Here is a 72,089-nt window from a genome sequence, read left to right as displayed (position 1 = left end):
GTGGACTGCCGCAGAAGAAAAGTGATCTTTAGTCCAGAAGGTGAACCATCCTTTGAATTTACAGGAGTACCAAAGAGGAAGACCCAGAAATTCCTCTCTTCTCTCACAGCTCACCAGATGTTAGCTAAAGGGTGTGCTGGTTTTCTTGCATTCATTGTGAGTACAGAGGAAGAAGAAAGACCTAAGCAGGAGGAAGTTCGGGTAGTCTGTGAGTATCCAGAGGTGTTCCCAGAAGAGCTGCCTGGACTACCTCCCAATAGAGAGGTGGAGTTTGAGATTGAACTGGTTCCTGGTACCGGTCCAATTTCAAAAGCTCCATACCGCATGTCCCCAGCAGAGTTGAAAGAGCTACAAGAACAACTTCAGGAGCTGCTTGACAAAGGCTTCATCCGCCCTAGTCACTCACCATGGGGAGCTCCTGTGTTATTTGTCAAGAAGAAGGATGGATCTATGCGGATGTGCATAGATTATAGAGCTCTGAATCAAGTGACCATCAAGAACAGGTATCTGTTAGGATCTCTTCGTACGGCTAGAGAGGGGGGTGTGAATAGCCGACCCCAATTGCTCGCGTTTCTTTCTACAATCTAGGGTTAGCGCAGCGGAAACTAAATGCAGAAAGAAAACAGGAGAAGAAATCAAACCTCAACGCAAGGATGTAACGAGGTTCGGAGATGATACTCCTACTCCTCGGCGTGTCCGTAAGGTGGACGAGCCCTATCAATCCGTCGGTGGATGAGTCCCCGGAGAACTGGCTAATATCAACTCCTTGTGGGTGGAGAAACCTCGCCACAAACACTTGCAACAGCAAGCTAAGAGTACAACAGAATACAAGAAGTAAATACAATGAATGTAACAATACAAGCTTGCCTTCTTGTCGTCGACTGAAGTCCTGGAAGCAACAACTTCACGGACGAATGCCAACAAGCAACTCAGCCGAAAGAAGCTCACGCGGGGCTTCGGAAGTGAGCTCAACAAAGCTTAGTCGAAGCTTAAACTTCAGCAGCAGAACAGAAGTTCTAAGGAGGAAAAAGGAAGAATACCCTGCACAGAAGATGCCCTTGTCTCCTTATACCTGCGAAGAAGAAACAGCGAAGAAACTAGCCGTTGCGTCACAACGGCTAGAACCCTGATCGGTCTGTGGACTGATCAGGCAACATCCTGATCGGTCTGCAGACCGATTAGGGAAGAAGCCTTCGCTTCTGTTCCGTCCCTGATCGGTCCATGGACCGATCAGGAAACCTCCTGATCGGTCCACAGACCGATCAGGGAACCTTCTGATCGGTCCGTAGACCGATCAGGCTTCTCTTCTCTGCTAGTTTACCACTGATCTCCTTCTGATCGGTCTCCAGACCGATCAGATAACCATCAGTAGCATACTGATCGGTCACCAGACCGATCAGATTAGCCATGTATCATTGGATCGGTCTGCAGCCCGATCCAAACTTCTCAGCCCTAAACCTAAGGCTTCCACACCAACATCCGGTCAACCTTGACCTGTTGGTACATCACGCCTAGCATCCGGTCACTCCCTTGACCTGCTAGCACTCCCCGCTAAGTGTCCGGTCAATCCTTTTGACCCACTTAGACTTCTCCACACCAGATGTCCGATCACCCTTGATCCATCTGGATTTTCCCTTGCCCGGCTTCACTCACCAGGACTCTCCACACCGCCTAACATCCAGTTAGGACTTTCTCGCCTGGCTTCACTCACCAGGACTTTCCAACCGCCTAACATCCCACTTAGGACTTTCCCATTACCTAACATCCAGTTAGGACTTTTCCACCGCTGCTTCACTCACGGGACTTTCCACACCGCCTAACATCCAGTTAGGACTTTCCCTTGCTCGCTTCACTCACGGGACTTTCCAACCGCCTAACATCCAGTTAGGAGTTTCCGTGCCAAGTCTCCATACTTGGACTTTTCCAAAGCCAAGTCTCCATACTTGGACTTTTCCGTGCCAAGTCTCCATACTTGGACTTTTCGCGTGCCAAGCTCCCTGCTTGGACTTTTCCGTGCCAAGTCTCCATACTTGGACTTTCCAAGCTCCCTGCTTGGACTTTTCAGTGCCAAGTCTCCATACTTGGACTTTTCGTGCCAGGCTCCCTGCTTGGACTTTTCCGATGCCAAGTCTCCATACTTGGACTTTTTCCCGAATCAGGTCAACCAGGTCAACCTTGACCTACGGTTGCACCAATAATCTCCCAAACATCTATTCTTGTCCCATATCAAGAATACAACTCTTCCACGAGTGTCAAACATCAAAATACAACTCAACTAGGTCAACCTTGACCTAAGGTTGCACCAACAATCTTCCTAAGTCAAACATCAAAATACAACTCGAGTCAGGTCAACTCGAGTCAGGTCAACCAGGTCAACCTTGACCTAAGGTTGCACCAACAATCTCCCCCTTTTTGATGTTTGACAAAACTCATAATCAAGTTAGGTTAACCCGATAACCTAACTTAGGTTTTCCAACCATCTTCCAATGTCCAATGTTCTTTCCTTGAACATTCTCTGGACATTCTCCCCTTAGGTTAACCCGATAACCTAACTTGGGTTCTCCAATAATTCTCCCCCTTTTTGACACACATCAAAAAGAATTCCAATGTTCTTCCTCGAACATTCCTTGACATTCTTCCCCTAGCTTAGGTTAACCTGATAACCTAACTTGGGTTCTCCAATGAACACTCTCCCCTTTTTGACACACATCAAAAAGAAAAAGGAGGGTATCAAGGTCAAGAGTTTCTTCCTAATGAAAGTCCCATACCTTTCATTGAAACTCTTAATTTCCCCCTTGATACTAAACTCAACAATCAACTTAGTGATAATTCCATATCACTAATCCTCAAAAGTCTTAAGGAGTAAAAACTCCCCCTAAAAGTCAACTCCCACTTGACAATTAGGTAAAACTCCCCCTAAAGATCAACTCCCCCTTTGACCATTGCACCAACAATGTCTTTGAGAGTTCCAAACCTTTAGAAATCCAAAAACACCACTTCCATAACTATTATTTCAGACAACAGCTGAAAAATCAGAAATTCGACACGCCTGATCGGTCACCGGACCGATCAGGACCCCTCTGGATCGGTCCCCAGACCGATCCTCGCTTTCTGGATCGCCACTGATCGGTCACCAGACCGATCAGGACTTCTCTGGATCGGTCCGGTGACCGATCCAGCCTCTGAAATCAGAGATTTCTGATTTTTCTCCCCGGGAGAAATTCAGAAACTCACAGAAAATTACAGAAAATTCCAAAAATTACGAAACTTTGAGGATACATTCCTCATATCATACACAATCAAGGAAAAATAGTTTTCTATGAAACTAGTTTCCATTTTTCAATCTTGATACAAAGTTCAAAAATTTTGAAATAGTTCAAGTTTAACTCAACTTTGTATCACAATGTTCAATGATGAATGCTATCACTAGGAAAGCTTCATCAAGGTTTTTCAAATCAATTTTAAAATGCTTTTAAAACCATTTGAGTTTAGGACCATAATCTTAGGGCTAGATGTACATGACTTGTACACAAGCTTTCCCTATGATCCTTAATTTCTTGAATTAGGGTCACCTAGGTACAAGGACTATGCACCTTGATCCTAACTCATGATCCTAATATCTCACACACATCTAAAGTGTATCAAACACATCCATGTCAATTTTGATGTGAGATATGGGTTTAGGTATCTTAGACTAAGGTCTCATGCATTTTCTAAACACAAATTTGATCTCAATATCAAAATGTGTTTTCATCCTTAAATCAATTCAATTGATTACTAATGCAAGAGATGATGACATGACATAAAATGGTATCATAAATGAAAACATGTGCCAATGTCATGATGTCATGGCATAAAGTTTGAAACTTAAATAAACATGACATAAAAACTAGCCTAAGCATTATCATGACATTTCAAATGATAATAAAACTAAACATGATGTCATGACATGTGAGGGCAAACAATCATGGCAAGATTTAGCATAAATAAATATACCTAGATTACCTATCTAAGTATCCTTAACCACTTGGCTAACTTCAAATTTAATCCTAGATTGCCCCAAAATGCCAAAATCCTAATTTTGACACTTCTTGAACTCTAGATTAATTCATGCCACTTAAAGATCAAATTTATCCTCAAAACTTGGCATGTTTCATTTTTCCTCGAGAGTTCTCTAGATTTTCCCAAATTGTGCCCATTAAAATCATTCTTTTCCATAATGACACATTTTACTCTTCCAAGGAGTAAATGATAATTCCATTTCATTTTCAAAGGTTCACAAAACCTTGAAAATGCTCCTTGAGTGTCAATTCCTCAAAGTTGGGTTAACTACCCTTCTAATTGGAGTTGACACTCTCTATCCCATCTATGGGGTAGAGAAGATGCTCCTAGGAACCCAATACCTATTTGAGCTCATTGGGTTCACTAAATATTCACTAGGGATAACTTCCCTAGCAACCCTCCTAATGACTCTCTTAGGCTTTAAAGCCTTGGCCATTTGGGACTCATCAAGATCAACTCTAGGGGTGACTCCCCTTGTGACCTTGGTGTTGGTCTTCCTAGCCCTAGGTTTTGTTCCATAATCGAATGGAACATTATGATAGGTGGGTTTGACCATTTGGGACTTAGGTTTGTGACCCAAACCTTTCTTATCCTTGGACTTGGGTTTTTGACCCCTAGACCCTAGAGTCAAATCCTTAAGAGCCTTTTCTAGAGAGTCAAGTCTTGACCTCAAGACTTGATTTTCTTTCTCTAATACCTCAAGTTTTAATTTGTCATTTTCTCTTGAGATATTCCTAGGCATGTGTCTAGTCTTCTTGGGATTTCTACCTAGGTTTTCCTTAACTTTAGAAGCGTTAATCCTAGGGTTGGTATTTCTAGTGTTATCCTTACCTAGGCTAACATGTTTAGCTCCTAAGCACATGTATTGGTTCCTAAAGTTAACATGCTTATCATTATTAACAATTGCAACAAAACTACTAGCATGAGTTTTATTAGAATTGCAATAATGAACCTTAGAGGTTACCTTAGGGTTTGCCTTAGCTCCCCCTATCGTTGTGCCCGGTCTCTTGCCCTTGTGAGGTTGCCTCCCCCTCGGACAATGGCTCCTATAGTGTCCCCTTTGCTTGCATTGGAAGCACACGACGTGCTCCTTGCCTTTGCGTATCGGGCCTCCGGCTTCCTTGACCTTTGGCGCCGGTGGAGTCTTTCTTACCCTCTTTGGACACTTACTCTTGTAATGTCCATGTTCCCTACACTCAAAGCACATAATGTGTAATTTAATTGAACTTAAATTGCTTGAGTTACCTAGGGTTGAGGGTGGAGATGAGCTTTCTTCTTCAACCCTTCCGGAGGTGGAAGCTTCTTCTTCTTGCTCCGAACTTGAACAAGAGGAACTCTCCTCCTCTTCTTCCTTGGATGTTGAGTAGCCCTCAACTCTCAATTCGCTCCCTCCATGATGTGAGCTACTTGGCTCACTAGGCTCCTCTTCATGGCTTGAAGTGGAGCTCTCCTCATGAAACTTGGCCAAGTTGTTCCACAATTCCTTGGCGTTGTTGTACCTATCTATCTTGCACAAAACATTATTAGGTAACGCAAATTCAATAATTTTTATTACCTCGTCATTGATTTCGGATTGTCGGATTTGCTCTTTCGTCCACTCCTTCTTCTTGATAGGTTTTCCTTCCTCATCCATCGGAGGGGAAAACCCTTCTTGTACACAAAACCAATTTAACATATTAGTGTTAGGATCCTTTGTACGGCTAGAGAGGGGGGGTGTGAATAGCCGACCCCAATTCGTTCGATTCTTTCTACAATGTCGAGTTAGCGCAGCGGAAATAGAACAATAGAAGCGACAAAGAAAGAAATCAAACCTCAAACTCGATGGATGTAACGAGGTTCGGAGATTAGGGCTCCTACTCCTCGGCGTGTCCGTAAGGTGGACGAGTCCGGTCAATCCGTCGGTGGATGAGTCCCCGGAGAACCGGCTAATATAAACTCCTTATGGGTGGAGAAACCTCGCCACACTCTTTTGCAACAGCAAACAAAGGAGTACAACAATGGAGAAAACAAACAAGAACAATAGAAATTGTAATACACTTGCTTGCCTCTTGTTGTCGACTGGAACCTTGATGAAGCAGCAGCTTCTCGGATCCAGCAGCTAGAACACCAGCAGGAAACTCACGCAGAGCTTCGACGAGTTCAACAGAACTCAGCACAATGAGAGCTCAACCAAAGCTCAGCAGGAAGCAGAAAAGATTCAGCAGAAGGAGAGAAGAAGACTTTGGCTCGCAGTAGCCCTCCTTTTATAACTGCGAAAGCGAAGAAAACACGGAAGATCTCTGCACCGTTCGGTGAGTATCTGATCGGTCGGGGACCGATCGACCTATTACGATCGGTCCCGGACCGATCACTTTCTTCACGCCCACCTTCGCGGGTTACGATCGGCCGTGGACCGATCGAGCCTGGATCGGTCCACGCCGATCCCAACCTCAGCGACATCGTCTCGATCGGTCCCGGACCGATCAGGACATAACTGTCGATGCAATGGACGATCGGCTGCCTCTCTTTGCCTCGTTGGCGATCGGTCACGGGCCGATCGATGCAAGAACCGAACAGAGCTTCGATGTCGATCGGTCACGGACCGATCGAGAAAACAGTATCACTGGATCGGTTTGGTGACCGATCCAGACTTGGGTTTGGCCCAAACCAAGTCCCAAGACTTCAAACCAATATCCGGTCAACCTTGACCTATTGGTACTTCATCCCTAACATCTGGTCACTCCTTGACTTGCTAGACTCTCCACCAAGTGTCCGGTCAATCCCTTTGACCTACTTGGACTTTCAACAGAAGTCCGATCATCCCAGATCCATCTGGATTTTCCCTTGCCTGGCTTCACTCACGGGACTTTCCCACGCTTCACTCACCAGGATTTCCACATTGCCTAACATCCAGTTAGGACTTTCCCACCGCTTCACTCACGGGACTTTCCACACCGCTGGCTTCACTCACGGGACTTTCCACACCGCCTAACATCCCAGTTAGGACTTTCTCATTCACCTAGCTTCACTCACTAGGATTTTCACCTGGCTTCACTCACCAGGATTTTCCACACCGCCTAACATCCCAGTTAGGACTTCCCATTCACCTAGCTTCACTCACTAGGATTTTCACCTGCTTCACTCACCAGGATTTTCCAATGCCTGGCTTCACTCACCAGGACTTTCACCTTCACCTAGCTTCACTCACTAGGATTTTCACTGGATTCACTCACCAGGATTTCCATCGCCTGGCTCACTCACGGGACTTTTCCCGTGCCAAACTCCTTGTTTGGACTTTCCCGCCAAGTCTCCATACTTGGACTTTTCGCGTCAAGCTCCTGCTTGGACTTTTCCGTCCAAGTCCCCATACTTGGACTTTTCCAGTGCCCTGCTTGGACTTTTCCGTGCCAAGTCTCCATACTTGGACTTTTCCGAATCAGTCAACCAGGTCAACCTTGACCTACGGTTGCACCAATAATCTCCCAAACATCTATTCTTTTCCCACATCAAGAATAGAACTCTCTCACGAGTGTCAAACATCAACATGCAACACAACTAGGTCAACCTTGACCTAAGGTTGCACCGACAATCTTCCCAAGTCAAACATCAAAATACAACTCGAGTCACGTCAACTCGAGTCTGCTCAACCAGGTCAACCTGGACCTAAGGTTGCACCAACAATCTCCCCTTTTTGATGTTTGACAAAATCATAATCAAGTTAGGTTAACCCGATAACCTAACTTAGGTTTTCAATCATCTTCCAATGTCCAATGTTCTTTCCTTGAACATTCTCTGGACATTCTCCCCTTAGGTTAACCCGATAGCCTAACTTGGGTTCTCCAATAATTCTCCCCCTTTTTGACATACATCAAAAAGAATTCCAATGTTCTTCCTTGAACAATCTTCCCTAGCTTAGGTTAAACCGATAACCTAACTTGGGTTCTCCAATAATTCTCCAATGAACACTCTCCCCTTTTTGACACACATCAAAAAGAATAAGGAGGGTATCAAGGTCAAGAGTTTCTTCCTAATGAAAGTCCCATACCTTTCATTGAAACTCTTATTTTCCCCTTGATACTAAGCTCAACAGTCCACTTAGTGATAATCCCATATCACTAATCCTCAAGGAGTAAAACTCCCCTAAAAGTCAACTCCCTTGACTAATAGTTAAAACTCCCCTAAAGGCCAACTCCCCTTGACCATTGCACCAACAATGTCTTGGAGAGTTTCAAACCTTTAGAAATCTAAAAACCAACTTTCAGCCGAAATTTCAGACATGCAGTCGAATTTCAGCACATTGGCACGCTATCAGACCTCACTGGATCGGTCACCAGACCGATCCATAGAACTCTGGATCGGTCCAGTGACCGATCCAGCCCTCCCTGGATCGGTCCAGCGACCGATCCAGACACTGATCACAGGGATTTCTGATTTTTCCTCTCCCGAAATTCAGAAACCCCTAATAAATTCCAGAAAATTCGAAAAATTGTGAAATTTTGAGGATACATTCCTCATATCATACACTACCATGGAAAAATAATTTTCTATGAAAATAGTTTCCATTTTCAAATCTTGATACAAAGTTCAAAAACTTTGAAATAGTTCAAGTTTTAACTCAACTTTGTATCACAATGTTCAATGATGAATGCTATCACTAGGAAAGCTTCATCAAGGTTTTTCAAATCAATTTTAAAATGCTTTTAAAACCATTTGAATTTAGGACCACAATCTTAGGGCTAAATGTACATGACTTGTACACAAGCTTTCCCTATGATCCCTCTTTTCTTGAATTAGGCTCATCTAGGTACAAAAACTATGCACCTTGATCCTAACTCATGATCCTAATATCTCACACACATCTAAGGTGTATCAAACCACATTCAAGTCAATTTGATGTGAGATATGGGTTAAGGTCAACTTAGGCTAAGTTCTCATGCATTTTCTAAACTACACTTTGATCTCAATATCAAAATGTGTTTTTCATCCTTAAACCAATTCAATTGATTATTAATGCAAGAGATGATGACATGGCATAAGTGATATCATAAGTAAAAACATGTGCCAATGTCATGATGTCACGGCATAAAGCTTGAAAACTTAAATAAAGCATGACATATAATAACCTAAGCATTATCATGACATTTCAAATGATAATTAAATTAAATATGATGTCATGGCATGGCATATGGCAACCAATCATGGCAAGTTAGCACAAATAAAATATCTAAATTCCCTATCTAAGTATCCTTAATCACTTAGCTAACTTAAATTCTAATCCTAGATTGCCCAAAGTGCTCCAAGAAAATGTCAAAACCCAAATTGGCATTTCTTGATCTCTTGTTTGATTTATACCATTTAAAATTTTACAAGAGTAGCACTTCTAAATTAAGGCCCGGATTGCCTTGATTACCTAAGAGAATATCAAAATCCCAATTTGATATTTTTCTAGGTTTTTCCAAATTGTGCCAATTGAGGTTAAAAATGAGATTTCCAATCTTTAGGCACATTTAACTCTTCAAAGGAGTAAAAGATAATTCATTTCATTTTCAAAGGTTCACAAAACCTTGAAAATGCTCCTTGAGTGTCAATTTCCTCAAAGTTGGGTTAACTACCCTTCTTATTGGAGTTGACACTCTCTAACCCATTTATGGGATAGAGAAGATGCTCCTAGGAACCCAATACCTATTAGAGCTCATTGGGTTCACTAAATATTCACTAGGGATAGCTTCCCTAGCAACCCTCCTAATGACCCTCTTAGGCTTTAAAGCCTTGGTCATTTGGGTCTCATCAAGGTCAACTCTAGGGGTGACTCCCCTTGTGACCTTGGTGGTGGTCTTCCTAGCCCTAGGTTTTGTTCCATAATCGAATGGAACACTATGATAAGTGGGCTTGACCACTTGGGACTTAGGTTTGTGACCCAAACCTTTCTTGTCCTTGGACATTGGTTTTTGACTCTTAGAGCCTAGAGATGACTTCTCCAAATTCTTAAGAGTCTTTTCCAAAGTATCAAGTCTTGACTTCAAGACTTGATTCTCCTTCTCTAATACCTCAATTTTTGATTTATCACTCTTCCTTGAGGTATTCCTAGGCATATGTCTAATTGATTTAGGATTCCTACCTAGGTTATCCTTAGCCTTAGAAGTGTTAATCCTAGGGTTAACATTCCTAGTAGTATCCCTATCTAGGTTGACATGTTTAGCATCTAAACACATGTATTGATTTCTAGTGTTAACATGCTTATCATTATTGACTAATGCAATAAAATTACTAGCATGTATCCTACTAGAGTTACACAAATGAGCCTTAAAAAATACCTTAGGGTTTGCCTTAGCTCCCCCTATCGATGTGCATCCCTTGTCCTTGTGAGGCTTCCTCCCCTTCGGACATTGGCTCCTATAGTGTCCCCTTCGCTTGCATTGGAAACACACCACATGCTCCTTTCCCTTGCGTGTCGGGACTCCGGCTTCCTTGACTTTTGGCGCCGGTGGAGTCTTTCTAACCCTCTTTGGACACTTACTCTTGTAGTGCCCAAATTCCCTACACTCAAAACACATTATATGCAATTTACTTGAACTTAAAGTGTTTGAGTTACCTAGGATTGAGGATGAATGGATGTTCTCTTCTTCATCCCTCCCGGAGGTAGAAGCTTCTTCTTCGTGCTCCGATCTTGAAGAAGAACTCACTTCCTCTTCTTCCTTGGATGTTGAGTAGCCCTCAACTCCCAACTCGCTCCCTCCATGATGTGAGCTACTTGGCTCACTAGGCTCCTCTTCATGGCTTGAAGTGGAACTCTCCTCATGGTACTTGGCCAAGTTATCCCACAACTCCTTGGCATTGTTGTATTCACCTATCTTACGCAAAATATTAGTAGGTAATGAAAATTCAATTGTTTTAGTTACCTCATTGTTGATCGTTGATTGATGGACTTGTTCCTTTGTCCACTTGTTCTTCTCTAGAGGCTCTCCTTCTTTATCCATTGGAGGAGTAAACCCTTCTTGTACACAAAACCAATTCCACATATTAGTCCTAAGAAAATACATCATCCTTACCTTCCAATATGCGAAGTTGTCGTTGTAGAAGGGTGGAATGGTGATGTCTTCTCCGAATTGATCCATCTCTAGCGCTTGTGCTCCCACGGGTGTGAATCCGATGAAGAGCGACCTCGCTCTGATACCACTTGTTAGGATCCTTTGTACGGCTAGAGAGGGGGGTGTGAATAGCCGACCCCAATTCGTTCGATTCTTTCTACAATGTCGAGTTAGCGCAGCGGAAATAAAACAATAGAAGCGACAAAGAAAGAAATCAAACCTCAAACTCGATGGATGTAACGAGGTTCGGAGATTAGGGCTCCTACTCCTCGGCGTGTCCGTAAGGTGGACGAGTCCGGTCAATCCGTCGGTGGATGAGTCCCCGGAGAACCGGCTAATATAAACTCCTTATGGGTGGAGAAACCTCGCCACACTCTTTTGCAACAGCAAACAAAGGAGTACAACAATGGAGAAAACAAACAAGAACAATAGAAATTGTAATACACTTGCTTGCCTCTTGTTGTCGACTGGAACCTTGATGAAGCAGCAGCTTCTCGGATCCAGCAGCTAGAACACCAGCAGGAAACTCACGCAGAGCTTCGACGAGTTCAACAGAACTCAGCACAATGAGAGCTCAACCAAAGCTCAGCAGGAAGCAGAAAAGATTCAGCAGAAGAAGAGCAGAAAAAACGTTTGGCTCGCAGCCGTAGCCCTCCTTTTATAACCTGCGAAGAAAGCGAAGAAAACACAGAAATCTGGCGTTGCGGCGCGGTTAGTACTGAATCGGTCGGGGACCGATCAGACCTATTCGATCGGTCCCGGACCGATCGACTTTCTTCACGTAAAGCTGCCCACCTTCGTGCGGGTTCGACGGTGCGGACCGATCAAAGACCTGGATCGGTCCACGCCGATCCCAACCTCAGCGACATCGTCTCGATCGGTCCCCGATCGATCAGGACATAACTGATCGATGCGTGGACCGATCGGCGCCTCTCTTTGCCTCTGTTACGCTGATCGGTCACGGGCCGATCGATGGCAAGAATCAACTAGAGCTTCGATGTCGATCGGTCACGGACCGATCGGAGAAAACAGTATCACCTGGATCGGTTTGGTGACCGATCCAGACTTGGGTTTGGCCCAAACCAAGTCCCAAGACTTCCAAACCAATATCCGGTCAACCTTGACCTATTGGTACTTCATCCTAACATCTGGTCACTCCCTTGACTGCTAAGACTCTCCACCAAGTGTCCGGTCAATCCCTTTGACCTACTTGGACTTTCCAACACCGTAAGTCCGATCATCCAGGACATCTTTTCTGCCTGGCTTCACTCACGGGACTTTCACCGGCTTCACTCACGGGATTTCCATTGCCTAACATCGCTTAGACTTTCCCACCGCTCGGCTTCACTCACGGGACTTTCCACCTTCCGGCTTCACTCACGGGACTTTCCACACCGCCTAACATCCCGTTAGGACTTTCTCATTCACCTAGCTTCACTCACTAGGATTTTCACCTGGCTTCACTCACCAGGATTTCCACTTGCCTAACATCCAGTTAGGACTTCCCATTCACCTAGCTTCACTCACTAGGATTTTCACCGCTTACTCACGGATTTTCCCGAATGCCCGGCTTCACTCACAGGACTTTCACCTTCACCTAGCTTCACTCACTAGGATTTTCACTGGATTCACTCACCAGATTTCCATTGCTGGCTTCACTCACGGGACTTTTCCCGTGCCAAACTCCTTGTTTGGACTTTCCCGTGCCAAGTCTCCATACTTGGACTTTTCGTGCCAAGCTCCCTGCTTGGACTTTTCCGTGCCAAGTCCCCATACTTGGACTTTTCCAGTGCCAAGCTCCCTGCTTGGACTTTTCCGTGCCAAGTCTCCATACTTGGACTTTTCCCGAATCAGGTCAACCAGGTCAACCTTGACCTACGGTTGCACCAATAATCTCCCAAACATCTATTCTTTTCCCACATCAAGAATAGAACTCTCTCACGAGTGTCAAACATCAACATGCAACACAACTAGGTCAACCTTGACCTAAGGTTGCACCGACAATCTTCCCAAGTCAAACATCAAAATACAACTCGAGTCACGTCAACTCGAGTCGGGTCAACCAGGTCAACCTTGACCTAAGGTTGCACCAACAATTAGTCCTAAGAAAATACATAATCCTTACCCTCCAATACGTGAAGTTGTTGTGAGACTCGTAGAAGGGTTGAATCGTGATATCTTCTCCATAGAGATCCATCTCTAGCCCGTGCTCCCCCGGGTGTTGATCCGTCGAAGAGCAACCTGGCTCTGATACCACTTGTTAGGATCTCTTCGTACGGCTAGAGAGGGGGGTGTGAATAGCCGACCCCAATTGCTCGCGTTTCTTTCTACAATCTAGGGTTAGCGCAGCGGAAACTAAATGCAGAAAGAAAACAGGAGAAGAAATCAAACCTCAACGCAAGGATGTAACGAGGTTCGGAGATGATACTCCTACTCCTCGGCGTGTCCGTAAGGTGGACGAGCCCTATCAATCCGTCGGTGGATGAGTCCCCGGAGAACTGGCTAATATCAACTCCTTGTGGGTGGAGAAACCTCGCCACAAACACTTGCAACAGCAAGCTAAGAGTACAACAGAATACAAGAAGTAAATACAATGAATGTAACAATACAAGCTTGCCTTCTTGTCGTCGACTGAAGTCCTGGAAGCAACAACTTCACGGACGAATGCCAACAAGCAACTCAGCCGAAAGAAGCTCACGCGGGGCTTCGGAAGTGAGCTCAACAAAGCTTAGTCGAAGCTTAAACTTCAGCAGCGAAGTTCTAAGGAGGAAAAGGAAGAATACCCGCACGTAAGATGCCTCGTCTCCTTATACGCGAAGAAGAAAGCAATGAAGAAACTAGCCGTCCAGAACCTGATCGATGCGTGGACCGATCAGAACATCTGATCGGTGCGGACCGATCGAGGAAGAAGCTTCGCTTGTTTCCCCCCGATCGGTCCATGGACCGATCAGAAACCTCTGATCGGTCCACGCATCGATCAGAATCCTTCGATCGGCAGACCGATCAGCTTCTCTTCTACTAGTTTACCACGATCTCCTAACGGTCTCGCCAATCGATAACCATCGAGCATATTGATCGGTCACCGATCGGTCACCGACCGATCAGATGAGCCATGTATCATTGGATCGGTCTGCAGCCCGATCCAAACTTCTCAGCCCTAAACCTAAGGCTTCCACACCAACATCCGGTCAACCTTGACCTGTTGGTACATCACGCCTAGCATCCGGTCACTCCCTTGACCTGCTAGCACTCCCCGCTAAGTGTCCGGTCAATCCTTTTGACCCACTTAGACTTCTCCACACCAGATGTCCGATCACCCTTGATCCATCTGGATTTTTCCCTTGCCCGGCTTCACTCACCAGGACTCTCCACACTGCCTAACATCCCAGTTAGGACTTTCTCGCTGCCTGGCTTCACTCACCAGGACTTTCCAACTGCCTAACATCCCAGTTAGGACTTTCCCATTGCCTAACATCCCAGTTAGGACTTTTCCACTGCCTGGCTTCACTCACCAGGACTTTCCACACTGCCTAACATCCCAGTTAGGACTTTCCTACTGCCTGGCTTCACTCACCAGGACTTTCCAACTGCCTAACATCCCAGTTAGGACTTTCCCGTGCCAAGTCTCCATACTTGGACTTTTCCAGTGCCAAGTCTCCATACTTGGACTTTTCCCGTGCCAAGTCTCCATACTTGGACTTTTCGCGTGCCAAGCTCCCTGCTTGGACTTTTCCAGTGCCAAGTCTCCATACTTGGACTTTTCCAGTGCCAAGCTCCCTGCTTGGACTTTTCCGTTGCCAAGTCTCCATACTTGGACTTTTCGCGTGCCAAGCTCCCTGATTGGACTTTTCCAGTGCCAAGTCTCCATACTTGGACTTTTTCCCGAATCAGGTCAACCAGGTCAACCTTGACCTACGGTTGCACCAATAATCTCTCAAACATCTATTCTTGTCCCATATCAAGAATACAACTCTTCCACGAGTGTCAAACATCAAAATACAACTCAACTAGGTCAACCTTGACCTAAGGTTGCACCAACAATCTTCCTAAGTCAAACATCAAAATACAACTCGAGTCAGGTCAACTCAAGTCAGGTCAACCAGGTCAACCTTGACCTAAGGTTGCACCAACAGTATCCACTGCCCAGGATCGATGATTTGTTTGATCAATTGAAAGGGGCAACAGTGTTCTCCAAGATAGATCTGCGCTCTGGGTACCATCAGTTGAAAGTGAAGGAGAGTGACATACCCAGAACAGCTTTCAGGACCAGATACGGCCACTACGAATTCGTAGTCATGCCTTTTGGTGTGACTAATGCACCTGCAGTCTTTATGGACTTGATGAATAGAGTGTTCAGTGAATACCTTGACAAGTTTGTCATTGTGTTCATAGACGACATTCTAGTCTATTCCAGAACTTCAGAGGAGCATGACACGCACTTGAGAATAGTTCTGCAGACCCTTCAACAAAAGCAACTCTATGCTAAATTCTCAAAGTGCGAGTTCTGGTTGGAACAGGTGGCATTTCTAGGTCACATTGTTTCAAAAGAAGGCATTCAGGTAGATCCAGCCAAAGTAGAAGCGGTCAGCAACTGGAAGAGACCCAAGAATGCCAGGGAGATCAGAAGCTTCCTTGGTTTAGCTGGGTACTACAGGAAATTTGTGGAGGACTTTTCCAGGATAGCCTCTTCCCTTACAGCCCTCACCAGGAAGGACAAGAAGTTTGAATGGTCAGATAAATGTGAGCAGAGTTTTCAAGAACTCAAGAGGAGACTGACCAGTGCTCCTATACTGGCTGTTCCAGAGGGTGACAAGAGTTTTGACATCTACAGTGATGCTTAGGAGCTGTACTCATGCAGGAAGGAAAAGTTATAGCTTATGCTTCAAGACAACTCAAAGACTACGAGAAGAACTATCCCACTCATGATCTAGAGCTGGCAGCTGTAGTCTTTGCACTGAAACTCTGGCGACACTACTTGTATGGAGTCCAGTGCAGAATCTTCACAGATCATCAGAGTCTTAAGTACTTCTTCACTCAGAAGGACTTAAACATGAGACAGTGCAGGTGATTAGAGTTGGTCAAAGATTATGACTGTGAAATCCTCTACCACCCAGGTAAAGCTAATAAAGTGGCAGATGCACTAAGCAGAAAGTCCAGTGCATCCTTGATGTCCTTATCATCATTAGCCCTGCCACTACAGAAGGAGTTGTCAGATTTCGGACTTGAAATTATTTATGGGCAACTTTCTGCATTGACCCTAGAGTCAACCCTGCTTGAGGATATACAGAAAAAGCAAAGTGAAGATCCAGATATCCAAAAGATCAAGCAAGGAATACAAGAAGAAGGAAATTCAGAATTTCGAGTATCAGACAGTGGAATTCTTTATCAGGGAAATCGCCTTTGTGTTCCCAATGATGAAGAGCTGAGAAAGAGAATTTTAGAAGAGGCCCATAGTACGCCATACTCTATACATCCTGGTTCTACCAAGATGTACCAAGACGTGAAACAGAAATTCTGGTGGTCTGGACTCAAAAGGGATGTAGCTAAATATGTCAGTACCTGCCTGACATGTCAGAGGGTCAAAGCAGAACACCAGAGACCAGGAGGAGTTTTACAACCTCTTCCAATACCAGAGTGGAAGTGGGAAGACATATCCATGGATTTCATAACAGGTCTCCCAAGAACCACAAATGGATATGATGCGATATGGGTGATAGTGGACAGATTGACCAAGTCTGCTCATTTTCTAGCCATGAAAGTGTCTCACTCTATAGAGCAGTTAGCACAGCTGTATGTAAAAGAGGTGATCAGACTTCATGGAGTTCCCAAATCTATTATTTTTGATAGAGATGGGCGCTTCACCTCTCACTTTTGGGAGTGTGTACAGACTGCACTAGGCACCAAGCTCAAGTTCAGCACAGTCTTCCATCCTCAGACTGATGGACAGACAGAGCGTGTAAATCAGATCCTAGAAGATATGCTGAGGGCTTGTGCACTGGATTTCAAAGGAAGTTGGTGTAAGTACCTATGCTTAGCTGAATTTGCCTACAACAACAGTTATCAAGCCACCATCAGGATGGCACCATATGAGGCGTTGTATGGTAGAAAGTGCAGATCACCTATATGCTGGCAAGAAGCTGGAGAAAGAAGAGAAATGGAAGTGGAGCTGGGTATTCAGACTGAGATGATAGAAGAAACCACTCAGGTTATTCAGAAGATCAGACAGAGGATTGAGACTGCCCAGAGTAGACAGAAAAGTTATGCTGACACACGCCGTAGGCCACTGGAATTCCAAGTAGGAGATTCAGTCTTTCTCAAGGTTGCTCCTATGAAGGGATATGTAGGACCTTATCTGATTTCAGAAAGGATTGGTAAGGTAGCTTATAAGCTGGACTTACCACAGGACATGTCAGCAGTACACAATGTGTTTCATGTCTCTATGTTAAAGAAGTGTCTTCATGATCCTAGCCAAGTGATTGAACCTCAGTCAGTGCAGATCCAAGAGGATCTTAGTTATGAGAGTAGACCTACACAGATAGTGGACAGAGCAGTCAAGAGACTAAGAAATAAAGAAGTGCCACTAGTGAAGGTCGTCTGGCAGAACCAGAAGCACGAGGAAGTCACTTGGGAACGAGAGGACAGCATGAGGCAAAAATATCCAGAACTATTCTAAGTTCGAGGACGAACTTTTTATAAGGTATGGGGAATTGTAACGACCCAATTTTCCCTATTTTGAGTTATGAATATCTTTAAAAATATTGGAAAATGCTTTTAAAATATTCTAGAGATTTTTAGGAATTTTTAGAGTATTTTTATGCAAATTTTTTAGTCCGTTTGGTATTTTTACCGAGTGGAGGAAGTTTGAAAATAAAAAAAAATAATAATAATAAGTTGAAGAAACTGGGTTTCGAACCCACAGCCTCGGGCCCAAGCAGAACCGGCCCGACCAATCGAGCTAAGCTCGTTTTGTTAACCTTATATGGAGTGAATAATATTTAAGGTATAGTATTTAATAAAATAACCCTAGGTTATAAAAAGAGGTTAAGTTAAGAGAGGAAAACCTAAAATTTTCTCTCGAAATTTCTCTTCTCTTCTCACGCGACGGCGCCGACTCCTGCTCGGGCGAAAACGCAGCACCTCCTAGGGCTCCGTTTCCGGCGGCCGGCGAGGATTTCTTTTCGGGAGTTGTTCACAGATTCGTGGTCTCCTCGTCAAGGAGAACACGCGGATAGGAAGGGATCGCCGAGACCTTCACTTCATCCAAACCCTAGAGCACTTCCCCTTCGGTTGTAAGTTCAAGAACCCAAGGTGAGTTGCTTCTCACCTGCAGTAGGAGTAGTTCCGATTCGTTTATGTTTTCTGGTTGTTTGAGTTTCCTGTGAAGCATGCTAGGGTTGCTGTTTTACTGCCGTGTACTCTAAGAAGTTAGACAAAATCCTTTTGTGAAGTTTGATCTGTAAAGAATTCTTCGATTAGACTTAACAAAGGCTTAATACAAGATTTTTGATCTCTAATCTATGAAGAACCAACTATAGTTTCTGTGGTTTCGGGTTGGTTTATAATGGTTGCTGCCATAATTGTTAAATCCGAATATGCTAGGTGGATTATGGGATCATTTTATGGTTGAGTAAGTCAGATTTGAGTTTGTGCCATGCAATGGGTGTAGATCAACCTTATTTGAGAGAGTCCTGTTGGTTTCTTTTAATGGCTTAATTTATTTCCTTAAGTTTAGAACCATGTTAGAACAGTTTGAAGTTAGAAGAGTAGTTAAGGAAATATTTTGCAACGAGCTAGGTTTTGGTTCCTTATATGCTTAATGTGCATGATTAAAAGTATGATAACAGCAGCATTCTTTTAGTTGATAACTACATTAAAGCCTTAATCAGAATGCTCATGTTCCTTTACAAGTTTTATTAGTTTTGGCTTGGTTTTAATAAGCAATGAATATGAGATAGCTTGATTAAATTTTGAGCTTGTAGTTAGTTTTCTGTATTGCTGTTAGAAGTTTAAAAAAAAAAAAGAGACCAAAGTCTTAATAGAATCCCTAATCTTTTTAAGAATTGGGATCAGTAGCATATCAAGTGCTCAAAGAAATGCCAAGGCATTTTATCAGAAGAAGTATTTAAAGTAAGATATAAAGAAAAGTATTTTATTTTTAAAAAGGGCATGTACCGGACACAAGGTCCAAGGGATGGGCTCCAAGTTGCCCCTAGACATAAAGTCTAGAAGTGTCTTAATGGTTTTGGGATTAGCTACCTCAATTCTCATTAAGAAAGGCGCGCAAAGTGGTACAATGCCGGGCCCAAGTAAAGTTGAGTATTATTTTAAAGTATAAAAGTATTAAATTTGGAAACAAATAGAACAAGTTTCTTTTATCTAAATTGAAAGATTCTAACAAGATAAATTGTTGTTTCCTTTAGAGATGCATGATGTAGTTTCACTTCTATTTCATGTTGAGCATGTACCTCCTGTTTTCTTTTACGTATATGCATTTCTTATCGGATTTTGTGAGTAGAAAGCACTCACTAAGCTTTTAGCTTATAGATGCTACTTTTCCTCCTACTGCAGATATGGATAAAAATAAAGGAAAGGCTAAAATGGCATAGAAGAAGGCGACAAGGAGACACTGGTGATGTGTGTGTGGATGGCGGTGATGGAAGATTTGGGGACCTTGCTTTTAAATTTTTGCAAGTTAAATTATTTAGGTTTCTTCTTAAATAACTAGGAGAATTAATAAAAAATTCAGATTCTTTATGCTCTCCCTGTTTTACTGTTTTAAAGTTGATTAAATACGTTGGTTCTGTTGAGTACAATATGAATTGTTTGAGTTATATGAAATTCGGTTTTGGTGCATTGCTTAAATCTGGAGTTTCAGATTGTTGCCGTGGAGTTTGGAAAATTCAGATCCTTTCATGTTGCTTAAAACTGTAAAGTTCTATATTATTGTAGCCTGAATTGCATTGCTTAAGCTTGAGAACTATTTCGGCCGTGATACTTATCTGCTCTTGTGTTATCTGTTGCTGCTGGAAGTTTGGTTTTTTAATTGCAAAGTAACTTTCTGTGAAAACTGATATGCCATGAGTTTGCTCAAGATGAGTAATAGCCATATATGCTAATCTGTTAATGGTTGTTAGATGTATGATTGGTAGAAGTACATGCAAAATGTTAACTGGTAGTTTACAAATTTATCATGTGCAAGTTTGCTTAAATTCTTAATGTGAACAAATGATGGATTTCGTTTGCTGGGTTAACTAATTCAGTTTGCAAGTTTTAAATGCCTACACATTTGTGGCTATACATGTTAACTGGAATTCGTTTGCAAGTTAACTGAATTGGTTTACAGATCTATACATGCCTATAAGTGTTAAATGCTAAACACTGTCATGGTAACATGTTAATACATTTTAGCATGATTGATAAGCTTGGTTGAGGGTAGTACTGAGATAATTAGAAGTGATAGCATGCTAAAAAAAAAAAAAAAAAAAACAACAACAGATGTCATGACAAGTTTATTTTCTTTAAGTTAAGAAAAATTTCAGTTTAGTAGGAACGAGTAGTAGGTAACGGTCGTCATCAGAGTAGTAGTAGTAAGGAGGGCGGCCGTTACACTTCTGCTCTTCAGCTTCTGACTCTTCTGAAGACGAGTCATCCCATGTTGCTGTGAGATATTTCTTCTTGGTTGTCTTCGACTTGTCGCTCTTCAACTTCGGGCACTCGTTCTTGTAGTGACCTTTCTTGTTGCACCCAAAGCAAGTCACGTTCCTTGGTTCAATTGGGGAGTTGATCTTCTGCAGGTCTTTTCTACTGAATTTCTTCTTCCTCCAAGTGGACATCTTCCTTACCAGGTTCACCAGGTACTCTGCGTCTTCTATGTTGGTGCAATATACCTTAGGTCAAGGTTGACTGAGTTGATCAAGCTTGAGTCTTGGTCATAGTTTCGATGTTTGACAATACATGTAGACATATGGACAATGCAGGTGCAGTTGTTCATGTGGGGAGATTCTGATCAGGGACTGATCAGTGTGGATGAAGAAGAGTCAAGTAGATCAAGGATGATCGGATACCTGACTGGAAAGTCCTAACTGGAAGGTTAAGCAGAAGGAAACCCTAGTGAGTGAAGCTAGGTGAAAGTCCTGGTGAGTGAAGCCAGGCAAGGGAAAATTCAGATGGATCAAGGATGATCATAAACCCTAGTGAGTGAAGCTAGGTGAAAGTCCTGGTGAGTGAAGCCAGGCAAGGGAAAATCCAGATGGATCAAGGATGATCGGACATCTGGTGTTGGGAAGTCCAAGTAGGTCAAAGGATTGACTGGATACTTGGCACGAGGAAATCCAGATGGGTCAAGGTTGACCAGACATCTGGTGGAAGTTCAAGTAGGTCAAGGGAGTGACCGGATACTTGACACGAAGAGAAAAGTCTAAGTAGGTCAAAGGGATTGACCGGACACTTGGTGGGGAGTCCTAGCAGGTCAAGGGAGTGACCAGATGCTAGGCATGATGTACCAACAGGTCAAGGTTGACTGGATGTTGGTTTGAGAGGCTTGGGACTTGGTTTTGGGAAAAAACCAAGAGCTAGATCGATCAGTGGATCGATCCAGGCCTTTCCCAGCGAACAGAGAGCCTCTGGATCGATTAGTGGATCGATCCAGAGGTCCCAATCGATCAGTGATCGATTGGGACGCTGCTGCTTCGCGCGATAAGCACCGGATCGATCCGTGGATCGATCCAGGCATTTTTCCAGAGTACAGAGGCACTCTGGATCGATCCGTGGATCGATCCAAAGCCTCCCCGATAGATTGGGAACAATCGAATCGATTGGGATCCGACCGTTGCGTCGTATTTGAGCCGCAGGCGAGCGTTGTCTTCGGTACTTCTTCACCAATTCATTTCAGATCTTCATCAGCTCCTCCATAGCTCTTCTCAAGCTCGAGATCGCCAGTTCTTGTAGGTTCTTCCAAGTCAAGAGGCGGATCAAATCAAGGAGAAGAAACTAGGGTTAGGGTTTTCGCACTCATTGTAAGCTTGTAAGCTTGTATTTCATTACCTTTCCCTTTCTTCTTGTATTGAGTCTTGTAGGGCTTCTCCACCCTTGGTAGTTACCATAAAGGAGAGTTTTATTAGTGAGGGTGTGTGTGTAGGTGTGGATCCTTGGACTAGTCACCTCTTGTGAGGTGGATACCAAGTAAACCAACCGTGTTAGCGTTGTATGTTGTTTTCTTTGTATTTCCGCTGCGCATTCTTGAAGAAACAAGCAACGACAAGCACACGACAAGCGTGAAGAGCTATTCACCCCCCCCTCTAGCTACTTTTCGGTCCCAACAAGTGGTATCAGAGCAAGGCCGCTCTTCACCGGAATCATCGCCGGAAGGGTCAAGCATAACAAGAAGAGCTAGAGGGTGAAGAAGTTGAAGCAAAATTGTCAAAGTCAAAGAAATTCAAAAGCTCAACTTCTACAAATGGAATTCCGAGATGGGCTCGGATTCGACACGAGGGTGGCTCCACCATACACTTCCACGAGCTTCGATTCTTGAAAATCAAGAATCGAAAATTTTCTTATGATGGAGATAGAGCAATGGTTTGCTCTTATGGAAGGCTTCAAGACTCCAACAAACTCAAAGGGCAAAGTTCTCAAGAGGAGCAAGTGGAGCCAAGAGCAAGTCCAAAGGTACGAGGCCAATAACAAAGTGACCAAGCTTTTGGTCAATTTAGTGCCAAGGACCATCCTTTGCAAAATTAGAGAATTTTAAGATGCAAAGGAATTATGGAGTAAATTGGCCAAGCTTCATGAAGAGATCCCCTCCACTGTACAAGAGCAAGAGGAATTCAGAGAGGGTGACTCTTTGGAGCAAGACCAAGAGGAGGACTCCGAGGTTGAGAGATGCTCAACTTCCGAAGAAGAAGTCCAAGAAGAAGCTTCATCTTCGAGGGAATGCAATGAAGGGAACAAGGAGGGAGCATACTCCTTGTTTCATGTACAAGATGATGAAGCCTCCACCTCTAGGATTGAAGGGGAGCAATCCTTGGTGACACCGGGTCAAGAAGAAGGAGAAGCTTCTACATCCAAGTCAAGAGAAGAAGAGGAGGAAGAGGCTTCCACCTCCACAAGTCGAGCAAAATCAAATGGAGGAGTATCATCTTCGGATCAAGAAGAAGCATTTACTTCCAAGTCAAATGGAGGAGCAAGTGCAACCCCTACACAAGAAGGTATAAATGGTTCAATTAAAAATAAAAATCATATAATATGTTTTGAGTGTAGGGAAAGTGGGCACTACAAGAGCAAGTGTCCCAACTTGGCCAAGAAGAAGGGTCAAGTGATACAAAAGGGCAAGGAGAAGCCCAAGGAGACCACTCCCGGGACAAAGAAGAGCAAGGAGCACATTGTGTGCTTCTTGTGTCAACAAAAAGGGCATTACCGAAGTCAATGCCCCAAGGGGAAGAAGATGATCAAGGCTCAAGGAGGCACTAGTCAAGGGGGAGCCTCCAAGGTAAAGAAGAAGGTAACATTTATTGAGCCTACCCCTTTACGTTATGGTAAAAAGCATGATAGTTCTAATTTTTATCATTTTAATGTAATTTACCATAAGAATAGAAAGCATGAGGGCATTAAGGAAAAGCATGTGGCCCTGCATGCCAAGACTGCCCTACCTAAGGTTAGGAAGTTAGATAGACATTTGGGCAAGAACACTAAGGATAATAGATACAAGCCCAAGAATAAAAATGCCCATGGATCAAATGAAAAATCAAATACTAAGGACTTAGTGAGGGAAAATCAAGTCTTGAGGTCAAGACTTGATAAATTAGAAAAGACCCTAAAAAGATTGGAAAATATCCTATTAGGGCAAAATATAACCTAGGTTTAGGGGTACAAAAGCCATCCAATGGCCATAAAGGTTTGGGATACAAACCCAAAGCTAAAAAGGATGTGCCTAGTTATCATAGGGTTCCATATAGTTATGGAACAAACTCTAAGTCTACAGGTCAAGTCAAGGATACAAGGGAAGATATCCCTAGAAGTATCTTTGCAACCAAAGTGACTAAGACTTCTAAGAAGTCTAAGAAAGTCACTAACAAGGTCACAAAGGAGACTATCCCTAGAGTTGACCTAGAAAATGTGACCAAGGCTTCTAAGAAGCCCAACAAGGTCACTAGGAGGGTATCTAGGGAAGTTATCCCTAGTGAGTACCTAGAGCGTCCAAGGAGCACCAATAGGTGTTGGGTTCCAAGGAGCATCTTCTCTACCCCATAGATGGGTTAGAGAGTGTCAACTCCGATTAGAAGGGTAGTTAACCCAACTTTAAGGAAATTGACACTCAAGGAACATTTTCAAGGTTTTTGTTAACCTTTGAAAAAGAAATGGAATTATTATTTACTCTTTGAAAGAGTAAAATGTGCCAAATTGGAGAAGTATTAATTTTATTTTAAATTGGCACAATTTGAGAAAACATAAGAACTACCAAGTTGGGATTTTGGTATGTTCTTAGGAAATTAAAGGCAAGCTAAGCCTTAATTTAAAGTGCTACTCTTGTGGTAAAATGAAATTTGTCAATATTTGAGGAATGCGCTTAATTTCAATTGGCAAAAATTAATCAAGAGAATTAAAAATGCCAATTTAGGTTTTGGCATTTTCTTGAAGCACTTTTGGGCAATCTAGGTTTAATTTTTAAGTTAGCTAAGGTTAAGGATACTTAGATAGGTAATCTAGGAAATTTTATTTATGTTAAACCTTGCCATGTTATGTTTGCCCATCACATGCTATGACACCATATTTAGTTTTGTATTTTGCATTCATTCCTTTATTATGAAAAATACAAAAATACCATGTCATGTCATACATACATCATGTAGTTATAGGAATCCTTCTTTTAAAAGCTATTTCATTTTGATGTATGCCATAACATTATCATGCATTATGTTTAATTCCTTAAAAGCAAGGACAAATGGTATTTATCAACAAGTGGTATTAACAAGTAACATCCTAAGTGGATGTTCAATATCCACAAAATGCCTAGATAGATATACATGATCCCTAGTTTAGGGCAAAACTAAACTTTACATCTCACAAAGACCAATAAGATGACTTGTATGTGTTTTAGTGCACATTAGATACAAGTGAGATGTTAGGTAGATGAACAAAACTCAAGATGTTGATTTAGTGCATTCTTTTGAGTTTTAGGGTCATCAAAACACATAGTTATGTGTTTTCCCATCATTGGGAAAGCTAATGTACAAGTCATGTACATTAAGCCCAAGGAACATGATGGGATATTGGTTTTGAAAATATTTTTAAAATGATTTTGGAAAACCTTGGTGAAAGTCATCTTTTGATAGTAATCACCGTTGAATAGTTAGACACAAGCTTGAAGAAAACACTAAAGTTTTTGCAAGTTTTCAAGTTTGTGTCAAATCTTTGAAAATATGATGTATTTTCATAGAAAACTATTTTTCCATGATAAAGTATGCCCTAAATAATGTCTACACGAAATTTCATGATTCTTGGATTTTTGTAGAATTTTCTAGGGGTTTCTGAAGTTGGCTGAATTTGAAATTCAGCAACTATCAGAGCTCCGATCGATCCATGGATCGATTGGAGTGCCTAAATCGATCAGTGGATCGATTCAGAAGGCAATTCTCGCGAGCAGCAGCTCGCTGGATCGATCAGTCGATCGATCTACACATCTTGAATCGATTAGTGGATCGATTCAGCTAGGTTCAATCGATTGGAACCCAACTCCAATCGATCCAGGATGCTGATTTTGGCTGAGAAAGCTTGATTTCAGCATTTTGAACCTTGTTTAGTTAATGTAACCATTCCAAACCCCTCAAAATACATTTGTATACATAAAAAGGGTGTTTTCATTTTGAAAACAATGATGGATTGGTTAAGGAAAACTAAATTGAAGTTTAGGTTGAGGTTTGTTTCAAATTTTGAACATTTGAACCTCGAAACTTCTAAATTTGGGTTTCCTAAAGGTTTAGGGACTCCAAGTCATTGTTGGTGCAATGACAGAAGTTACCACCATGTCTTTAGGGGGAGGGACTCTTTAAATACATGAAAAATTATTATTCATGAACCTTGGAGGGTGGTTAACCTTCTTTAGAGAAAATGCTCATGAATGAGCATTTGAACTTGAAATGGGGAGTGGATATCCTCATTATTTCAAGTGGTATTTCAAGTGATTAAAAAATGCTCAAGGTTGGGCATTTGTCTACGTTGAGGAAGAATGTAGGGAAAATGAGGGGTATGGGACCTTCATTATGATGTTGATCACAACCTTGAGAAAATTTTCAGGGGAAGAGTTTAAAAAGGCATAAAGGTTCAACGAGTAAAGTTGTAACCAATGATGAGTATCTCTTCAGGGGGAGAGATAGTGTTTGGTTGATGTGTGCCAATAGGGGGAGAATGTGTGGTTTAAGTTAGGCCTTCATTTCCTATGGTGGAGGTCATAGGGGGAGAATGAAGGGAACAAACATTCATACTTTGGCATGAAGAGAGTTAAGGCTATGGGATTAGCTTAACTCAGAGTGGTCCTAACTTAAAGGTATTGTCAAACATCAAAAAGGGGGAGATTGTTGGTGCAATATCCCTTAGGTCAAGGTTGACTGAGTTGATCAAGCTTGAGTCTTGGTCATAGTTTCGATGTTTGACAATACATGTAGACATATGGACAATGCAGGTGCAGTTGTTCATGTGGGGAGATTCTGATCAGGGACTGATCAGTGTGGATGAAGAAGAGTCAAGTAGATCAAGGATGATCGGATACCTGACTGGGAAGTCATAACTGGAAGGTTAAGCAGAAGGAAACCCTAGTGAGTGAAGCTAGGTGAAAGTCCTGGTGAGTGAAGCCAGGCAAGGGAAAATCCAGATGGATCAAGGATGATCGGAAACCCTAGTGAGTGAAGCTAGGTGAAAGTCCTGGTGAGTGAAGCCAGGCAAGGGAAAATCCAGATGGATCAAGGATGATCGGACATCTGGTGTTGGGAAGTCCAAATAGGTCAAAGGATTGACTGGATACTTGGCACGAGGAAATCCAGATGGGTCAAGGTTGACCAGACATCTTGTGAAAGTTCAAGTAGGTCAAGGGAGTGACCGGATACTTGACACGAAGAGAAAAGTCCAAGTGGGTCAAAGGGATTGACCGGACACTTGGTGGGGAGTCCTGGCAGGTCAAGGGAGTGACCAGATGCTAGGCATGATGTACCAACAGGTCAAGGTTGACTGGATGTTGGTTTGAGAGGCTTGGGACTTGGTTTTGGGCAAAAACCAAGAGCTGGATCGATCAGTGGATCGATCCAGGCCTTTCCCAGCGAATAGAGAGCCTCTGGGTCGATCAGTGGATCGATTGGGACGCTGCTGCTTCGCGCGATAAGCACCGGATCGATCCGTGGATCCATCTAGGCATTTTTCCAAAGCACAGAGGCGCTCTGGATCGATCCGTGGATCGATCCAAATCCTCCCCGATCGATTAGGAACAATTGAAACGATTGGGAACCGACCGTTGCGTCGTATTTGAGCCGTAGGCGAGCGTTGTCTTCGGTACTTCTTCACCAATTCATTTCAGATCTTCATCAGCTCCTCCACAGCTCTTCTTAAGCTCGAGATCGCCAGTTCTTGAAGGTTTTTGGAGGTTCTTCCAAGTCAAGAGGCGGATCAAAGCAAGGAGAAGAAACTACGGTTAGGGTTTTCGCACTCATTGTAAGCTTGTAAGCTTGTATTTCATTACCTTTCCCTTTCTTCTTGTATTGAGTCTTGTAGGGCTTCTCTGTCCTTGGTAGTTACCATAAAGGAGAGTTTTATTAGTGGAGGGTGTGTGTGTAGGTGTGGATCCTTGGACTAGTCACCTCTTGTGAGGTGGATACCAAGTAAACTAACCGTGTTAGCGTTGTATGTTGTTTTCTTTGTATTTCCGCTGCGCATTCTTGAAGAAACAAGCAACGACAAGCACACGACAAGCGCAAAGAGCTATTCACCCCCCTCTAGCTACTTTTCGGTCCTAACATTCTAAATCCTAGTCGGACTCATCTTCAGGTTCAGGCTTGGTCTTTGTCTTTTCTTTGGAGGAACCTACAAACAAAGTGATACCTTTCTCGGTTCTAGCATTAGTCTGCTCGTGTAACTCAAGTTCGCAAAATAACCCGTCTAATTTTAATTTAGAGAGATTCTTCGAAATCTTGTAGGCATCCACGATGGATGCCCACAATGCATTTCGAGGAAACACGTTTAGAGCGTACATGATTAAGTCACGATTTTCCATTTGGTAGCCGATCGCGTGAAGTCCATTGAGGATGTATTTGATCCTCGCATGGAGCTATCACGTTTAGTTACCTTGGCGTCGCTCGTTCCTTCATGTAGTTCAACCATCTTGTCCTATAATTCCTTACAATTTTGGTGTAGACCCACTCAGTTCAGCTCTTCCCTCATCAGCCCATATTGTAGTGTATTGAGAGCTTTGAAGTCCATCGAGGCTTTCCTTTTCATGTTCGGAGTCCACTATTCCGGGTCCAGTGGATTTCCAGAGTTGTCGACCAGCGCCTTGTAGCCTCTAGTGACGTTGATGTTGGGATCTAGCGCGCCAAAGACACGGAAATGTAGCGAAAAAATTACTACATACTCTTGTCCAACAGATCCATGCGAAGGGAAGAAACATTTTCTGAAAATAAACTATACCAAATTAAATTAGATGATAGAATTATACCCTTGATGTGTGCACATGATCTCCCGACAGCTCGGATCTCAGCACGATCACACGTCCGCGCCTCTATGGTATCCACACAAACAAGCCTTGCCTTTGATTGTCTCACAAATAAAGCAAGATGGAGAAGAAAATACACAAGGTTGTGCTAGCAACCTCAATTTGTGTTTCGGCCAAGAGAGGGGGAAGGGGGAAGGAGGAAGAAGAAGAAAACAAGAGACTTTTCACCTTCTCAAGTTTTCAATATTATGAAAAATATCATCCAAAATGATATTTATATCTATCCCATGGTATACCAAGAGTTTCCACCCTTTCATCTTCTAATCTAATGACTCAAAATTAACCATTCAATCCAATGGTTCAATTTTGACCATTAAACATCCTTGGTGAACTCGAGTTCACCCAATGAGTCCAACCCATTGATCCTCATGCAACTCGACTCAATCCAACAATTGGATCCATTTGAGTCTAACTCAATGAGTCAAATTTGGATTACACTTAATCCAATGATTCATCACATGAACCGATCTCCATATCAACTTGTTCTTTGTGTATGACCCTATAGGTTCTCGTAACATTAGTAATGTACCCAAATCAACATTTGTGATACATAAATAATGAGTGGCATCTAGCAAGGCATCATTGCTACTCAAGTGACGAGAAAATTGAGATCCGACCTAACCTGTCCGTGGCTATTATCTTGTATGACTTGGTCCCTCTATACTTGATATCTAGATTGATCAATGAGGCATAGACCATGTCATCCTCTTATCAATCTTTGTATTTCTTGATCTCCAAGTAGAGACACTAATCAAATAAGCTCAATATCTCATATTGACTCATTTACGCATGATCATGTTTTCTTGTGTCCTATTAATCAAGAGGCCCACATATATCGCTTCCGTCATATGGAATGGATAGATCTCATCTACATCACTCACATCCTTCCGCATAATTCATTGCATACCAAGTGATCGACTTTATAGTCCACCCTGTTACGGGTGACGTTTGACAATACCAAAGTATTCAACTTCTTATGTAGGGAACCGTAGTGATTTCAGGTCTAAGGACTATTCATACCAATAGTCACATGAGAATGTTTATGACACTCATACGACGATCCATGAAATATTCTCATGGCGGGTCATTCAGTATATATTCTCTAATATATGTCCATGTGTCAACCTGATATCTCATATCCATGACTTGTGAGATCAAGTCATCCGTTGACCTACATGCTAGTCTCAACGCATTAATATTGTCCTTGCACATTAATGCTCGACTAAGAACAGATAAGAGTAGTGTTCTCTACAATATCTCACTATCAATTCAACCAATTGATATACTGTAGATAAGAACCTACTATCCAAGGACATTATTATACTTATTCAATTGACACTGAACTGAAATAAATATAATAACCACCTTTACCTTTTATTAATAATGATATATGATACAAAATGAGCCCTTTACAATCATCTCATAATGGGTACTAGGGCTAATACTAACAGTTAAACCACTAGTCGAAGTCGGTCTTCAAGTAGACCTCCATTCGTTTCTTCCAGTAGGGGAAGTCATCCCCATTGAATAGAGAAGGATGGACTGTGCTGAAGCCTTCGATTTGAGACATTTTTACCTTGAACAAAAAAAAAAAAAAAAGAAAATCCCAAGACTTGGTCTTGGATTAGTAGTACGGTATTTAAATAAAATGTATCTAAGACTGAATTAGTGTTGCACCAATTCAGATTAATTGCTACGAGAAAACTTCCAAAAAGGTAATGATACCAGTTTGAATTATAATGTAAAACTGAAAATTGAAAAAAAAAAATGAAAAAGAATTTCACCCCCTTGTCTGATTGGTGGTTGCACCAAATCAGAGCGGTACCTACTCTCATACCACTTGTTGAATCGTGAAAGTCGATAGAGGGGGGATGAATATCGATCGAAAATGTTCATAGAGAATACGCAGCGGAAAAGAATAAAAGCAATGCTAACAAGAACCAATTTACTTGGTTCGGAGTCTTAGTCGACTCCTACTCCAAGGCTCGCACTCGTCGAGTGCTTTCGTTGGGAAATCCACTAGCAGTTTGAAAAGATGATTACAATATTAAAGTACAAGAATGCTAAATAAATGAAATACCGACAACGATTAAGGAAAAAGAAAGCAGCACGTTGTCGGAGAAGTTTCACAGTGTCGCAGGAGCACAGCGTTGTATAACAAGCGTTGGAAGACGTAGTTGTGAGTTGTATTTTGCTTCGGGGCGAGACCTCCTTATATAGGAGGCTCCGGGCGCCCGGACTATGATGTAAGTCTGGCCAATCAACGCGCTCCCCGTTATGACAAGATAGAATTTTTTGCCTCCAGGCGCCCGGACTGATTCTGGGCGCCCGGACTAACTCTGAGCGCCCAAATCCCTTCTGGGCCCTCGAACCACCTTTATCCAAAATGTCCTTCTCCTGCAAGAAAGAGTTAGTCCGAGACATAAATAATAGTTTAAACTACCTTGCAAAATAGATGTTAGCGCAATAGAAAAAGAATAGTAATTAGATTCCGTCTCACCGAGACCGGAATCTAGTCAAGATCTCAACTTAGAGTTCTGAAATGACTCTAAATTGGATCAGCGCCTAAGTTCCCTAACCGGGAACGCGTCCTCACAATCACTCTCTTCTAGTGACTTACCTTAACTTACCTGCTAGACGTCCGGTCAGCCCGTCGACCCGTCTGGACTTCGTGCCAGCTATTAAGTTAGTCCGTCGACCTAGCTGGACTTTGTGCCAGACATCCGGTCAGCCCGTCGACCAGTCTGGACTTTGTGCCAGCTATCAGGTCGCCTGTTGACCTATCTGGACTTTGTGTCAGACATCTGGTCAGCTCGTTGACCAGTCTGGGCTTCTCCTGCACACTTAGTTAAAGTGTTAAATCACAATGAAACTAACTTAACCTACTTTGTCATTCTTCAAAATCTGGGTTAGACCGTTAGTACTAACCGCACTCACACTAACTTGAGCGTTGGAGGTCCTTCGCCATGGACTCCCCCCAGTTTTTGGGCGCTGACGTTTTTTTGGTTCGTCTCCGTGAGCACAGGAGCAGAAGAAAGCCTTCCCATACCACGTCCCCTTGATTTCTACCTGCCCAATCTTATCGGGCCCTACCTTTATGTACCGTATCAATTGCCTAACAAACTTTGACACACTTTGTCACCTCATGATTGCGGAGGTTATAAGAGATGATATATAAAGGGGAGTCTTCTCTGTGATGAAGATACGTTCTCTGAACATCTAAAACCTATAATCGTACGCATGTTTTCTATTATTCTTCATTCACTTGTTCGGACTAATTCAATCATAAACGAAAAGTCTGACACGATATATATATATATATATATATATATATATATATATATATATATATATATATATATATATATATATATATATATATATATATATACTAATTAAGTCCATGCGTACTAAATATAAAAAAAATTAATAAAATTAAAAAACAAACTTAAATAGTAAACAAAATCATTTTTTTAATCATAATTTTTTATAAATAAATGATTTTTCTAGAAATAATAGAGCCAATACTTAAAATAGAATTCGACTTTTCTTCTAAAATCATTTTTGAATCCACTTGGGCAAAATCGAGAGACGCTTCATTTTTCACATTTTCCTGGTTTTTTTGTTAGCAACTTTTCTTCGGATCCATAAACGACACTGCACCGACAACAAGCCCACAGGCTTAACCTTAAAGAAAAGTACCGAAAAGTCTTCAAAATGAACGTGGCGGTGGGCGGTCGTTGTGACAGCTCTGGGCGATCCGCCATGTCCAGATCCACGCCGCTCTATCCATTGCCTGCCTCCGCTTCCTCATTTTCCACTTCTCAAGCCGGGAAGGAAGCAGCGAGCAAGAGAGGAGGGCGCTGAGGAATGGGCTTCCAGATCTCCATCTCATCCTTCCTCCTCCTCGCGTTCCTGCTTCATCTAGCTACATCTGACGGTAATTTCCCTGCGTTTCCTTCCTTATGTGCTGATTAGGGTGCCATTCGAGATCTGTTACTGAATGAGGTGGGTAATTATGTTTTGTGATGTTTGGAATCTAAATATCATGACACGGTACCTTTCGAAAGGTTGATCCATGTATTCTGTTAACAGTGGCATTTGCTAATCCCTTGATCCCCCATTGTCGACATCATTTCAGATTTTGCAAATCATGAGATTGTCTCCTTTGCATCTGATTTCATTCTGTTCAGTTATCCATTTCGACAACCCGTCTTTTTGTTGAATGTTAGTTGTTGTAGCGGTGCACAATGATTTCCGCCTTGTTTCTTTGTACTGCCTCATTGGCCTGGATTCGCAAATTTAATTTTTGTAACTGGAAATCAAGTTTTGAACATGTTTACATGCTTATTAGATGCAACATATTCCCGAGAAATTAGCTGCACATTTTAGCTTAGGTCTCCGTCCTATATAATTTGTGGTGGCCCATGTAGATCTGCACAAGTGGATGAGCTCAGTTGCATGATAGGGCCTAGGTTGTACTAGGGGTTTGAATTAATAAGCCAATTTTCGATCAGTTATGCTTAGGGACAAGAAGAATGTTGTAGATCTAGCTTGACGTAGATCTACCTCTGTGGCATGCTAGATTAATCTCACTTGAAAAATCATGAGCTAATTACAAAAGTTTATATGCTAAGTTGGACTTTGATTGTAACACTATAATTTGGTCACACTTGAACTATGAGCTAACTAAAGAAGGCTTATAGGATTAGACAAATGTATTATTTTTCACTTTGATTTAAGCATTCAGGGGCAGCAGTAGACTCTGTTTGGTGTTGATTATCTGTATCCACTGGGCCTTAAATAGTAAGAACCACATATATGAATGCTTGCTTTGGATTACGTTTTCATGTAAAATAATTGTGTAATTTTCCCAATTGTATAGCCACTTTCAGATCCTTTCTTGGTGAAGTAGTGTCAACTTACCCTGCTGTTAGGGAGACTGATTTCCTGCATTCAGTGGGTGTTCAAGTAAGGACATGTTGGGTTAAATAAAACAACATAATTGTAGCTAACTAGATGGATTTTTAGAGATGCTGATGATAGTCAACTTAATTTCGACTTGTACTCATGAAGTTTCTGTAATTGGTTAGATTTTTCACATGATCATGAAGTTTTCACTTTGATTTTTAAGGATGCTCTTTGAATAGTATAATGTAGTTGCCTGAATGCTTATTTTTTATTTATTTATGTAATTGCTGTAGGGAACTTGAATACTCTTTTGAGTAGTTTAATGAAGTATTTACCTGAGATTTTTTTTTTCAGAAAAAAAAAATCTATTATTCTTCTGGAAAGTGAATTATCTACTAGTCTTAAAAATCCTTCATAAAATATCAGTACCTGAAACTCTTTGCCACAATATCATGCTTAATTGCTAACGTTCAGAACCAAAAACTGAGCTTACAGATTTTCCCTGATACTGAAAAATCTCCCCAATTGCAGTATACATGTACTCAGATTTCTCAGAAACTTAGTGATTACTTTCTTTGCAGATACATCTACTCAGCTGTTGTCTGGCCTCAACAAGTACAGGGGTTCCCTCAACTTGACATCATTTACTGATAACAGCAATGCAGATTGCTTGGCTGAACAAGTTGCATTGGCATTCAAGGGAGAAGAGTGTAGCAACTCCACTGGATCATCTACTGTTCCTGGAACAGAGACACAGCTCCCCAACTTCCCTAATTATTTAAGCACCTGCCATCTCAATGCAACAGTCACTAGAGATGGCTCCATAATGCCAGTCTGTGTACACGGCTTAACACCTGACCTCGTGCTGTCAAACTACACTGAGACCCAGTACAATCAGTTCCTGAATGATAGCAGCTTTGTTGGAATTGGGATTGCCGATGAGGGCAATTGGGTGGTTGTTGTTTTGACGACTGATACACCTACAGGAAACTATGCTCCGGCCGCAGATACAACCTCTGGTTCAACTATTTTAGTTGCTACTCATCTTTACGTGATGCTATTGCTTCTTGGTTTTGCATTGTTTTTTATTAGCTAGAGCTTAAGTTTTATGATTTCTGTTATCAAGAAGATACAGCAAATTGAATAACATAGGAGTTATTTTCTTATGAGTTCATAACTTTCTTTGCCATTATTGTATCCTATTATGTTCCTCAGTACTATGGAACATAAAATTGTTGATTCTTAGTTGTCTTTTATTGACTCATTGCTTGTTGCAGATGATGGTGTGGATTGTTGGATATAATCTTTTAAGATGGGCTTAATTAAAATTTGTATAAGTAAATACGATCTGAACCCGTTAAAGTGATCTAACTTATGTTTATTGAGTTTTGGGTTATTAGATGCGGATTTAATGTGTAGAACATTTTAGTCCGATCCGTTATTATTTATGGGATGATAACATATTGGAGTGCCTATATAAGGGAGAGGTCCCCAAGGGATTAGGGTATCTTGACATTTTCATTTGTTCCCCATTAACGAAGGTTTGTGGTGTCGTCATCCTAATTCTCTTGGAAGATCTTCATCTCACTCCGATTTCTTCTTTTTCCTTAGGGATTTTTGGACGGTGTTAAAGAGACATGGCTCTTTAATCAGGTTTCTTGTCGTTTTGTTTAATGCTTTTATATTCTTTTGTCATACTTTCGATGAAACTAGATCTTCATGTATAGGATTATTTTCTCTGTAGAATTCATTTTGTTTCTAGAATTCATGTGGTTAGGAGAAGCAATTCCTTTCAATTGGTATTAGAGCAAGACTATGTTTCTTTGATTTTGCTATTATTTGATTGTCAAAAATCTTATGCATAGAAAACCTAGGAAAGATTTGATCTTTCATGTTGTTCGTGTGTTTCTTGAAGCACATGAAGAACAGTGGCGAACCGCTGCCATCTTCAGGAAGAATCACCGCGTTTAACCTAATTTTAGATCAAATCACGATGACTCAATCGATTGATTTGGTCAATAATCGATTACCAAGCCTAAAATTACGAAAAAAATTAAGCCGGTTCGATTACTCAATCGATTTAGTTTACTCCAATCGAAGATAAATAAAATTTTGATCCGTAAAAATCTGCTTTTTGCGTTGCGGAAACCTCGAAGTTAGCCACGGATCCGTACGAAGATAAATAAAATATTCATGTACATGTTTGTCTACACTAGATCTACCTTAGATCTACATGAAAAAGAAGTATTACCCTTGTAGCGATGCCCTTCGCTTATCCCGCTCGTCCAAATGGTTGTCGGATCTCGTAGAGTGTCAAGTGTACACTCCTCTACACATATCCACACGGACAAAAGGTGGAGAAAACCACTTAGAGTGTGCTAGCACTCTTGATAGGTCTCGGCAATGGAGGAGAAGGAGAGACAAAGAAGAGAGGAAGAAGAAGATGCCTTGATTAGCCTTGATTATTTGTGGTCGGCCACTTATTGAGCATCTTATACCTCCATGTAATACCAAGAGTCATGGCTCTTGGTCTTCCTCATGAGGTGGCACACAATGATGTAGCTTTGATGATGTGGAACATCATCAATGGTCGGCCCATGCCAAGTCACAATGAAGTGGCATTTGGTCAAGTCAAACTTGACCCTTCATCTTTCCTCTCAAGTCAAGTCAAACTTGCCCTCTTATCTCCCATGGTTGATCAAATCTACCCTTTGATTCAAATCAATTTAATTTAATGAATCTCTATTCATTGGTTTAAATTGACTCAATGAATCATAGTCTAAATTAGACTTATTCGATACATGAATCAAATTGAATCCAACTCAATTAGTCTAATTTGGATTACTCTTAATCCAATTTGGTTCATCACATGAACCTAATCTCCATCTAACTGCCCTTTGTGTGTGACCCTATAGGTTCTTGTAACATTGGCAATGCTCCTAAACTCATTTAGAAACATAAGAAATGAGCGGTATCTAGCAACACATCATTACTACCCAAGTTACAAGAATGTTGAAATCCAACATCACCATTGTGACTACTAATTGTGACTCTCACAATATGTGACAATGTCCTTCTATCCTTGACATCTAAATTGATCAATTGAGGCATAGACCGTGTCATCTCTAATCAATCTATGTCTTGAACTCCAAGTAGACTCACTCTAATCAAATGAGCTCAATACCTCATATTGACTTATTTGGACATAGTCATGCACTTAGTGGTCTCACTCTATCAAGAATCATGATGTCACTCCCGTCATATAGGAGGGATAGATCCCATCTACATCACTCACATCCCTCCGCATAATTTGTTACATACCCAGTAGTCGCCTTTATAGTCCACCCATTTACGGATGACGTTTGATGAAGCCAAAGTATGCAACTCCTTATGTAGGGAACCATTGTAACTTCAGGTCCAAGAACTGATAGTCATACTAATAGTCACATGAGAAAGTATATGACACTCATATAATGATCCATGATACTTTCTCATGGCGGGTCATTCAGTATACATTCTTCAATGCATACTCATGTGTCAACTTGATATCTAATATCCATGTCTTATGAGATCAAGTCATCGAGTTGACCTACATGCTATTCTCATCGCATTAACATTGTCTCTGAATGTTAATAATTGACTAGGAATGATTAAGAGTAGTGTTCTCTATATCATCTCATCATCAATTTAACCAATCGATTGATATAGATAAGAACCTTCTACTCAAGGACGCTATTATACTCAGTTATTTGGCACCAATACAAGTAAGTATAATAACCATAAAGAAATACCTTTATATATATATAGGAATATGATACATCGAGTCCAAACAACAATCATCATATGATTGGCTCTAGGGCTCTGACTAATAATCTCCCACTAGCACTAGTGCCAATCAGTGTAGGCTCTAACACCCAATGACCTAGTGTGACCATCATGCTTTCTCTGTGCTAAAGTGTTGGTCAAGGGATCAGCTATGATAGCCTCTGTGGGTACTCTGTAAATTTTCACATCTCCTCTATCGATGATCTCTCGAATGAGATGGAAGCGCGGTAGTATGTGTTTGGTCCGCTGGTGTGAGCGAGGTTCCTCAGCCTGCGCAATTGCTCCATTCGGCTATGCTAGGAACCACCCCAAGCTCAATAATGAACTTGCGAATCCAAACTGTCTCCTTTACTGCTTCTGATGCAGTAATATACTCGGTATCTGTTGTAGAATCAGCAACTGTGTCCTGCTTCGAACTCTTCCAGCTCACAGCACCACCATTCAAGCAAAACACGAACCCAGACTGCGATCTATAATCATCCTGGTCGGTTTGGAAGTTGACATCACTGTAACCCTTTACAGCTAGCTCACCATTGCCTCTAAATATCAAGAAATATTCTTTACTCCTTCTCAAGTACTTAAAAATATTCTTGACCGCTATTCAGTGACGTTCACCTAGATCTGACTGGTATCTGCTCGTCATGCTCAAAACATACGAAACATCAGGACGAGTACATAGCATGGCGTACATGATAGATCTTATGGCTGAAGCATAAGGGATCTTATCCATGCGGTCTCTCTCCTCTCTAGAAGAGGGACTTTGAGTCTTCGAAAGACTCACATCATGTGACATCGGCAGAAATCCTTTTTTGGAATTCTGCATGGCAAACCGTAGTAATAACGTGTCAATATATGTACTTTAACTTAGGCCAAGCAATCTCTTAGATCTATCTCTATAGATCTTTATGCCTAGAATACAAGCTGCTTCACTTAAGTCCTTCATTGAGAAACAATTCCCCAACCAAGTCTTTACAGACTGCAGCAACGGGATGTCATTTCCAATGAGTAATATGTCATCCACATACAATACAAGGAAGACAACTGTGTTCCCAACAACCTTCTTGTAGACACAGGGTTCATCTTCATTCTTGATGAAATCAAACTGTTTGATCACATCATCGAATTGAAAATTCCAGATCCGAGAAGCTTGCTTTAGTCCATAAATGGACTTATGCAGCTTGCATACTCTGTCAGTATACAGTGGATCTACAAAACCCTCAGGTTGTGTCATGTACACATCCTCGAGTAAGTTTCCATTCAGAAACGCGGTTTTGACATTCATCTTCCAGATCTCATAATTCGTGGTATGTTGCAATAGCAAGCATGATCCGAATGGACTTAAACATCGATACTGGAGAAAAAGTTTCGTCATAGTCAATATTGTAAAATACGGCAACAAAATAATAATTAAAAATAAGATTATTTGACAAATAATCTTATCGGAATTTTTAGGGATTTTTAGAAATTTTTCTAGAATTAATTGGAGCTTGTAAAGTCTGTTTAAGCTACCATATTTAAAAGAGGAATTGATTGAAGCAAAGTTAGTTTTTGATTATTAAACCCTAAGTAATGTGTCGTCTCCCTCCTCACGACGTGTTCGCGATCACGCTGTGCCCGCGCGACCGCCGCCTCTGCACGGTCGCCGCCCCCGCGCGATCGACGCCTCCGCGCGGTCGCCGCCTCCACGCGGTCGCCGCCTCCACGCGACGGCCGAGCCCTCACGACCGTTGAGCCCGTGCGATTGCCGCGTCTGGTTGCGACGTTGTCGTTCACTGGAAACTGCTCCTTTTTCGTGTTCACACACCCGCAAGTCCTTGGTGGGCATCGTCGCACTGCCTATCCACGCCCTGTCGTCGGCACCATGTTTCTACGCCGCCGCCCCCACTGCCCGTTCACTCCTCAGCGGCTCGCCTTCACCAAGCTCACAACGGCGCTGTTCTGCCGTGAGGACGATGGCGACGCCCAACGGCTCCATGCTCCAATGCCAACGTCGGCAGTAGCCGACCCTCACCCAGACCAAGTAGTTGCAACCGTGTTCCAGACCCTCCACGCAACTCCTTGTGTTGCCATCGGAGCGCTGCCGTCGTGGCACACCACATCGCCTTTGTCGAGCTTGAAACGCTGGTTGCGACTAGCCATCGCCGCACTACTCCCTCCATGCCTTGGACAACAGATTGCCATCGCTGACTTCCCGTGGAATGCAAGTAGTTATGCTGTCGGAGAAGAAGCGAAACAGAAGGTAACAACGATGAGTAATTAAGGCAAGGATGTGATTAATGCAATTATACATTTAATTAAAATTGGTGGATCATCCAACGGATTAAGGAATTATCAAAACAGTGGTTTTAACTAAAATCCAAATTTATGCTTTTGAGTTAATTAGATTAATTAAATATTTATGCAAGGTTAATTGAAGGTTTGGTTTAAATGAATTATTTATAATTTAGTTATGAGTTACGTACTTATAGGATGAACAAATAGAATTGATTAGAAGGATTAAAAGGTTGATTAGGTGAGATTAATAGATGGACTAGTTGATTAATTAAGGTTAATTGATGAAATACACAAAAGTAATGCTTAATCAATTAAGGAATAGATTGATGGATTAATTAATTAATGGATTTCTTAATTAATTAGTAAATAGGTTGATTAATGGGTTAATCCATGGTATACCTTAGATAATATTCCTAATCGGATTAGGATTATGATTAGCTATGTGGTTTATAATAAGTCTTAGCTATATTGTGCATGTTATGTGATTTGCAGAACGTTGATTCGGGATGAGCGTCTCGATGTAGGATTTCTGGTCACGATCTTCTTATAAGGCGGGTACTTTTTGCTTTGTTTTCTTTTAGTACTTTGACCTTGGTGCATGAATTATTTTAGATAAGGACTGTTTACCCTGACTCCACTCTTACTTTCCTGCACTTGATACTTCCACGCAATTTTTGAGAAATTCGTTCCATATCTATACAGTCTCTTGTTGTTGTCCATGATAAGTAGCAGATACTAGATACCATGTTTGTATGCTTTGACTGTTGCTTATTTATGTACGATATTGAGCATGATGACTTCATGTAGCATACCTGTTTCTGTTTATATATATTTGATGACTGTTGCATTGTTCGCATCTTGTCATGACATGCATGTCAACGACCAATTCTCCCTTGCGGTCGAGATAGTCGTTAAAAAGGGGTCGCATCCTCGGCCACTCGAGAGTGGTAGCTAGAGTTGATGCCGCTTGTCCTGTCGTGCCGCACTCGGCCACTCATGGAGAGTGGTAGCTGGAGTTACGAGCAGCAGGGACCCCGTCGCAGATGTAGCTAGTTAGCTAATTTGTAACTGTCCCCTCGACCACTCGTGTGAGTGGTAGCTGGAGTGGTGTACAGTCTGTCACTGACCCGGCCTCTCGACCATACAGGGGTCATGGTACGGAGAGGTGGGCGGGAGTGGCCATCCGTGCATACGCTATTATTATATTTGCTTTGGCTGCTGCGGTCTATATATGTTGTTATTCCTTACTTAGGTTGAGATATATTCTCATTGTAGATGTTTAGTCATTGGAAATTTGTATATACCTTGCTTATTACCTCTGTAGTATGAGCAGTACTGTAGCAGATTAGTACCAGTTCTGACCTACTATACTTAGCCTAGGATATGGTTTCAGGTATGAACATTTATTTTGGTTCTATTATAGTATCTGCTATTCTTCTTATGAGGCTGTATACTATTGACACTCTCTACTTACATGTTATGTTCATGCACTATCTCTTTCCTTACCCGCTGAGTTTCAATACTCACCACCCCACAAAATTATTTTCTTTCGTCAGGTAACAGATAGATGAATCATGGATGCTTGGAGAGATGCCGGCTGCCAGTCCTGGGTCCTACGTCACACTCGAGGATAGTTTTTGTTGAGTTTTGTTATCGTTCAGATTGTATGTTAATTTTGCGTACTTTGCTTTTGAACAAGTCACTGGGATTTTTTTTTTTTGGAGTCTAGCCTGGTGGTTGCAGGTATTTTTGTTAGTACCATTGTTGGTCTTATGTTCGTATTATTTTATGTTTTCCGCTGCGTTTACGCTGTTGTGTGTTTACTTTCAGCCGTGTAGGCTTATTAAATTGCGTGGTTGTGTTTATTTTATATCCAGCCATGTAGGTTGTGGATTATGTTTATATGTTGAGTATGTATGTATTTATTGCTTCAGATTGTCACCTGTACAGGGGAGATGTTGTCGAATTTTTGTCTGGCATGGACTCCTTTGGGGGCGTGATAAATACACTGAATTTGCTTAAAACCTTTAGCTACCAAACGACCCATATAGGTAATAAGTCCATCCATGTCAGTCTTTCTCTTAAAGACCCACTTACTGTTGGAGCAATCCCAAAGGTCTGTGGGACCATGTGTTTTGGTGTTTGGGCAAAGGGTTTAAGTTAGGATTGCCCTCGTTATTTGATATGTGTACTTGAGTTGTGCAGGACTGCAGGATACACATGTGTCTCAGGTTGACGGCTTCGGGTCCGGTGAAGGATGGAGCATCCGAGAGACCGTGGACAAGGCAGCAAGGACAAAGGCCGAGGGAGGCGACTTCGAGGCATACGCGAAGGATGACATTGGGGACGAGCCGCGGGCTTGAATGCATCCGAGGGACGAGAGCTAAAGGAAGTAGGCCTGAAGGAAAGAGGTCAAGACTGCAAAGAAGAGTCAAGTGAGTCATGAGGGTCCGAGTGCGAGAGAAATGTACTCGGGATGGGAAACCCTAGATTTAGGGTTGTACCAGTTGACTTGTACTGGGACTAGTCGACTGGTGGTGAGCACAGAGAGCTTCTGTGCCTGAAATGGCTGGGATCAGTCAACTGGTCCTGGGACCAATCGACTGGTATAGAGCCGTTGAGAGAGTCGTTGGGCTGGCACCAGTCGACTGGTGCAAGGACCAGTCGACTGGTAACGGGCAAATCAGCTTTCTGATTTCTTCCAAGCTCTATAAGAAGGAGCTTGGGATGGCCGGCCAAGGTGACGAAATTAGACTTGGTTAAAGTTTAATTAGTAGTTACCAAAGTGCTCAAGGTCTCTTGTGTCCAAATGTTCTTGGTTGGTGTTGTGGTGAGGTTTCTCCACCCACAAGGAGTTGCTTGAGTAGCCGGGGTTTGCCGGGGGCTAATCCACCGAAGGATCAGGATCGTCCACCTTACGGACAGCCGTGGAGTAGGAGCATCATCTCCGAACCACGTTACATTAACGTATATTGGTTTGCTTGTTATTTTCTTTGTCTTTAGCTTTCATATTCGTAATTAGTATTTGTATTTCCGCTTGCGCACTAACGAATACGTAGGAAGCGAGTAAATGGGGGCGCCGTCTATCCAACCCCCCTTCAAGTCGGCCGCTAGATTCCCCTGCACTTACACCCAATGGGGTTGACGCCTTTAGGTGGATCAACCAAAGTCCATACTTGGATGGTGTACATGGATTCCATCTTGGATCTCATGGCCTCTAGCCATTTCTCAGAATTTGGTCTCATCATAGCTTCCTAATAGGAGGTAGACTCATTCTCAACGAGCATAACGTCGTCATGGTCAGACAAGAGAAAAGAGTATCTTTCAGGCTGACGACGTATCCTGTCAGACCTGCGAAGAGGTAGGTCTACTTGAATTGGTTGTTGTTCCTCAACTCCTTGTGCAACGACCTCATCATCCACAACATTTTACGGTTCCAGTTCAACTTCCATCAAGGCTTCAGTGCAATGGTCCATATCTTGAACTTCTTTAAGATCGAACGAACTCCCACTAGTTTTTCTAGAAACAAAGTCCTTTTCTAGAAATATCTCAGTCTTAGCCACTAACACTTTGTGGTGACTGGGAATGTAGAAGTAATATCCCTTCGTTTCCTTGGAATATCCTATAAAATAGCACTTATCGGATTTGAGTCCCAATTTGTTCGAGACTTGACGTCGAAGGTAAGTCTCACAACCCCAAATCTTCATAAAAGATATCTGGGCATCTCTCCCAGTCCATATCCTATATGGTGTCTTTATCACAGCTTTGGATGGAACACGGTTAAGTGTGAAGGCTGTTGTGTCTAGAGCATATCTCCAAAAAGATATAGGAAGATCTGTGTGACTCGTCATAGATCATACCATATCTAATAGGGTATGATTCCTCCTTTCGGATACACCATTCCACTGTGGTGTTCCAGGAGGAGTGAGTTTGGATAGAATCTCACACTCAGCTAAATAGTCACGAAACTCATGGCTAAGGTATTCACCACCTCGATCTGATCGTCTTGCCTAGCTAGTTTTATACTTTATTCTTGAATTCTTTGACCTTTTCAAAGGATTGTGACTTATGTGTCATCAGATACACATAACCATATCTACTGAAGTCATCAGTAAATGTAATGAAGTACCTATAACCAACTCTGACAGTGACATTGAAAGGGTCATATACATCACTATGTATAAGTCCTAACAAGTCAGTTGCTCTTTCGTTGTGTCCAATAAAGGGAGTCTTGGTTATCTTGCCCAGTAGGCATAACTCGCATGTCTCATATGATTCAAAATCAAATTAGTCCAGCAAACCATCTTTATGGAGCTGGGATAAGCGATTCTCATTTATATGACCTAATCGACAATGCCAGAGATAGGTTCGGTTCATTTCATTTGACTTAAACCTTTTAGTACTTATGTTATAGATGGGGTTCTCTAAGTCTAGAATGTAGAATCCGTTCATCAGAGGTGCACTACAATAGAACATATCTTTTAAATAAACAGAACAACATTTGTTCTTTATTATAAATGAAAAGTCTTTCTTATCTAAACAAGAAACTGAAATGATGTTCTTTGTGAGAGCAGACACATAACAACATTCATCTAATTCTAGTACAAGCTCAGAGGGCAGAGATAGAAAGTAAGTTCGTACAGCAACAGCAGCAACCCGTGCTCTATTGCCTACTCGTAGATCCACCTCGCCCTTCGTCAATGCCCTGCTATTTCTCAGCGCTTGCACATTAGTACAAATGTGAGATGCACATCCGATATCTAATACCCACGATGAATAAATAGAAAGATTGACTTCTATAACATATATACCCGAAGTAGAAATCTCATTTCTCTTCTTCTTAAGATCTTCCAGGTATCCTTTGCAGTTCCTCTTCCAGTGCCCGGTCTGACCGCAGTGGAAGCAGGTAGCATCCTTGGCAACACCTCCTTTAGGTTTCATTACCTTGCCTTTGCCCTTTGCTTGAGACTTTCCCTTACTTTTAGGCTTGCCCTTGCCTTTATGCTTTTGCACCATCAAAATGGAGTTAGGCTTTACCTTTTTAAGGTTGAGCTCAGCAGTTCGCAACATGCTTAGCAGCTCAGGCAGTTGCTTATCAATTTCATTCACGTTGTAATTTATGACAAATTGACTGTAACTTTCTGGCAAGGATTGCAAAATCAAGTCAGTGGCCAATTCTTGGCCAATTGGGAATCCCAACCTCTATAGGTTCTCTATGTACCCAATCATCTTGAGTACGTATGGACCTACGGGAGTCTCATCTTGCATCTTGCACTGAAACAACGCCTTAGAGATCTCAAATCTCTCGTGCCTTGCTTGTCCTTGATATAGTTGACGAAGATGTTCAACCATATCATAAGCAGTCATCAACTCGTGTTGCTTCTGAAGCTCAGATTTCATGGTTGCAAGCATGAGGCATGACACATCTAATGCATCATCTTGATGCTTCTTATAAGCATCTTGGTCGGCTCACGTGGCAGTGGCAGGAGGTGCCTTCGAAATGGGCTCCTCCAGGACGTATAGTTTTTTTTCTTGTCTGAGAACGATTCTCAGATTCCTGTACCAGTCCAGAAATTAGCTCCATTGAGCTTGTCCTTATCAAGGACAGAACACAGGGAGAAAATGTTCGTGTTCGTCGACATGGTAATCTACAACATAAATAAAGCATAAAGTAAAATCATATTCCACTTATTATTTAATTAGACCTTTAACTAAATGATGCTCTCACTGAATTATAGGGCTTTTGTAGAATCAAGTCATGGATGTGATCAAACCACACTACTAGATTCATACCAATTAGCTATAATTATCGCGGGACAAGATCCACATCATACTACGCCTTGAGTTAGCTTTGGCTAAATCGCCCAAGACTTAGTATGATCGGTAGATAACTAATTATCAATTACATCTTTATGCAACTCTTGTTTATAGGATCAAGATAAATGTGATCTTTATCCTATCTTCCCAACCGTTGGAAAATGCCTATAGTTTTACCCGATCCAATTGAGTTAACTAGCTATACTTAATCTAATTGAGTTTGTTCTCACCCAAGCTTTGATAGGCGGGACCAAGATTGTACCTCCGCACCCTACCAAGATAATATGCGTTGCACTGCTTTGGCAGATTCAACAACAACAAATGATCGAGATAGTGATGGGTATCAAAACTTGGTAGGTATTTCGAGTTGACTTGATTAAGATCTAATCTAATCATGTATGTGTATCATATACGCATTAAGGCACTAATTATCCTATATTAGCATGCATCACATACACATATTAGCATGCATCACATATATATATATATATATATATATATATATATATATATATATATATATATATATATATATCAATATATATATATATATACATATATACTGATTAATTAATTTTTGATGAGGTCATAGCCCTACTACGATCTTCTCAAGCCAATGAAAAGATCGGACGGTCAATCTAGGGTTAACGGCTTCTTCAAGCACCTCCTTTTGACCACCATGCGTTGACAACACCCTCTTCGTAACTCCTTCTTGAGTGGACATTCCACCACTTCATTTTGTACATTACAAATATGAAACTCGAGTTACATTCGAGTCTAAAATCTATTTACAATAGAAACATAATAAGGGAGGCACGACGCGCAGGTCGCATATCATATACAACACGCACAATACTAAAATGGCGCGCATGCCATATTATGAATTACAACACAATTTTAACCAATCACATTGGGGTTTTTGGGCCATGACCATCACAATATTATACATAATTCTAAATTATGTATTTTATATAAATTTCTATAATTTTACTACTGTTTTATTAATTTTATGAGTCACAACTCCTCGGCGGTCCCGTTTAGCGATTTTCGGGTGCGATCGCGAGACAATGCCCCTTGCGGGGTTAGGGGCAGCACCCCTTCTCGCGAAATAAATATCACGAGTGTCCCAAACTGATCTAATAGCGCCTTAAGCCGCTGTCCCAAAAAAAAAAATTGTTTGGGCGAGACCTTGTCGTTTCAGAAGGTTTTTCTTGGTATTTGAGGCCTACAAGTGTCCAAGCACTTGTTGCTTCGCCTCTACAAGAAAAATACTCACAAAATCTATAAAAGTAGAAAAATTACAGAAACTTACAGACCTGAAACCTTTTCGTAATAACAAATACAAACATGTATAAGCATCGCACGTGGCTCTGATACCTGTGTTAGCAATTACGAGCCGCAAAAATCGCGTTTTGCATTGTGGAAACCTCGAAGCTAGCCACGGATCCGTGCGAAGATAAATAAAATATTCATGTACATGTTTGTCTACACTAGATCTACCTTAGATATACATGAAAAAGAAGTATTACCCTTGTAGCGATGCCCTTCGCTTATCCCGCTCGTCCAAATGGTTGCCGAATCTCGTAGAGTGTCAAGTGTACACTCCTCTACACATACCCACACGGACAAAAGATGGAGAAAACCACTTAGAGTGTGCTAGAACTATTGAGAGGTCTCGGCAATGGAGGAGAAGGAGAGACAAAGAAGAGAGGAAGAAGAAGATGCCTTGATTAGCCTTGATTATTTGTGGCCGGCCACTTATTGAGCATCTTATACCTCCATATAATACCAAGAGTCATGGCTCTTGGTCTTCCTCATGAGGTGGCACACAATGATGTAGCCTTGATGATGTGGAACATCATCATTGGTCGGCCCATGCCAAGTCACAATGAAGTGGCATTTGGTCAAGTCAAACTTGACCCTTTATCTTCCCTCTCAAGTCAAGTCAAACTTGACCTCTTATCTTCAATGGTTGATCAAATCTACCCTTTGATTTAAATCAATTTAAGTTAATGAATCTCTATTCATTGGTTTAAATTAACTCAATGAATCATAGTCTAAATTAGACTCAATCGACACATGAATCAAATTGAGTCCAACTCAATTAGTCTAATTTGGATTACTTTTAATCCAATTTGGTTCATCACATGAACCTAATCCTCTTGGTCCATCATATGAACCTAATATCCATGTAACTTCCCTTTGTGTGTGACCCTATAGGTTCTTGTAACGTTGGCAATGCTCCTAAACCCATTTAGAAATATAAGCAATGAGCGGTATCTAGCAACACATCATTACTACCCAAATTACAAGAATGTTGAGATCCAACATCACCATTGTTGTGAGATCTTGGAAAATTTTAAATAAATAGGGATATTTGAGAAATAGCCTTATAAAATTTTTCCGGAATTTTTAGAAATTTTCTGGGAATTTTTCGGAGCTCGTACGGAGGGTTTTGAGGGGATTGATCGACGGGTTCGGATAAAACCTGTTTGGATACCCGTTTAAGGGAGGAAATGTTTTTATTTTATAATTCTTTTCTTTTATTTCCTCCCCAAATCGCCGTTTTCCCCAAACACTGCCGATCCCGACCCTCTCTTCCCCGACTCCTCTCTGCCCTATCCTCGTCTCTGCTCCGACGACGCCAACGCCGATGCCGACGCCAAGGAGTAGATCGCCGGCAACAAGCTTCCTCTTTCGAGCTCCGTCGAACTCAAGCGCTGGCCTTTCCCTCGCGTTTCCCTCGGTTGCTATGGCCGACATCTGATGCCAACCAACGAGCCGATCCTCTCTCGCATGGACGACACGACGCCGATGATCACCGGTGTAGACCTATCCTCGGAGCTTGCCGGAGATCAATCAAGGAGACACGACTCATCTTGATTTTCTCTTCTCAACCCTTCCCTGATCTTGCCTCCCGGTTCTGTCGATCCTTTCTTCCCCAATTCGATCACCGACTTGAAGATGCCCTAGGGTTTCGAAGGTAAGCTATTAAACCTAGCTGTGGATTTTAGAGCTTCGGTTTTCTTCTTTGTTTACTGATCCTCATCTTCTTGGCGGTGGAATTAGGTCACGGATTTGGAGAAGTTGGTATCAGGGAGGTGTTGTGGGATTAGGGGAAGTAATCAGATCAGACTCGTGCTAGGTTTTCCCTTGATCGGATCAGTGAACCTCCACCTCCTTGCTGTTGACTGAGGTCCCGGTTTGAGGTGAGTTCTTGTTGGAATTTGGGTATTGCTTGATTAGAGATCTCCATTTCTTGTTGATCTGTGATCTCCTTGTTTGATTCCTTCTTGATCCTATTAATTTCCAGTGAGGTTCGGTTCTGATCAGTGAGGTGTGCTCAGGATTTCAGCAAGGTTGAGTGTTGTGAACTTTCTTGGGTTCCAACAGAAACTACCCTAACTGGCAGCAACATCTTGGGTGGTGATCTATTGGTGATCACCTTGGATTTGGGTAAGTTTTTGGAGGTCAATTGTTACCTTGTTTTAATGATATGAATTAGGGTTATATTTAGTTGTTTATGTGTAGATTTAGGTATCATTTGGATTACATGATTACTAGAGGTTATAAGTAGTGGTTGATTGTGATTAGATTTGGTTGCTTAGATTAAACTAATGGAATGATTAGGGTTAAGGCAATTAACCCTAGTCAACTATTGGATTTAATCTAAGTTTAGATTTCTAATCTAAATGGTGATTAGGGTTTTGCCCTAATTTAGTTTTGAAGATTTTATTTAGCTATTCATTTGGATTTAGCTAAATAAAATATATATGTTGTTTGACACAGGACTCTGATTCGAGACGAGCATCTCGATATTGGATTAGGACTGGATTGTACCTTCTATTTGAGGCGGGTACCCTTTGACTTATCTTTTGATACTGTCTTATGATATGTATAGTTTATATATAATTACTAGTGGTAGATGGTAGATTTATTTCTTCCCTGGTCTTAGCTTAGTTGATACCTATCACATGCTTCTTCTATTAGTTGCTGTACTTTAGAATTGGATGATTTTTACCTTTTGCTATGTTCATGTATGTTATGGAGATGGATAGATACATTTAGTGTTATTTTCCACTGGATCAGTTGCTGTAGATACTTGTTATATGTTGTTGGATCTATGCTGCTTATATCATGGTTATAGTTATATGCGTTTACCTTTTTGGCACGCACATATATGGAGGAGGCTTTGTTCAGGTATGTCATATTGTAGCCGCATGCACCATATCGCATGATTGCATGCTGGGCGATTGACGACTCCATTATTGTTGAGCTCGTCGGCCGGCTACATGGGCCTGCACACAGCGTGTCCACTCATGGGTAGTGGCACAGCACTAGGGTGTGTATGGTAGTTAGCTCTGTAGTGCTCCGCTGGTCCGCTCATGGGTAGTGCGACTGCAGCGTGGTAGCAGGCAGGGATCCCTCCCCGTCATCGCGTACCGGGAGTTGAGAGCATTGCGCTCCCTCACTATGTTTGAGGTAGGAGGATAGGTGTACTCCGACAGCATCCCGTCCACTCGGTCACTCTTCAGGGGCAGTGATGGCAGAGTGCACGGTGTCACAGCCCTACCCACTCGGTCTCACCATTATGTGTGAGATGGCTGACTGGCTGACAGAGGTGACCATGTCATATTGCATCATATGCACATATTGTATTTATTGTGATTGTTGCATATTGGATGATGCACTTGGGTGACTGCATATGATTGACATGCATACATGATACATGCTTATTTGCTCTGACTATCTTTCTCTATGTATGTCCACAGTCATTTCCCCAAGCCTCACAGGTGAGTACAGTTTATTTCAGTTATGCATTTTATTATTATTCTTGCTATAGACTGTATTTTATGCCTATTGCTGGTTATTACAGTTTATTTCAGTTATGCATATCTGTTATACTGTTAGGAGACTGTACCGTAGGTTGTACTGTTAGAAAACTGTACTGTAGGCTCTATGGTTTAGTGTACTGTACCATAGGATGTTACTGGTGATTATATGTTGCTATACATATCTATTCGATTACCTGCTGAGTTCTTTGAACTCACCCCGTTGTTACTATTTTTCAGGTTGAGGCCGTCAGGAGAGATTCCAGTCGCTAGCTCCTTTATCGCGAGACTTTCCTGTTGTCGGGATCTGTTTTGCTTTTGCATCTTATATACTTGTGATGTGGGTTTTGTATTGTGGACTTTATATCGAACACTTGGGTTTACTACTTTTGTTTTTCCACTGCAGAAATACTTTCATTACTTCGTGGATTTTGTCTTTCTTCGTTGTAGTGGAGTAGGATGTTTACATATATCTTCGAGGATTCTACATCGTTCTTTCTTTATATAACTGCGTGGATTGTTCATATTATATCTGTGTGGAAATGTTGAATATAACTGCGTGGAATGTTTCTTATTTGTATTGTATTATTCCAGCCGTGTGTGGCCGAGGTATAGAGATATATGTATTCTGGATTCATATTGTCACCCGTACAGGGGAGATGCTATCGAAATATCTTCGGACAGGGACTACCTGGGGCGTGACAATTGTGACTACTAATTGTGACTCTCACAATATGTGACAATGTCCTTCTATCCTTGACATCTAAATTGATCAATTGAGGCATAGATCATGTCATCCTCTAATCAATCTATATCTTGAACTCCAAGTAGACTCACTCTAATCAAATGAGCTCAATATCTCATATTGACTTATTTGGGCATGGCCAAGCACTTAGTGGTCTCACTCTATCAAGAATCATGATGTCACTCCCGTCATATAGGAGGGATAGATACCATCTACATCATTAACATCCCTCCGCATAATTTGTTACATACCCAGTAGTCGCCTTTATAGTCCACCCATTTACGGGTGACGTTTGACGAAGCCAAAGTATGTAACTCCTTATGTAGGGAACCATGGTGACTTTAGGTCCAATGACTGATAGTCATACTAATAGTCACATGAGAAAGTATATGACGCTCATATAACGATCCATGATACTTTCTCATGACAGGTCATTCAGTATACATTCTCCAATGCATAGCCACGTGTCAACTTGATATTTAATATCCATGACTTATGAGATCAAGTCATCGAGTTGACCTACATGCTAGTCTCATCGCATTAACATTGTCCTAGAATGTTAATACTTGATTAGGAATGATTAAGAGTAGTGTTCTCTATATCATCTCATCATCAATTCAACCAATCGATTGATATAGATAAGAACCTTCTACTCAAGGACACTATTATACTCAGTTATTTGGTACCAATACAAGTAAGTATAATAACCATAAAGAAATGTCTTTATATATATATAGGAATATGATACATCGAGTCCATACAACAATCATCATATAATTAGCTCTAGAGCTCTCACTAACAAAATCGCCGCGTTTAACCTAATTTTAGGTCAAATCACGATAACTCAATCGATTGATTTGGTCAATAATCGATAACCAAGCCTAAAATTACGAATAAAATCGAGCCGGTTCGATTACCCAATCGATTTAGTTTACTCCAATCAATTGGTGAATTTCTCTAATCAATTAGCATGACTTGATCGAATACGGGATTGATTTTAATCGATCAAGTCAATCGATTCGATGCTATCAATTGATTGGTAATTTTTGCCAATCGATTAACAACTTAAAATTGTGACAAATCGATTGGAATCGATGAGCCTAATTAATTGATACCATCAATTGATTAGGAATTTTATCCAATCGATTAATAGAAGAAAATTATGATAAAATTGTTTGGAATAGATCATCCTAATCGATTGATGATATCAATCGATTGGAAAATTTTCTAATCGATTAACAACCTTAAACTTACAATAGAATCAATTATCTGTGACATAATCAATTATCAATCGATTAAAATTTTATCTAATCGATTAAAAGCTTCATCGATTAGAATGGTTTCCAATCAATTAAAATTCCTTCCAGTTGATGAAAATGTCTTTCTACGTGAAAGAAACTGTTTTGCGCAAAAGAAAAAAAGTTTGTTTCATGCATGAGAATTGATTCATCTATGAATGTTCAAGATTAATTGGTATTAAATAATGATTCAATTATAGAACATTCAGGAAGTTTTAGCTTCTTAAGGGTGGATTCTATATATGATCCTATAGTCACATATAGTACATATTCAAATTGATTATGATGATCGATTGGGTAATGCCAAACGATTGTGATAATCAATTGGGTAAAACCAATCGATTATCATATATCATTAATTGATTAATAAGCCTAATTTTGAGCTATTAAGATTGATTAAGTGATTATCTATTCGATTAAAGCTCCTAGGTGGTTTCTTGGGTCTATTTACACATGCTATTAATTTAACTAATGTGTTGACCCAAAAGAAGATATATTAGGTTGGTTTAGTGCATCTTATGTCGGTAGACCTATATCTATGCTAAAAGTAATTGATCCAAAGAAAAATTACTTTTATGTCGGATATATATATTCAAGGTAGCCTACAACTATAGAACATAATTTATTTTGTTAATATCATGCACAAAATATATCAGCCCCAAGGAAGATATATTGCATGGTAGATTAAAGTTATTGTAAACTATGAACCAATTTATAACTCATAAAAAGTGTCAAATTATGCACATACTGGGTCAGCCCAAAGGAAGACTCATTATATGATCAATTAAAGTTTGAGTTATATTAGAGAATACAGCTAACAACTTATATTTTAGTTCATAGAGTAAAACATAATGTTGTATTTGATATCTCATAAATAGCCTATTTATATGCATTAAAATTTTCATTTTATTTCCATAATTTTATTCATGTTCTTGGCTTTAATTAAACTGTGAACTTATATAATCTACACTCTTTTAATTTCAATGCAGTCTGTTACTGCAGTATTAATAACAACCCCACACTAACTTGTTTGAATTTTACTAAATGGAAAGAATATGTTATTGTAATCTTAGACTGCATGAACTTAGACTATGCATTGAGACATGATCACCCCACACCCTTGACTAGTGCTAGCACTATAAAGGAGACTACTGAATTTGAAAAATGGGAGCGATTGAAATGTATGTGTATAAATATCATAAGGCTTTCCATTTCGGCATCAATTACAGGCTCAATAACTGAGGGAGAGGATGCTAGGAGTTTCCTTAACCAATTAGCAGACTGTTTCGTGGTAAATAAAAAGGTCGAGACTGTCACACTTCTTTTGAAGTTGGTAACTATGCACTATAACAACAAATAAAATATAAGCGAGTACATTAAAGAAACTAGTGTGATCGTGCACACGCGTTGCGTATGTAATATAATAATATATAAATTATTTGGATCTTTGAAAATCTGAATTGTTTAGATTTTCTAGTGTAACCCTTATAAACCAAGAATTAATTATTTGAGTAAGATTCGTCAGACCCATACAATAGTGACGCTAGAGAATCCCAGCAACAAACTACTGTAACGAGCTTCCCTATGCAAAAAATTATTTTAATTTAATATTATAATTGTCTTAGTAAAAAAAACTAAGAAAAGTATATTTTTTAACATTGTCGGCCTAAAATATTTATAGAAGCTTCTTTGATCATAGTGTTGTCAAGTCCAAGATATGGGACTAAAGAGAACTATATTTTTTTTATATAAAATAATCAGAGAAAATTAATGATGAGAAAAATTCATAATAATACGCTGTAGTTGAGTCTCGAACTCTAGATCACTGATTGTTTCGCTTGTGGAATTACTAATAAACCTTGGAATTATTTTTAGTGTAAATAGAAAAAAGGACATTAACGTAAATGCATTTTAGGCTTCACCAAAGTTAGTTAGTAAAGGGGGAAGATTTTTAATAAAATAGTAAGATGTTCAATATCGGTACAAGTCTGAAAGCATGTAAACTCGATATGTTTGAATCTATGTTAGCGCATTTCATCTTGATATTGTTGGATCGAGAAGCGCTAGAAGGGGGTGAATAGCGCTCGTGGCTATTTCGTTCGATTATCGGAAAACTATCGGAGTAATTAAAACGCAGCGAAATAAAATAAACACAGAGACACAAAGGGATTTACTTCGTTCGGAGCCTAAGGCGACTCCTACTCGAAGGCCTGCGATCCTTGATCGCTTCCAGTGGGCAACAACTATAAGCTCGAAGAATATTACAAATTTAGAACAATTTGCTAACTAAAGAAATACAATACCGACGACAGAATCTATGGAAATCGAAGTGTCGGGTCGTCGAGTCGAGTTGAAGCTTTCTCGGGGTGTCGCGTTTAGCAGCCAATTGAAGCACGAACACTTGTAATCAGATGAGTTGAGGTGCTGCTTGAAACCCCCTTATAAAGGGTGTCCAAGGCACCTTGGAAGCCTACGAAGGCGCCTCCATAGCTCCGAGTCCACCGTGCAGATGAGCGTTGACCATTCTGCGCTTATCACCTTGAAAGCGCCTTCATAGGTCTTCAAGGCGCCTTCCAAGGTGCCTACCATGGCGCCTCCATAGCCAACCGAGGCGCCTTCAGCCCTGCTTCGCGGCCAGGTCAGATTTTGCACCCGAGGCGCCTCCAAGCTCCATGGAGGCGCCTCGGACACTGATCATCCGAGGTTAATCTTTGCACTTTGGTCCCTACAAGATACATTAATCCCAAATATATCCTGCAGCACAAATTTAGCACATAAAGCATAATAGAAGTGATAATGATAGTCTACGGACTATCCGAGCCTGACTTCGGGTTTCCATCCGGAAACCCTAGGTCGACCCGACGCCTACTGTTCCCTCTACGGGGAACGCATCCTCACCTACTCCATTCAGGAGATTTACCTGCTGCCAGTGCGATCCTCCAGATCGATTGGACTTTTGCTCAGCACTCGACTCTTCCGGACTTTCTGCTGGACATCCGCTTCCCGGCTAGTCCAGTCTTTCACCTGGTTAGCGACACCAGGACTTTCCACCTAGGGTTACCACCCCCTAGGACTTTTGCCTGAAGCCATCGACCTGCCAAAACTTTCCGCATAGGGTTACCGCGCCCCTATGACCTAGGGTTACCACCCCCTAGGGTTTTCCCTTTGCCTAACCGCAGCTAGGACTTTTCTCCACCTAGGGTTACCACCCCCTAGGTTTTTCACCTGCCTAACCGCAGTTAGGACTTTCCTAAGACACTCATTCAACATGTTAGATAACAACACACCTTAACTTTGAATCCTTTGCCATTATCAAAACTCAGGTTCGATCGTCGGATGCTTCCCGCACCAAAAATCTCCCCCTTTTTGATTATGGCAACCCAAATTCAAAGTTAAGTAAAACAAATGCATAAGTATATTGAAAAGTTTTAAGTGAGCAAGCTTAAGTATATAAATTCAAATGAACACCTGACTTAAGCTAACACTTAAACTTTTGTGAAGCTCCCCCTTACTACAGGGTTTCCTTTTTGAATTTTTACTTTTTACTTTTTAATTTTCTACTCTCCCCCTTCTCCATTTATCAAAAAATAAGCCAGTTGAAAACCATTTTCTTTTTGAAGAGAAAATTAGGCTATGAAAAAAAAATCGGGATAAGTGCTAAGTTGAAAAAAGTTTGAAAGTTGCTCTATGAATCACTTAGCTAAGCCTTTTGAAAACATTGAATTTTGAAAATATAGCTTAAGTGAAAAAGGGACTTGGCTTAATTTTGAATAAAATAATACTTATTTTTGAAAAAGAACTTGTTAATTTTTAGGTTGAAGAGAGAGAGTAGCTAATATTTTAATTTAGGTTATTTATTTAGTTGGTCCTTAGGTCCAAGCATGTCTAATTGGTGTTGATCAGGTATCAGAGCCCTAATGTACAAGTAATCTTAATCTTAATATTTCCATTTCCTTTAGTTTGAAAGATACTTTTAGCTAAGATAAGGTTATTTTTGTCTTTAACAAGTAACTAAGTGATATTACAACACTTTAGATTCTTAGTTTTTAAAGAGGGAGTTTAGCTAAGATTTTTACTTTTAAAATACTTATGAAGATAATAGTTTTGTTAAGTATTTAATCTTAAAAAGACTTAGTTTTTTTTAAAAAAAATTGTTTTGATGAAATTTTGAGAATACTTTGGAAAAAACTTAGCATTTGAAAACAATTGCTTTGAGAGACACTTAGCTAAATTTCCTTTTTGTTTTTTTTAAAACTTTAAAAAGTACTTAGCTAGATTTGAAAATACTTAGTTAAATATTTAGTTTAAAAATGCTTGCCTTGAGAGAACTTCTTGTCAAATAGCTAAGTTTAGAGTATAGTCTAACTAAGCTAAGTTAAAGAAGACTTGATTAAGTACTTAGCTTTGAAAACATTCTAGAAGAGTTGTAATTTAAAAGCCAGGTCATAAATAATTTTAATTTTAAAGTTAAGTTAAAAATAACCTGAATTTTTGAAGATAAGTAAAAATAGTTTTTAATTTTGAGGTCAAGTCAAAATTTTATTTAAAAAAACTAATTTTAAAATCAACTCAAAATCATTCTCCCTTAATTAATGCCTTTTAATAAATTCTTTGAGTTCAGGAGTCCAAGCATGAGAGGTTAAAAAAAACTATTTTCCTATCTTTCCATCTCACTCATTCTAGATTAACAAGCATGTTTAGCATATGAGTGAGTGTGAGATGGAGTTGTCTTTGCAGTTGATATAAAACATAAGTTTTGAATTTTAAAAAAAAAAATTTAAAGATTTTTAACTTTTTTTTTTAAAACATTTTAAAATTATTAAGTTTTGAAAAGATTTTAAAATGATTTTGAAATGATTTTTCAAATAATTTTGAAATTAAATTTGAAAGATTTTAAAATGATTTTGAAATGATTTTTCAAATAATTTTGAAATTAAGTTTGAAAAGATTTTAAAATGATTTTTCAAATAATTAAGTTTTGAAAGATTTAAAATGATTTTGAAATGATAATTTTGAAATTAAGTTTGAAAAGATTTTAAAATGATTTTGAAATGATTTTTCAAATAATTTTGAAATTAATTTTGAAAAGATTTTTAAATAATTTTGAAATTAATTTTGAAAATAATTTTAAAAAATTTTGAAAAGATTTTTAAATAATTTTGAAATTAATTTTGAAAAGATTTTTAAATAATTTTGAAAGGATTTTTAAATAATTTTGAAAGGATTTTGAAAAGATTTTTAAATAATTTTGAAAGGATTATTAAATAATTTTGAAAGGATTTTGAAAAGATTTTTAAATAATTTTGAATGGATTTTGAAAAGATTTTTAAATAATTTTGAAAGGATTTTAAAAAGATAATTTTGAAAGGATTTTTAAATAATTTTGAAAGGATTTTGAAAAGATTTTTAAAAGGATTTTTAAATAATTTTGAAATTGATTTTGAAAGGATTTTTGAATAATTTTGAAATTGATTTTGAAAGGATTTTTAAAGAATTTTGAAATTAAGTTTGAAAGGATATTTGAATAATTTTGAAATTAATTTGAATTTTAAAGGATTTTTAAATAATTTTGAAGGGATTTTGAAAAGATTTTTAAATAATTTTGAAATTGATTTTTAAAGGATTTTTAAAATAGATTTTTAAATAATTTTGAAATGATTTTTGAAAAGATTTTTAAATAATTTTGAAATTGATTTTGAAAGGATTTTTAAATAATTTTGAAATTAAGTTGAATTTGAATTAATTATCAGTTTGATTTTAATTACTTAGTCATCTCACCCGATCTAAATTTTCAATCAGGGAATCCTATAATTTTAGTGAGATGAATTGAGGTTCAAATTAAAGGTTTGGTTTAACTTTTTGTTAGATTCAGGTTTAACTTTGGGTTCAACAAGTAATCATTCTTTGGATAAACTTTTGGGCTATGGTGAGTCACAAGGAACTCATTAGAATAACCATGCATTCGAGGTTTTCCAAATAGTCCTACCCATTGAACTTAATACTAAACCTTAGTCTAACTAGTTATGATTCATTTAAGGATAGCTTCGGTCAGTTCCACTTGGCCAAATACACCAGGTCGAAGCCATATCTTCCTAGACATGCGATGCCCAAGGTTCCCAAACGTACTATCATCCAAAAATTTCACCAGTACTGTGGATCAAGTTAAACCTAGCTCATTTTAATCTAACCTTAATTACCCTGCCGGGTAATCTACTCTTGTTTTACCCATTTCGGGTAGATTAAGTTCAGTTACCCAGTCGGGTAGTTCAGTTTGGGGGTGCCAGCTATTCTGGATCCTCCATCTATATTTGAATTTGAATTATTTTGAATTTATAATTTGATTTTGAATTTTGAATTTATAATTTAATTTCGAATATTTAATTTGATTTTGAATTTTGAATTTATAATTTAATATTGAATATTTAATTTGATTTTGAATTTTGAATTTTGAATTTATAATTTAATTTCAAATTTTTAATTTGATTTTGAATTTAATTTTATTTCAAATTTTTAATTTAATTTAATTTAATTTTAATGGTTTTTCTGTTAACTCCCCCTGGATCATAGCCTCGATATGGCCTATTGAGGTAGTATATTTGATCCTTCGGGACCTAGTATTGACCAAGTCCAACTTGATTGACCAAGTTGGACTTAGGTACCCATGCTTGGACTACGTTTCTATTATTTCTATTTACTAAAGACAGATATGATTTATATTTTCTGTTGTTTCTAAATCCAAGTCCGGATTTGTTATAAACGGCTCGCTGTTTTCCAAGAATTAGGTCCAAATACTTGGAACCCAAGGTGAACCGTTCCAACGTGTCCTTGAGTTCTTTAATTTGAGTTTTCAAATTGGAATTTTCTTCCTCAAGTTGTTGGGCTTGAGTCGAACTTCCAATTTGAACTGGTTCAGTTAAAGCACTCAAGTCAGTCGCTTCCTTAAGGGCTGTTACCTCCTTTTGGAGCGACTTGACCCGGATGTTGGATTTAGCCAATTTCTTAAGCAGGTAAGGAATTAAGTTTTCCGAATTTTCTAAGTCAATACTAGACATTAAAGAGCTTACAGTGGTTTTGGGTCCTTCAGAAACGGATACGGATCCATGGCTTCGCTCGGACTCGGTGTTTGATTCGCTCTCGGTTTCTGAATCGTATTCGGACTCAGTTTCCGCCACAGATGCTAGTACAGGTAGTGCAAGGAAGCTTGTCGGTTCTTCTTCTACTTCAGTCTCGGATTCGTCTGAAGACTCGAACCATGTTGCCTTCATCATTTGTTTCTTTCTAGCTTCCTCTGTCTTGCTTATACCTGCAACCAACGTAATACCTTCCTCGGCCGAAGTAGTATCATGCTATTCATCTAATTCAAATAAATCATCTATTAAATTATGCTTACTTACTTGGCTACCTTCGTGTAACTGAATCAGATTCTCCCACAGCTCCTTAGCGCTTGAGAATGGGCCGGCGTGATTTAGCTCCTTATTCGTTAAGCCGCACTGAAGTGTATACGTTGCTTTTGCGTCTGCTTCTACCTTTTTGATAAGGTTCGTGTCGCAGTTCTCGTACGGTAGTGGCATGCTGGCTTTGTCAGTTGGTATTTCGAGCCCGGTCTTGGTGATCATCCAGACATCGAACTCGGTTCGTAGGTACGACTCCATTCGGCCTTTCCAATATCTGAAATCATCTCCGGAGAAGAGCGGTGGGCGAGCAGTGTTGTAGCCTTCTTGATGGGTCATTTTAGAAAGACAATCTCGCAAAATAAACACAATAAAACTTGTTCCAAGATTTAGTCTTGGATTAGTAGTGCGGGAGACAAATAAAGATAGTAATTCAGGAATTTCGAGAAAAAATAATAAAATATTATTAAAATATTAAAAAATAATATTAAAAAAATATTACCACAAATTTTGAAAATGCAATATTTCACTCGACTTAAGGTCCAGAACACTCAGACGCGACGAGCTGTGTTAGACAACCATCGCTTCCTTCGATCTATGCGATCTGAGACGGCAACCGGTTTCGTATCTCTCCGAGGCGAGATTCGGCATCAGGGACAGCATCAGCCGGCACCCGAGCAGCAGCTAGCCGATCCTCCAGCTGACGATCCATTTGCTTGATTCTATTCTGGACACTTACTCATCTTTTTCATTGGTCTGCCTATCTTACTCATCATTTTGGATTGTATCCTGGAGTTTTTAGACAGTCTGGACATTTACTGAGTACTTATGTGCTGTTTTTTTTTAAAAGTAGTTGTCTCGTTTTGTTTTAATTATTGTTTTTCAAATTCTAGGAAAAATTAACTTCAAAAATTCCATTTTTTTAGATTTTTCAAAAACAGTCCTAGCCTAGGCTTACCCCCCTAGAAATCATGTTCCCCTAGACTTAAGCCAGAGTATCTCACAAACACCTAGGTATACCTTGATTGTGATTGAAAAACATAGAACGGCGTGAGATGCATAGGGTACAGCCTGGACTCAAGAATGCTTATATCTGTGCATCGATATGAGTCTGGGCGTTAAATACACAATATACATCAATCAAGTTAAGTCTTCTAGCTCTAGTCAAATCTATCTGGACCAAAGTGACTTTACTTGACTAACCATGTGAAAGCTGTTGCCCTGTAGACAACCAGCAAGTAGCTAAAGGTTAGACAGTTGGTAAAGGATACTCAATTTTATAGTTAAGCATGTTTGATCTTTAGGGCTCTGATACCAATTGTAGGATCGAAAAGAATTTAGATATCTCCACAATGGCATGATATTGTCCACTTTGGGCTTAAGCCCTCATGGTTTTGCTCTTGGGCTCTCCCCAAAAGGCCTCCTTGGATTGAACTGCCTTCTTCAAATCTTTCTTGTTGAAGCCCTTCTTCTTCTTGTAGAGATTCTTCACGAGATTCACTAGTTCGCTGGTCAGTTCATCTTCTGAATCTTCTGAGTCAGGTTCGTCTTCTGATTCCGGTTTAATTTTTCGTCGGGATCTCGGTTCGTGTGTTCGACTAGTACCTGCAAGCAAAGCTATACCTTTCTCGGTTGGCTGTGCAATAGTTTGTTCATGAAGTTCAAATTCACTAAATAACTCATCTAATTTTAAGGAGGACAAATCCTTGGAGACTTTGTAGGCATCTACCATTTGTCACGCCCCAGGTAGTCCCTGCCAGAAGAAATTTCGACAGCATCTCCCCTGTACGGGTGACAATATGAATCCAGAATACATATATCTATACCTCGGCCACACACGGCCGGAACTATACACACAAATAATAAACAATCCACGCAGTTATATTCAACATTTCCACACAGATATAATATGAACAATCCACGCAGTTATATAAAGAAAGAACGATATAGAATCCTTGAAGATATATGTAAACATCCTACTCCACTACAACGAAGAAAAACAAAATTCACGAAGTAATGAAAATATATCCGTAGCGGAAAACCAAAAGTAGTAAACCCAAGTGTTCGATATAAAGTCCACAATACAAAACCCACATCACAAGTATATAAGATGCAAAAGCAAAACAGATCCCGACAACAGGAAAGCCTCACGATAAAGGGGCTAGCGACTGGAATCTCTCCTGACGGCCTCAACCTAAAAAATAGTAACAACAGGGTGAGTTCAAAGAACTCAGCAGGTAATCCAATAGATATGTACAACAACATATAACTACTAACAATATCCTAAGGTACAGTCTCCTAAACCATAGGATCTATAGTACAGTTTCTTAACAGTACAATCTACGGTACAATCTCCTAACAGTATAACAGGTATGCATAGCTGAAATAAACTGTAATAACCAGCAATAGGCTTAAAGTACAGTCTATAGCAAGAATAATAAGAAAATGCATAACAGAAATAAACTGTAGTCACCTGCAAGGCTTGTGCAACTGACTGTGAACATACACAGATAAAAAAAATAGTCAGAGCAAAAGCATGTATCCTGTACGCATGTCAATCATATGCACTCACCAAAATGCATCAATCATAAAGAATGCAGTCCGTGCATATGATGTAATATGACATGGTCACCCCTGACGCCAGTCAACCGTCTCGCATGCGATGGCGAGACCGAGTGGGTAGGGCTGTGACACCGTGCACTCAGCCGTCACTACCCCTGATGAGTGACCGAGTGGACGGGATGCTGTCGGAGTACACCTATCCTCCTACCTCAGACATAGTGAGAGAGCGCAATGCTCTCATCTCCCGGTACGCGATGACGGGGAGGGATCCCGACTGCAACCCCGCTGTATCGTGCTACCCATGAGCACCCCGGCGGTGCACCACTGAGCAACCTGCCATACACACCCTGAGTGTTGTGCCACTACCCATGCAGTGGTCCAGCTGTGTGCAAGCCCTCATGTAGCCGCCTGACGAGCTCAACTTTAATGGAGTCGTCAATCACCCAGCATGCAATCATGCAATATGGTGCGTGCGGCTACAGTATGTCATACCTGAACATATCCTCCTCCATATGTGTAGGTGCCAATAAAACAAACGCATATGTATAACAATGATATAAGAAATGCAAATCCAACAACATATAACAAATATCTCCAGCAACTAATCAAGTGTAGATAAGCATCATAAATATCCATCCCTATGAACATATATACACATGGCAAAAGATAAAAGTATCCAGTTCTAAAGTAAAGCAACTAACAGAAGAAGCATGTGATAGGTATCAACTAAGCTACGACTAGGGAAGAGATAAATCTACCATCTACCACTAGTAATTATATATAAACTATACATATCACAAGACAATATCAAAAGATAAGTCAAAGGGTACCCGCCTCAAATAGAAGGTACAACCAAGCGATCCAAGGTCGAGACGCCCGTCTCGAATCAGAGTCCTGTGTCAACAAACAATATATATATTTTATTTAACTAAATCCAAATGAATAGCTAAATAAAATCCCTAAACCTAAATTAGGGCAAAGCTCTAATCACACAACCTCAATCTACATAATTAAATCTAATGGTTAATTAGGATTAGTTACCTAATCCCTAATTACCAATTAGATCTAAAATCCAATGATTGACTAGGGTTAATTACCTTAACCCTAATCATTCCATTAGATCAATATAAACAAATAAATCTAAACCTAATCACTAACCATCTAGTAATCATGTAATCCAAATCATATCTAAATCTACACATAAACCTAATTCAATTCTACACACGATCAAGTAATACAACCATCATCCACATGTATCAAAATCCCTACACATACCTCGATTCACAGCCCCTGTTGATTGCTGGATCAAGGAATGCTGCTGGAAATCACCTCACTGATCCAAAACCTTTGTCAACAGCACAGCAACAGAACCTCACTGCTCAAATCAAGTTGCTGTTGAAACAAGATACTGCTGGAGGGAGGTTCTGCCGAAACCCAGGTGAGCTGCTGGATCAAAGAAACCACAGCACACAAATTGAAATCCACAAAGAGATCCTCACAGGAATCAAACGGATCACAACAGAAATTAAGCAGTGATTACCTAATCTTACCTCACTGATCGGATCAAGATTGGAATCAAGCCGAAAGATTACTGATCCAGCACAACTCCTCTGGTCTCTACCCGAAAACCCAAGCACAACTCACTGATCCCCTCCAATCCGTGACCTAATTCAGTCACCAAAAAGAAGAAGAGAAGGTGCATCGGTGACCTAGGGCTGTGATGAGCTCGCAGGTGATCGGAATCGGTGGCGTCACCGGCAACACCGGTAGGAGAAAGAGATCGATGCTCTCACCTAAGACTGGAGAAGGTCATCCACGATCAGATCTGTACCGACGTCTGCTCCCCTAGGTCGACGGCAAAGTCAGGATGGTGAAGCTTCGGCGACGATCGAAGGCGATCGGAAAGAAGAAGAAAGGATCGGGTAGGAGAAGGGACTTTGGTTGGATCTGAGCGTACTGATCGATGCCGGCAGAAGGAGATCACCGGAGCTCTCGGCTTGCTTCATCCGCGAGAGAGGGAGAGAACAGAGAAGAAGAGAGGGGAGATCGGGGAAGGAAAGGAAATCGCAGTGAAGAGGAGGGTCGGGTTCGGCATTTGGGAGAAATAAAAGAAAATAAAAAAAAAGATTTATATATTAGAACATTTCCTCATTTAAATGGGTATCCCAAATAGGCTTTATCTGTGCACGCCGGTTGATCCTCTCAAAACCCTCTGTACGAGCTCAGAAAAATTCCCAGAAAATTTCTAAAAATTCCAGAAAAATTCTATAAGGCTATTTTCCAAATAACCCTATTAATTAAATTTTCCCGAGATCTCACATCCTCCCCTACTAATAAAAATTTGGTCCCCAAATTTCGCTATAACCAACAGCAAACACTGAAATATAACCATGCAGTATAAATGCTGAAAGAAACTCTAACCCACATACCTTAAGAAAAAAGATGGGGATATCGAGCTCGGATCGTATCCTCCAGCTCCCACGTAGCCTCCTCGTCAGAATGATGCTGCCATCCGACTTTAAGCAATCGGACCGTCTTGTTTCGTAGCTGACGCTCTCTGTGGTCCAGAATCCGTACCGGAACCTCCTCGTAAGTAACATCAGGCTGAATAAGAACAGATATATCTGACAGAACATGTGCTGGATCGGATACGTATCTCCTTAGCATAGATACGTGGAATACATCGTGAATGCCAGCTAGAGATGGTGGTAGCGCCTGACTGTAAGCTACTGCTCCAATCCTCTCCAAGATCTGGAATGACCCAATATATCGTGGAGCTAACTTACCTCGAAGACCAAATCTCTTCACCCCTTTCGTGGGTGAAACTCTCAAAAATACATGATCACCAATAGAGAACTCCAGGGGTCTCCGTCGCCGATCAGCATAACTCTTCTGACAGTCCTGAGCCTCTGACATCCTCTTTCTGATAGTGCGAACTAACTCTGCATCCTGCTGAGCTCTTTGAGGTCCTACCAACTGGGCCTCCCCAACCTCTTCCCAGAGGATGGGTGTCCGACAAGGCCTACCATACAACGCCTCAAACGGTGCCATCTGGATAGCCGAATGATAGCTGTTGTTGTAGGCGAACTCTACTAATGGCAGGTGGTCCTCCCAACTGCCTCCGAAGTCCATGACACAAGACCTCAGCAAGTCCTCCAATGTCTGAATAGTCCGCTCTGACTGCCCATCTGTCTTTGGATGGAATGCCGTACTGAAACGAAGCTGTGTGCCCAAGACCTACTGCAGACTCTGCCAGAATCGGGACGTGAACCGTGGTCTCTATCAGATATAATGCTCAACGGAACTCCATGCAATCTGATAATCTCTCGACAATATAACTCAGCTAATCGATCCAGAGAATCAGTCTTCCGGATCGCTAAAAAGTGTACGGATTTGGTTAATCGGTCAACGATTACCCAAATCGCATCATGGCCTCGTCGAGTCCAAGGCAATCCTACCACAAAATCCATAGTAATATGCTCCCACTTCCACTCTGGAATAGGGATCCTCTGAAGTAAACCAGCAGGTCTCTGGTGCTCAGCCTTCACCTGCTGACAGACAAGACATCTAGCTACAAAATCTGTAATGTCTTTCTTCATACCGTTCCACCAATAGGAACGCCTCAAATCATGATACATACGGGTCCCACCTGAGTGGATAGAAAATCTAGAACGATGAGCCTCCTGAAGTAACTCCTCCATGACCGGGTGAGACTGAGGTACACATAATCTACCTCGGAAATAAACAATCCCCTCATCATCTCGTGTAAACTCGGTCTGTTGTCCGGAAGCTATCTGGCTGCTAATGAACTGTAAATGCTGATCTCCGGCCTGGGCCTCTCGAATCCTCATCCTTATCGACGACTGAGCAACCATGGTAACAAGAATACCCTGCTCTGTCCGTCCCTGCTCCTTAAGGCCCAACTCGGAGAATCCCTGAATCAAGTCCGTGACTAAAACTCGGTGACAAGCTAAAGTCCTTCTGGACTTCCTGCTAAGTGCATCAGCAACCACATTAGCTTTACCCGGATGGTAGCTAATAGTACAATCATAGTCTTTCAGGAACTCCATCCATCTCCTCTGTCGGAGATTGAGTTCCTTCTGTGTGAAAATATATTTGAGACTCTTATGATCAGTAAGAATCTCAAAAGTAATACTATATAGATGATGTCGCCAAATCTTCAAAGCAAAGATAATAGCGGCTAGCTCTAAATCATATACTGGATAGTTCTTCTCATGCTCCTTCAACTAACTTGAAGCATAGGAGACTACCCTACCGTGCTGCATCAAAACAGTGCCCAAGCCCTGAAGAGATGCGTCTGTGTAAAGTATGAATCCGTTATCACCAGAAGGTAAAACCAAAACTGGTGTTGATACTAATCTCCACTTCAGCTCCTGGAAGCTGGTCTCACAAGCCTCTGACCACATGAACTTCACGCCCTTTCTGGTCAGACGTGTCAACAGCATAGCAATACGGGAGAAACCCTCAACAAATCATCTATAATATCCAGCCAGTCCCAAAAAACTGCGGATCTCCTGGACTGACTTCGGTTGCTCCCAGCTAGTGATAGCCTCAATCTTCTGAGGATCTACTGAGATACCTCGGCTTGACACCACATGTCCCAGAAAACCAACTGAGGATAGCCAAAATGCACACTTGCTGAACTTCGCATACAGATGATGTCGTCGAAGAGTCTCCAAGACTATGCGAAGGTGCTGCGCATGTTCCTCCTCGGAATGTGAATAAATCAATATGTCGTCGATAAACACAATCACAAACTGGTCTAGATACTCCAGAAAGATACGGTTCATCAAATCCATGAATACTGCAGGAGTATTGGTAAGCCCAAATGACATTACCAAAAACTCGTAATGTCGGTATCTGGTACGAAATGCTGTCTTCGGAATGTCAGAATCTCTAACTCTCAGCTGATGATATCCAGATCGCAGATCGATCTTATAATACACTTATGTATCTTTAAGCTAATCAAATAAATCCTCAATCCGTGGCAAGGGGTAATTATTTTTGATAGTCACTGCATTCAGTCGCCTATAATCGATGCACAACCTCAGAGTACCATCCTTCTTCTTGACGAATAATACAGGAGAACACTAAGGCGGGATACCGTGGGGTTCTCCACAAGGACACCGGAATGCTCCTACCCGGGCATGTCATATGCAGCTTCTGCAGGAGGAGTTGTCCTCTGCTGACGCTGTGAAGATTGAGCTTTCGGCCCTCCTCGCTGAGTCCCTGACTGACCAGACTGTCCTCCCAGAACAGAAATCCCAGAAGCTACATGCTGAGCCTTCTGCGAACAGCCTCAGCTCAAATGTCCAGGCAGTTTGCAATAGCAGCAAACTGACTGTCCCAAGGAGCACACAAAGGTGATGTGATCTCAGGATCCACATCGAGTGCAGTGAGAATCACCGGTGGACCGTTTCTGATTCTGTTAAGAAGATCGGGAACGTCTAGATGAAGATCGTCCTGACTTCTGGGGTCGTCCAGATGACCCAAAAGTACTCTGACCCATCTGAGTGCGACTGTTCTGCTGCTGTCTCATAATCTGTGGCTGCTGGATCTATCTAGAAGTCTGATCAGTCTACTTCCTCTTCTTGTCTGCGTTCACTCTCTGATGAGTAGACTTAATCATAAGAGCTCTATCCAATGCCTCTGTGTATGATGAACTACCAAAACCGGCAATCTTCACCTGAAGATATCCATCCAATCCCTGGACAAACTGAAACATACGAGATCTGTCCTCGGCAACCAACTCAGGACAGGATCTGGCCAACCGATTAAATTCGGCATTATACTCCATCACTGAGCAATTATTCTGTCGAAGACTCAGAAAATCCTGCCGACATGTCATCTGATATGCGCGGGGAAAATACTAACTCTCAAATGCCTCCCTAAATCTCGTCCAAATAATATGCTGCTCGCCTATAATGGAGCGCTGTGTGTCCCACCAGATCTCTGCCTCATCTCTTACCTCAAGTACGCAGTAGTAGGCACGACTAGAGGGGGTGCCGGGTATATTGAAGGTGATACCACTAGTGGTACAGTCAAGGTAGGTACCTCTGAAGTCGGAACTATCGGGGTCTAATAATCCGACGTGCCTATAATATCCTGACGAGTCTGTCTCTGACGAACATGCTCAACCCTAGCAGATCTCTCTAGAGACTATCTCCGGAGACTCAATCGGCCTCTTACGTGTGCGACCACGTCTAATTACTAGAACACGTGTATGTGTCATATCTGTAAACAAAATGTTACCCAGATATCACTACAGGTATAAGAACTATAAAATTACCTCATTTACCTATTTGCCGTCTGGAGATGCCCTGTCGCTGCTTAGCCCCATAAAGGACCTCGTCAACATATCTCGGAATTCCGAAATGAGAAAATCGACGAAATCCGTACAAATCCGAAAATATCCAGATAAACTCGTAAACTCCAGAACACGAGAACCAAGTATCAGAAACCTCGCTCTGATACCAAATAAATTGGTATCAGATAAAAAGAAAATACAGAGCATCGTAACCCATGCTTTGATACCAAATAAATTGTCACGCCCCAGGTAGTCCCTACTAGAAGAAATTTCGACGGCATCTCCCCTGTACGGGTGACAATATGAATCCAGAATACATATATCTATACCTCGGCCACACATGGCCAGAACTATACACACAAATAGTAAACAATCCACGCAGTTATATTCAACATTTCCACACAGATATAATATGAACAATCCACGCAGTTATATAAAGAAAGAACGATATAGAATCCTCGAAGATATATATGTAAACATCCTACTCCACTACAACGAAGAAAGACAAAATCCACGAAGTAATGAAAATATATCCGCAGCGGAAAACCAAAAGTAGTAAACCCAAGTGTTCGATATAAAGTCCACAATACAAAACCCACATCACAAGTATATAAGATGCAAAAGCAAAACAGATCCCGACAACAGGAAAGCCTCGCGATAAAGGGGCTAGCGACTGGAATCTCTCCTGACGGCCTCAACTTGAAAAATAGTAACAACGGGGTGAGTTCAAAGAACTCAGCAGGTAATCCAATAGATATGTACAGCAACATATAACTACTAACAATATCCTAAGGTACAGTCTCCTAAACCATAGGATCTATAGTACAGTTTCCTAACAGTACAATCTACGGTACAATCTCCTAACAGTATAATAGATATGCATAGCTGAAATAAACTGTAATAACCAGCAATTGACTTAAAGTACAGTCTATAGCAAGAATAATAAGAAAATACATAACTGAAATAAATTGTACTCAACTGCGAGGCTTGTGCAACTGACTGTGAACATACACAGATAAAAAAAATAGTCAGAGCAAAAGCATGTATCCTGTATGCATGTCAATCATATGCACTCACCAAAATGCATCAATCATAAAGAATGCAATCCGTGCATATGATGCAGTATGACATGGTCACCCCTGACGCCAGTCAGCCGTCTCACACGCGATGGCGAAACCGAGTCGGTAGGGCTGTGACACCGTGCACTCTGCCGTCACTACCCCTGATGAGTGACCGAGTGGATGGGATGCTGTCGGAGTACACCTACCCTCCTACCTCAGACATAGTGAGGGAGGGATCCCGGTACGCAATGCTCTCATCTCCCGGTACGCGATGACGGGGAGGGATCCCGGCTGCAACCCCGCTGTATCGTGCTACCCATGAACACCCTGGCGGTGCACCACCGAGCAACCTGCCATACACACCCTGAGTGCTGCGCCACTACCCATACAGTGGTCACGCTGTGTGCAGGTCCTCATGTAGCCGGCTGACGAGCTCAACAATAATGGAGTCGTCAATCACCCAGCATGCAATCATGCAATATGGTGTGTGCGGCTACAGTATGTCATACCTGAACATATCCTCCTCCATATGCATAGGTGCAAATAAAACAAACGCATATGTATAACAATGATATAAGCAATGCAAATTCAACAACATATAACAAGTATCTCCAGCGACTAATCAAGTGTAGATAAGCATCATAAATATCCATCCCTATGAACATATATACACATGGCAAAAGATAAAAGTATCCAGTTCTAAAGTAAAGCAACTAACAGAAGAAGCATGTGATAGGTATCAACTAAGCTACGACTAGGGAAGAGACAAATCTACCATCTACCACTAGTAATTATATATAAACTATACATATCACAAGACAATATCAAAAGATAAGTCAAAGGGTACCCGCCTCAAATAGAAGGTACAACCAAGCGATCCAAGGTTGAGACGCCCGTCTCGAATCAGAGTCCTGTGTCAACAAACGATATATATATTTTATTTAGCTAAATCCAAATGAATAGCTAAATAAAATTCCTAAACCTAAATTAGGGCAAAGCCCTAATCACACAACCTCAATCTACATAATTAAATCTAATGGTTAATTAGGATTAGTTACCTAATCCCTAATTACCAATTAGATTAAAAATCCAATGATTGACTAGGGTTAATTACCTTAACCCTAATCATTCCATAAGATCAATATAAACAAATAAATCTAAACCTAATCACTAACCATCTAGTAATCATGTAATCCAAATCATATCTAAATCTACACATAAACCTAATTCAATTCTACACACGATCAAGTAATACAACCATCATCCACATGTATCAAAATCCCTACACATACCTCGATTCACAGCCCCTGTTGATTGCTGGATCAAGGAATGCTGCTGGAAATCACCTCACTGATCCAAAACCTTTGTCAACAGCACAGCAACAGAACCTCACTGCTCAAATCAAGTTACTGTTGAAACAAGATGTTGTTGGAGGGAGGTTCTGCCGAAACCCAGGTGAGCTGCTGGATCAAAGAAACCATAGCACACAAATTGAAATCCACAAACAGATCCTCATAGGAATCAAACGGATCACAACAGAAATTAATCAGTGATTACCTAATCTTACCTCACTGATCGGATCAAGATTGGAATCAAGCCGAAAGATTACTGATCCAGCACAACTCCTCTAGTCTCTACCCGAAAACCCAATAACAACTCACTGATCCCTCCAATCCGTGACCTAATTCAGTCACCAAGAAAAAGAAGAGAAGGTGCGTCGGTGACCTAGGGCTGTGATGAGCTCGCAGGTGATCAGAATCGGTGGCGTCGCCGGCAACACCGGGAGGAGAAAGAGATCGATGCTCTCACCTAAGACTGGAGAAGGTCATCCACGATCGGATCTGTACCGGCGTCTGCTCCCCTAGGTCGACGGCAAAGTTGGGATGGTGAAGCTTCGGCGACGATCGAAGGCGATCGGAAAGAAGAAGAAAGGATCGGGTAGGAGAAGGGACTTTGGTTGGATCTGAGCGTACTGATCGATGCCGACAGAAGGAGATCACCGGAGCTCTCGGCTTGCTTCATCCGCGAGAGAGGGAGAGAACAGAGAAGAAGAGAGGGGAGATCGGGGAAGGAAAGGAAATCGCAGTGAAGAGGAGGGTCGGGTTCGGCGTTTGGGAGAAATAAAAGAAAATAAAAAAAAGATTTATATATTAGAACATTTCCTCAT

At 40.9% G+C, this 72,089-nt stretch overlaps 1 protein-coding gene across 1 annotated transcript; it reads left to right on the top strand.

Moving 5' to 3' along the window:
* The first annotated feature begins 32,585 nt into the window (after positions 1-32,585).
* On the top strand, positions 32,586-35,053 carry LOC122045597 (uncharacterized GPI-anchored protein At5g19250-like). The gene is made up of 2 exons (XM_042605877.1): positions 32,586-32,818; positions 34,371-35,053. The coding sequence occupies exons 1-2, from the start codon at positions 32,749-32,751 to the stop codon at positions 34,883-34,885; spliced, it is 585 nt and encodes a 194-aa protein (XP_042461811.1). The 5' UTR covers positions 32,586-32,748; the 3' UTR covers positions 34,886-35,053.
* Positions 35,054-72,089: the final 37,036 nt, after the last annotated feature.

The sequence above is a fragment of the Zingiber officinale genome, chromosome 2B (genome assembly GCF_018446385.1).
Source record: "Zingiber officinale cultivar Zhangliang chromosome 2B, Zo_v1.1, whole genome shotgun sequence".
Classification (NCBI taxonomy): Eukaryota; Viridiplantae; Streptophyta; class Magnoliopsida; order Zingiberales; family Zingiberaceae; genus Zingiber; species Zingiber officinale.
Note: the sequence above shows the minus strand (reverse complement) of the source record. Positions and strands in the feature narration are given on the sequence as shown.

Excerpts from the sequence above, each read along its gene's own strand:
- LOC122045597 (XM_042605877.1), top strand. The coding sequence starts at position 32,749 with ATGGGCTTCCAGATCTCCATCTCATCCTTCCTCCTCCTCGCGTTCCTG. Across the intron at positions 32,819-34,370 it reads TCATCTAGCTACATCTGACG|ATACATCTACTCAGCTGTTG; the intron begins GTAATTTCCCTG and ends CTTTCTTTGCAG.